This window comes from Zalophus californianus, chromosome 4, assembly GCF_009762305.2.
Source record: "Zalophus californianus isolate mZalCal1 chromosome 4, mZalCal1.pri.v2, whole genome shotgun sequence".
NCBI lineage: Eukaryota > Metazoa > Chordata > Mammalia > Carnivora > Otariidae > Zalophus > Zalophus californianus.
Genome location: NC_045598.1, coordinates 80,105,304 through 80,177,392, shown reverse-complemented (window position 1 = coordinate 80,177,392; position 72,089 = coordinate 80,105,304). Strand labels below are relative to the sequence as shown.

The 72,089-nt window shown below is 39.1% G+C and overlaps 1 protein-coding gene, 1 long non-coding RNA gene and 2 pseudogenes across 2 annotated transcripts; 3 read left to right on the top strand and 1 right to left on the bottom strand.

Annotated features, from left to right (window-relative positions):
- Positions 1–32,699: 32,699 nt before the first annotated feature.
- On the bottom strand, positions 32,700–61,119 carry LOC113928515. Its single transcript, XR_003521910.1, has 5 exons — positions 60,596–61,119; positions 60,373–60,483; positions 57,755–57,820; positions 56,838–56,949; positions 32,700–32,897 (listed from the first exon to the last, which is right to left on the bottom strand). It is a non-coding gene; the product is annotated as an uncharacterized LOC113928515 (long non-coding RNA).
- On the top strand, positions 41,257–41,821 carry LOC113928505 (signal recognition particle 19 kDa protein-like). Its single transcript, XM_035727119.1, has one exon. It carries the CDS (start codon positions 41,266–41,268, stop codon positions 41,716–41,718), a length of 453 nt encoding a protein of 150 aa, XP_035583012.1. The 5' UTR covers positions 41,257–41,265; the 3' UTR covers positions 41,719–41,821.
- On the top strand, positions 43,244–44,013 carry LOC113928496 (annotated as a pseudogene).
- An 8,029-nt stretch (positions 61,120–69,148) lies between the features above and the next one.
- On the top strand, positions 69,149–69,825 carry LOC113928485 (annotated as a pseudogene).
- The last annotated feature ends 2,264 nt before the right edge of the window (positions 69,826–72,089 follow it).

Sequence of the window (72,089 nt, the reverse complement as noted above, 5' to 3'; positions counted from 1 at the left end):
TGATCGGGGCGCCTGGGTGGCTCAGTTGGTTAGGCGACTGCCTTCGGCTCAGGTCATGATCCCAGGGTCCTGGGATCGAGCCCCACATCGGGCTCCCTGCTCCTCGGGAAGCCTGCTTCTCCCTCTCCCACTCCCCCTTCTTGTGTCCCCTCTCTCGCTGTGTCTCTCTCTGTCAAATAAATAAATAAAATCTTTAAAAAAAAAAAAAAATCCTCTGGGTGATCTTCGGGGCCTCCAGAGCCATCAGGCCACACAGGATGAGAACACTAGCCCAGCCCCCGGGCCCTGGGGATTCAAGGATAAACAAGACACACGCCCCGCCCTCAGGCAGCTCTTGTGCTTTCAGCATGCAAATGAAAAATTCGAAAGGCATGCTAAGTATTCGGACAGAAAGGAAGGGGAAGCCCAGAGGAGGAGCAAAAATCAGGCCCAATTTGAGAAGCTCCACCATAGGAAAAGACCCCTGAGCTGAGTGTCAAAGGAAGAAGGAAAGTTGGTCAGGTACAAACTCCGGGGAAAGATGTTTCAGGCGGGAGGAGCGAAGCCCAGGCCACGGAGAAGTGAAACGGCATAGGGTCTGGGGAATCACAAACAGTTGAGCACCGCGTCAAGTGCAAAGCACCGCGTCTGGAGCCAGGGGAGACCGGATGCATCCTTCCTGAAGACACTTTTATGCCGCCAAGAGATCTGTTCCTGCTCATGTCCAGCTCACATCTCTCACTGCTTCCCCCTCCACTGAGTACACTCAGTGACCCGCTTTGTAGTATCGAACACAGCACGTGTATTCCCCCCACATGGCCTTGGCCTTTGCAGTTCGCTCCTTCTTCCCACAAATTGGTGTGTCTGGCTCCTTCTCATTATGGTCCAAGTTCAAATGCCATCTCCTGAGAGATATCTCCTCTAACCACCCTATCTACTCATTCTCTTTCCACCAGGCACTCAAGGTTTTTATACTGGTTTTTTATACTTTCTTATTCCTATTTAAAATTATCTTGTTTGTTTGTTTGTTTGACGTCTGACCTCCCCCATATCCCTAGAATGAAAGCTCCATGAGGTATTTGACCTATTTTAGGTATAACTCTAGCAGCTAAATCAGAATCCAGTACATTGGAAGCATTCGCCAAATATTTGTTGTGCCTGACAAATGCCATGCCAAGGAACTCAAGTAGGGGTTAAGAACTCAGACCCCAAGTTCAAAATGCTTAGACTTAAATCCTTCTCTACCGTTCACAGCTGTGTGACCTTAAACAAGTCACTTAACCTCTCTACGGCCTAGTTTCCTTCCTGTAAATGGAGATAATCACCGCACCTACTTCATAGGAGTGTCACGAGGACCATGTAAAAGGCTTAGCGTAGTGCCTCAAACATAGCAAATGCTCAATAAAGTTTAAGCATGTGCTTTATATGAAAAGCCACTTAAGGAACTATTATCAAAAAGAAATAGGAAACCATCTGCTCCTCCAAAATAACTGCTAAATTCTCTGTATAGACTTAACTTACTTAAAGTAATCAAGTGATCCATCATCCAAGATAACCGCGGAGCAATGGAAAGAGACACTAATGTCCTCAAAGTGGAAAAAACTCAGGAATGCCTAGGCATGGAAGGAATGACACTTGACAGGACGCTGTCTGACCATGAAAGTGGGATAGCTATCCTTAAGGTCTGCACCTGAGTTTTCAGCAAGTGTTTTAATGCAGAGGTGAAGTCTCAGACCAGGTGAAAAATCCCAGACGACTGACATCTTGGATACACCCAATGAGCAGGTGCACGCTTCGTCACCCCAGCCTCTGCACTGTCCATTAACGTACCTTCCCTCCGCTACACAAGCACACGTTCCCCAGGTCTGTCACGCTTGGCTTCTGCTTAAGCCTGCTCCAAATGATGCCAATCAGGGTCCCACACTGCCCGGCAATCCCTTCTGCACAGCTGACCCAAAGGAAACCTCCAGCAGAGTAGAGGTGTTATCAGAGTCGAACCAGCTCCCAGTCTGCTCTGTTCTTAAATGCCAATTACTCACAACCCAGAGTCAATTTTGACCAGGGGGGAAAGAAAGGATATTTGAGCTAAGAACCCTGAAATAAATACAACCTCCAACGAAGCAAGCTGTCCTGCTAGGAACTGTGTCCCTATTCTGGTACATCTGCTACACAGACTGCCAACTAGCTAGCCTCTTCTACGCACAAACATATGCATATACATAATAGCAGTGAGTTTCTGATGTGCATTTCTCGGCCAGCAAGTGTATTATTGAAAAAATAGAGACTTGGGTTGCGGGGAAATGGGAAAGGGGGAGGCATCCCCGTCAGCCTGCTATGTTTTCCTCGCTAGTCTCAGCTGCTCTGTTCCATCCTAAAAGGGGACTGCTCTCCTCCTCATCAACGTGTCATTTTTATTATGCCAACAAATGATAAGGCAAAAACCCATCATCACAAACCAACCTGTGAAAAACCAACTAACAATATGAAGTTGAAAATGAAGAAGAAAGTCTTGCATTTCCTTTTACCTGTAGGGGGAAAAATGATGAAGCCCAAGGCCAGCCCCCATCACCATTCAGCAGTCCATCTTACTTTAAAATATACAGCACACAGGCTGAACAGGAAGATTTCTGCTATGCACGGCAATTGTTCCATTTTCTGTATTTCATAACCTGCAATTTTGAAGCCATGCTTGGTACACATGCTTGTAAAATAGTCATATCAGATAAAAGCAGAGGGATGCTAAACTATTGGAAAATAAATCAAATTCTCAGCAAGCAGTTATATCCATCATGTTGCAGCAAGCACACGTATAGTTTAAGCCCTGCGCGCACAGACTATCCGTTGTAATGATTTGGGGTCAGGATCCTGCCACATGCATTTAGCACTCACTAAGAAGTAAGCCCAGGAGTTTAGCAGGAAAGAGTGCAGAGCTGTAGCTCCTGGTCCTGGAAGTTGCCCTCGGTGCATTTGTTTTGAGTACAGCCATTGTATCTAAGTAGCAAGGCGGGGAAGAATTAACACACACATAGAAATTGACCATTTACAAGGTGCTTACGTGAGCATTATCTCATCTGATCCTTAAAAGAACCTCAGCAGACAAATGGAAAAAACGCATTCATGTGTTAGAGCAGCAAAAGACATTTGGGAACATCTATAAAATGTTGAGAAAAAATTCTGAAAACCCATCCACCACCACTCCCCTTCCACTCCCCTTCAAAATCGCGGAGGGGGGGAAGTGTGGGAAGGATATGTTTCAGCAACATCTTGTCCTGGATCCAACAGATTCACATTCAACTACAATGAATCTTCCATGGCTTTGACTTTTTTTCTTGGATTACAAATAGCTAGTTTTTAAATTAATTAAATAAGGCTAGTTTATTAGACAACCACACAGGACTCTGTGATGCCTCATTTAAGCACCAAACAGGAAAGTTATTCAGAGAGAGAAACCAAAGCTTAGAAATACCATTAAACAAAAGAACCTCATATCACACAGTGTCCTATTACGGGGTCCTAAAAACTATTTCATAACGTACTAATGTAAAAAATAGAGAAATTGAAAAGCCATGGGTTTTACTTGGAAAAAAGAAGCAAACATAAAGCTTCAAATTCCAAACATGAATATCACAGTAAAGCCTCATGACCTCATCTAAACCTAAGTATTGCCCAAAGGCCCCATCTCTAAATACCATCATATTGAGAGTTAGGGCTTCAACATATGAAGGGGTGGGAGTGGGGGGGAGGAGACACAATTAAGTCCATAGCAGCCTTATTTCTAATTCTTTTTTTTTAAGATTTTATTTATTTATTTAACAGAAAGAGACAGTGAGAGAGGGAACACAAGCAGGGAGAGTGTGAGAGGGAGAAGTAGGCTTCCTCCTGAGCAGGGAGCCCGATGTGGGGCTTGATCTCAGGACCTCGGGATCATGACCTGAGCCGAAGGCAAACGCTTAACGACTGAGCCACCCAGGAGCCCCTGCCCTATTTCTAATTCTTGATGTACATCCACTTCAGGACCTTCAAGGCCCAACAGGAATTCTTTTACGGATTCCTATCACACCCCACCTCTTAAATTTATGAAACCGAAGAGTTGACCTGGTCATAGCTGAGGTTATATAAGAATAATGTACTAGTACACTTGTATAAACCAGCAAAAAACAAGAGCCGATGTTTTAAGGAGCCCACATAACGAACCCTTTTAATGATCTTGAAAACCCCTTTCAGGTGTTCTTCTAAAGTTTTAAAAATTCCCTGCTAATTAAAATCCTTTTTCCCAACGTGTAGCAATTAATATAAATAAATATTGGCTTCTTTTCAATCTTTACATTTTTAGTCTTATTTGTTATTTCAGTAATTGTGTTCTTCTCTACTTTTCAATATAAATGTACAGTATTTCAGGTGCATTAGAGATGAAAATAGCTGTATGGAAAACTCACCATATTTATGATATTTCTTTGGGAAAAGTGCTTTCTGAGTTCCAAATAAGCATTTAAAAATTAAAGAAATAAACTTATATGGAAGAAATAATCTGTAAGTTGAAGACTATCCTGTAGAAGACATCACATTTATCAACATAATATTTAAGTTTGAGGCAATGGGGCACCTGGGTGGCCAGTCGGTTGAGTGTCCAACTCTTGGTTTTGGCGCAGGTCATGATCTCAGAGTCATGGGATCAAGTCCAACATTGGGCTCCGAACTCAGTGAGGAGTCTGCTTGGGATTCTCTCTCTCCTTCTACCCCTCCCCCCATTCATACTTGTGTGTGCTCTCTCTCTCAAATAAATAAATAAATAAACTCTTTAAAAAAAAGATTTGAGACAATATAATAAAATTTAGAAAATATATTTTCATATTTAATGAAAGGGAGGGAAACATAGCCAAGAGTCGGGTGACAGCAAGTACCAATGAATAATTATTGACTCTTATGAAAATGATCGTAATACCAGTGTTGCCAAATATGAATTGAGGAATAAATCTGTCCAACTTATTAGAAAAGTTGACACTTGCTCAAAACAACTGAAGAAAAAAAAGAAGTGTTCTAGGAACCAACATTATTTCTGTAGCATTTAGAGCCAAGAAGGGCAATCAACCAAAATGAAATCAACTGGAGAGATCTAGAGATGAACTTTCCCTAAAGAGTAGATGTGGTCTGCTTGAAACCCCCCAGTTCTCAGTCTGAAACTATAAGGCAATTCCAAGGACTCCCACCCAGTCTCTTCTAGTCCTAGAGCAGACCTTCCCCTGCCCAGAGGTAGCCAAGATATGTCATGGACCCACCAGTCACATTAAGAAATTAAAGGACACATCAGGTCCTGCTGAAGAGGATGTTCAAATAAATCTATTACTGTTTCCCACACTCCTTCCAACCCCACCTTTGAGTTCTAAAAAACTACTAGCAGATCTAAGATCATCTTTGGTGGAAATGCCCAGCACTGATGAACAAGTCATACATGACCTACACGATCGCTACACACCGTGTCTTCTGTTTCTACAAATTGAACTCCAACCTCTACAAAGAAGCAGACCCAGGGTATAGGCACCATGAACTGAATCTTCCCAGGATCCTGATGAATTTTTATCCCCCACTTTTGAAATCATCTTTCCCAAAACCCTCAAGTATAAATCAAACAAGGTCACTGAACTGGGAAGAAAGCAAGTTGAAAGGAAAACCCTGTGATATAGGACAAACAGGGGATGCCCAAACCCTTTGGGTTACTCCATCATTTGAAAGCACTGCCCCACTGGGATAGTTGCACTCCACCTTCCTGGAACTTTTGATCCAGTATTTAAGAGGGTCAGAGTCACTTATCACTGCCCTTTTTAACATCAGGGGATGGCAATGTTAGTGACATTAATAAAGTATGTAGCAACTGTAGTCCAATGGGTTGTAGGATAATATTACAAGTCTTTGGATTTTAGAATTTGGGGATTTTGAATGTATCCTCTTTACAGGTTTTCATTCAAATGTGAAGTGTAATGCCTACACACTAAAAATGTGCCGTATAAATTATGTTAAAATTTACGGTAAATATTCGTACTGGAAGGAAAAATCTGTTCTCCAAGAAATTAATGCCTGAAACTTAGTAGAGACTCAATAAATACATCTCAAATGGATGAATGAAGTGTTATTTAAAGGGCATTAAGTTGTGCTAAACCTAATGCTGTGTCCATGCACATTATCCCATCAGTCAGTTATTGCTCTAATTTTATGAACGAGGAAAGAGTGTCATGCCCAAAGACACAGAGCTGATAAATGGTAACACCGGGCCTTGGGGAGACACCGTGTGTGGTTGGAAAGTCAACACAGGGCCAGGGTCCCCGAACCTAGGTTCTCGCTCTGGCCATGCCTCCAATATTCTGTGACCTTGTGTATGGGGTCTTAACTCATCTTGTCCTCAGTTTCCCTAGATGAGGTTCTCTTCCAGTTCTCAAATACTACTATTCCATAAATGCATGCCATCCTGCACCTGCATTCCAGTTAAAGATCCTTTCAGACAAGTGGCTGGATGAAACTCTTCCAGATGCTATGTGAACCCACGCAGTTCTTCTATCGTGCAACACTCTCATGTTAGTCATGCCTTGAGTGCACTACCTCCATTTTCTAATCCATGCAAGTGCTTAATTTGTTGTATGTAATTTGTTCTCTTTCAAGTTAATATCCCTGTATTATAAAAATCAATAAACACACATTGAAAATAATTACAAAGATATAAACCTCTTACTTTGCAAAAATACGTGGTAATGCATGCATTTTTCTACTCAGCAACATTTACTATGTGTTAAAATGATGCTCGGTGCAATCTTAAGCAGAAGAAAATGTTTCCTAGGGAAATTTCAAACATCTACACGAAAAAAGAGAATACACATAATCAACATAACGATCTCAAGAATGGAATCAACAGAAATAAAATCGCCTCCTTTGGTTCTTCGGGGAGAATAGCTAGTTAAAGATAAAAATCAATGCTAGCAAGAGGGGTGGCTTCGCTAGCCAGCATCAACTTACTGCTGTTCAGTGGGCACATTTGTTTATGGCTTCGCTACAAAAGCATTGCAGGATCAATGAAGTTGTTTGCGGGCCCTGGATTTCTGACTCTGTAGAACTCGAGTGCCAACACCATGCAGGCTAGCGAAGTAGGCAGCTGGGCAACACAGACCCACATGGTGGAAGCTTATTTCCTGGGCTCTGACCGCTGAGGCTGAGGAAGCCCTGAAGCCAGACTCCAGTGGATTTGGCATTTTCAAGAGTGTGTTTGATAAGGCACTCATTCAGGTCAATCAAATGTGAGGACTATTGCATCTCAATTCCTTTTCGAAGAGTCAGGAGGCATATTAGCATATTAAGGCCTCTAAGAAGTCCTTTGTAAGGACAGATGCTTACATTGGTTCAGGTCGCAATCTCCAAATTTATTTGCCCATAGGACCCCTGCCACCCTGATACATATTAACACCTCACAGAGCATTCCAGGGAACACACTCTCTGTAGCCACTTCTCAAGCTACCGATTCTCTGACATGAAGACTGAACAAGGGAGGGAAGAGGGACCCGATTCCTGGATAACCTACTGTGGGCCCAGCTTTCCTCTCTGGGCTTTGCCTGCCCAATTTCACTTCATCCTCACAACAATCCTGTGAAATAATATCTTAACCCCACCTGACAAATACGGGAACTGAAAATTATATGTACGATTGACTATGAAGGATGCTCACAAAGAAGTTTTAAAAACCAGATTAAAAAATACATATATATATATATTTTTAAGACAGATAGAGAAATGGGGGAGGGGCAGAGGAACAGAGGGAGAGAGGAGAATCTTTTTGTTTGTTTTTATTTTTTTATTTAAATCCAATTAATTACCATATAGTGCATTATTAGTTTCAGAGGTAGAGGTCAGTGATTCATCAGTCTTACGTAACACCAGTGCTCATTACATCACATGCCCTCCTTGATGCCCATCATCCAGTTACCCCATCCCCCCAACTCCCTGCCCTCTAGCAACCCTCAGTTTGTTTCCTATGATTAACAGTCTCTTATAGTTTGTCTCCCAAGGAGAGAGAATCTTAAACAGGCTCCACACCCAGCATGGAGCCCCACGTGGAGCTCCATCTCACAACCCTGAGATCATGACCTGAGCCGAAATAAGAGTCGGATGCTCAACAGACTGAACCACCTGGGTGCCCCCAAAATATATATTGTTAAATATATGCATATATTCATTATATATAATGTAAAGATTAACTAGCAGCCTATAGGGGTTTTTTTAATTAGAAAAAATCCAGGGGATTTCAAATTTAAGAAAAAAATCAGAATTTTTAGCAATGAGAGGCTACTTCCTCTGGGTAGTGTTCTGTTGATGTAAAGTAGTAGCTGCCCCTTTAGGAAAGGCCCACAGTCTTCACTTCCCCAGATCCCACCGACTGACTTGCCTCATACATGTGAGCTGTCTCGTCCATACAGACATTCAAGTATGTGATGTCTGGTCTAGAATGATATATACCAAAATGCTCTTGAATAAAAAGTACCATAGTTCATCCTAGGTTACAACCAATCAGAACATCTCCTGCCCTCTTAAAACTCATACTCCAGCAGGAAAGACAGACAATTAAACAAGGAATTTCTTAATTATTTGGAAAGTATTAAAAGATAAGAAAACCAAGGGGGACCTTGAGAGCTCAACATAGGAGCACACAGAGGAAGTGATTTTTAAGCAGAGAACTGAAAGATTAATAGGCAGTGTCCAAGAAAACAAATAGGAGATAAAGAGTATTACAGGAAGACCCCATCAGAAGGGACCTACTGAGCAACTTCTAGGAGCTGATAATCATGTGGGGAGATAAGATGACTGGGCCATCAAAAAGACACACAGGATGTTGATAATTGGTATCAGGTTAAAAATTTGAGCTGGGTCCTGAGGCAAGGAGGTGTTCTTTCATAACAAAGTCACTGAGACTGGCAAGAAGAAGGCTGAGAAAAGAATATGATATGGTCATAAGAGCAGCGTGTCCCCAAGTGCACTGCAGACTCCAGTCTCTGTCACAAACAAGATCCCTGTATACAAGCCCCACGTCCCTAGAGATCCCCCAAGCTGAACTTGCCCAGAAGGAATGTGTTAAGTGAGCATATACAGGGGAGGTCAAACCGCTGCGGGAACAGGGAGATCAGGGACGTTAGGTATGTCAGCAAGGGATATATCTGTCCCACCACAGCTCCTGAAAAGTTGAATCCTCAGACTTTTCAGTCTTGCCAGGACTTATCTTCCCAACCAAAAATAAGGTTTGGGCCTTATGACCACTTATAATATTTCAGGAAATATGCCTGGCAATTTAAATTTATATATATATATATATATATATATATATATATACACAGATAATTTTATTTATATATTTGTACATCTATTCAAATGCTTTTATATTTATATGTGTTCTCATTTAATCCAATTTAATTACAAAATAAGTAATTAGTATCCCATTTTATAGAAGATGTAACTGAGGCTCACTGGTTATACATCTTACTGAAGGTTACACAGCAGTAGTAGTAAGTGGAGGGGCCAGGACTGAACTTAGGCATTCCAACCCCAAAGCTTACACTCTAAGTCAGGCTTTTGCAAACTATAGGTTAAGATCCATTACTGGGTCATAACATCTACTTAGGGGCTTGCAAAAAGTGTTTTTAAGTGAAATAAAAAACAGTCATGCTTCCACATAGTAACCCTAAGTATTGTTTCATGAAGTTTTTGTTTCTGGTTGATGTGTCTACTAGGTCCTAGTGTAAAATTATTTCCTACTATATATATCACGGTTGGAAGGAGTTTTGAAGCCATTGTTCTAAGATCTTATGAAGGTATATAAAAAGCAAGTCACAATCTACTTTTACATTTCATAACTGACCCCTTTTGAAAGGATAAAATTACCTGAAATGAGGTCTGCTCTGAAAAATTAGTGGATTTATGATCACTAAGTAGAGGAGGGGTTGGAGATAAAGATTTAGGAATTATATTAGTTGGAATGGTAGGCTATGGTGTGGTAACAAACACCCAGCTTAAAATCACAAAGTTTTACTTTTCAAAATCACGACATGCCCAGATGTTCTGTGTCATACTCACTAGGACCCTTGGCTGAGGAAGGCTGTGCCTCAGAAAGTATTTTCACAATCCCTTTGTCACTGAGGAGGAAATGTGGAGAATAACATAAGCTCTCTTAAGCTTCTACACTGAAGTTACACATGTCACTTCTTGGATTTTATTAGCAAAGCAAGCCCCAGGGTCACACCTAACTTCAAAAAATGCAGCAAGTACATCCTACCATATGTCTGGGAAACAGAAACCCAAAATATTGGACGACCAGCACTGATGATTGCCATAGGAATCATGTCATGTAAACAATAGTTGAAACTATGAAAATAAATGAGATCTTCTACTCCCAAGAAGGAAAAAATTACAAAATATATTTTAATAATATCACCCCTAGACTCTTATTTCTAAAGACCCTACTGGTAGCTTAAGCTCAAGATGTCCTTGATCAAACTCATTATCCTCCCTACAGAGTGAGTGAGTTCCTTTTACTGGGATCTCCATTCTGATTAATATCATCACCATTCACTTAGTTGCCCAAGTGAGTCACCTTGGAGTCATCTTCAACTCCTCCTTTGCCTTCAGTGGCATAGCGAATCAATCACAGCCTTACCTCCAATAAATATCTCACAAATCCACCCACTATTCCCTCTCTCCTGCCTTGATACCAGTCCCCATCATCTCAACTAAGGTTAGCTATCTGAATAAGGCTGTATTTCTTTTATGTAATATCAAATTTAGAAATCTGTCTTTTTAAAACTGACTTGTTCTTATGCCATATAAAGTTTCTATGATTTTTCTTTTTTTTTCTTTTTGGAATTTTGCAAATATTTTTTCTTGAAAATTCCCCCTATTGTGGAAAAATCCAGGTCTGGATATGATTAAAGAAGAAGAAAACATTTAGAGAAAACTTAAGAGAAGAAAAACAGGGAAAGAGGGAATAAGAGTCAGGGATACATATATAGCTACCCTTCCTCAAAAGAAAGTCGCTTTTTAAAGTTCTTCTCCCTGCCTCTAACTTGGAGGGTTTATAGTTTTAGAGAGAGAAGGTGATTCCTTGTGGAGAATCTTCTATCGTGTTCTAGGAGTTGAACTGGTGAGACTGAGTAAAACCTCCAAGGAAGAAAATGGCACAAAAGAACAGAAATAATAAGGAGTAAACTTTGGGATGTGCATATGCTGATGAGTGAGAAATGAAAAGAAAGCAAAGCAGAAAAAGAACAGGAAGAAATGGACAGAAGTGAGGTAGAAATAAGATAATGAAGTGGGCATCAAAAGGATAATCAACTGCTAAATGCACGTGCAGTCCAGGAGCAAGACAATTCCAAGAGCTTTTTGATTTGGCCATTGGTGGTTGTGTCCTTGGAGTCAACAGATGCAGTTGGAGTGTAAAGAGCTAGAATTCAGGCAGTAAGAAATAAGGGGATGGTCCTGTGACGGCAAAGGTAGCACACCCCACCAAAAAGTTTGCTAATGAGGTCAGAAAGAAATTTCCATGAGACAATGAGACAAAAGAAGGATGTTGTCCAAGACAAGGAAGACATGAACATTATGATTTTTTTTTGACCAAGGGAAAGAGAGAAGAGGATGAGCTTGAAAATGGTGGAGAGAAAGGGTACCTAATGGAAAAATATTCATTTCCTGTAGTCTACCCAGCCACAACATAACCCATTAGTAGAATAGCAGCTAAGGAGAAGTAAAATAGTGTTTTTAACATTCCATTTTTTTCTGCCATAGCTGTTTAAATATGCCCGTTACTGTACATAAAATTTTTATATAATAACTTAAAAAAAAAAGACTTATCCACATTGATAAGAAATTTTCTAAGTGACATTTTTGGTAAGGTTTTAAACTCTGTCCCCCTCCTGCCCCCCCAAAATCCCCACTGTTTTATGATATATAGATATGGTTTGAAATAATAATATTATTAGCTAACATTCATTTCACCCTATCTTGCATCAAGACTCTTATTAATTCTCAACACAAACTTACGAAGTGGTTACCATGCCCATTTCCTGAATGAGAAAACTGAGGTCAGAGTTGTTAAGTGACTTGCTAAGGTCATATTTACTCCACTGTCTAAGGTTTTCATCCACTGTGGTATAATGACTAAGTTAGCAATTCATCATCATACAGAAGAGCTAATAAAAACTTGGGAATTTTACTGGTTTCAAAATATTAAAAAATTCAAGAGGAAGGTACAGAGTTTCTTTTCTTAGCCATCGACAAGAATCAAATAGAAGTTACAATATTTGTAGTCATCTTCCCCCAGCAATTGATGAGATTCCCTACGATTTCATCAACACGGTGTGTCATCGAACATATGGAATTTTGCCAGTCTGAAATTAAGAAATGTCATCTCAGAGCAGATTTAATTTGCATTTTTCTGTGCACAAAGTCTAGGATGTTTTTATATGTTGAAGAGCCATTGGGGATTTCACTTTCTGTAATCTACATGTATCCTTTTTTCCATTTTTGACTATATCACTGGCCTGTTTCTTATCCATTTCTAACTCTTATATATTAGAGTGATTAACCCTCTATAAGTTGAAAAATTTTGCAACTTATATTGTCTTTTGACTTTGATTATGGTGTTTTATACATGCAAAAGTTTTTTTTTAATGTAGTTAAATTCATCATGCTTTTCTTTTCGATTTTATGTTATCGTCAAGATTTCCCATTCTAAGGACTTCACGGAATTTCCTTCGCCCTTATACTTTCTTCTAGTACTGTCAAGACTTCCTTTTTTAACTGAAATCTTTGATCCATTTGGAATGTATTCTACCATAATGGTTGAGAAGAACTAACTTTTTTTAAAGATGTCTATACAGTTGAAACACTAATTTTTGAATAGTCTACTTCCACCGTGTACTACATTATCATATATATTGAGGTTTATTTTTGTGGATATCTGACTACTTTGTGATTTTCTGCTTTGTTTCATTAATCTCTTTCTATTCATTTACCTACCACACTGTTCCATCTATTTAAGCTTTAAAATATGTGTTAATATATGGTATCACCTGACTCATTTCCTCCCCCCGCCCCACCACCATTGTTCTTCCTTCTCGGTTTTGTTGGCTGGTCTTAATTTTCAGAGTGAACTTTGAAATTGAACTATCTAGTTTCAAAAACCAAATTCTTATTTTTATTAGAATTAGCTTCGGAAAAAATGACATTCTTTATGATGTTAAGTATTTCTACCAACTTGTTCAAGGTTTTCCAGTAGACTTGTTTCAGTTTCCTGAGGAGTGTTTTAAAGCTTGTTGTTATTTTTATTGTCATTTTAACATTTTAACATAGATTCTTAGGTATTTAATATTATGACTTACTACTATATGGGGTATTTTTTTCCATCCTCTCTTCTGTTCGTATATGAAAGCTATTAATTTCTTTGTACTAATTTTGTTCCCACTAATTACTGAAATCTCTATTTGAAATATTTTTTCAACTAACTCTGTTGGAAATTCCAGGTAAGATTATATATTATCTACAAATAATGTTAGTTTTATTTCCTTCTTTTCATGTACTTGCTTTGGCTAGTACTTCTCAAGTAATGTTAAGTAATATTAGTAATAGCACACATCCTTAACTTTTTCTTATCTTTAAAAGGAATGCCTCTGCTGTTTGCCATTCAACTTGATTCTGGCATTTCCACTGAGCCAAATATATTTTACCATATTAAGGAAATATTAATCTATTCTTATATTATTGAGTAACTGCTTTTTTAGACTGAAATTTGAATCCTTTAACACTGTGGCAGATTTAAAACATAAGCACAAATTCTTTGACAATCCTTCCTCTACCTTCCTCTAGGGAAGTGGGGTCTCTGGCCTCCTGTCTTGAGTCTGGGTGGACCTGTGGCTACTTTAGCCCAATAGACCACAATAGAAGTGATGCTACGTGACTCTGGGACTAGCTCAGCAAGGGCCAGGCAGCTTTCCTCCTTGTTTCTGGAAACACTTACTTTTTGGATTACCAATGTAAGAAGTGTGGTGATCCCAAAGCCACCATGCTGTGAGGAAGCGCAGGCAACATGGAGATATCACACTTTGGGGTGCTGGTCGAGTCCCAGCTGAACCCAGCCTTGGATCATCTCAGCCCATAAGCCAACCATGTGAGTGAAGAATCTCCCAGATGTTTCTAGTCCCCAGCCCATTCAGATGAGGTCCCCAGATATTGTGCAGCAGAGATAAGTCACCTCGGCTGTTTTTCTTACTCACTCTCTTCTTCTTTGTCCTCCTCCTCATTTCTCTCTCCCCTCCATCACCCAGAGATATATTATTATTTTTCTACTTGTTATCTTTGTACTGCTAAATAAGCATTTCACCTTTATTACTTTCTTTCTCAGCTTTAAATAAAATAATTTGTCAGTTATTACCCATAAAGACTCAGCAAAGTTATTCTGCATTTCAGCTCATCTTTCATGTTTTCCATTGACTCCCCACCTCCCTTCTGTGTTCTTCTATTTCTGCTTTGTGGTCTTCATTCATCAGGGTAATTGCTTCATTGAGTCTATTTTTATTTTAATTCATGGAAAATTGTTAGGACAAGATTTTTATCTACTTAGGAGTGTTCTCCATCTGCTGGTTAGTTTTGTTGCTTTTTCCCACGTTTTTTTCATTATACGATCTTTCTATCAATGCCTTTTCCTTTTTAACTTATCGTCAGTGAATGAGTTACAATTTCCCAAATCAGCTATTTTCAAGAGGTTTTTTGCCCTGCGAGGGGCCACGATGGCCTTCCGGACTTCATTATCCTTCTCTGCTGCCCTAGAATTGGGCTGTTCTCTACAAATACAACTTATCTTTGGATTCTTTGTTCAGCCTTTTACTGTATTTCTCAGAGCCAAAGCAGGAGAGGAGCACTCCCGCACCAGCCCTGCTAACCTGAATTCCTCAACCATTTTGTTAACCTTAGCACTTCTTCAAGTGAGCCCTTCCCCTTCAGGAAGAGTATTTTTGCCGGCACTCCCTGCATTCTGCCATCCCTGGGATGTCTCGCCGCCATCTGTGCTGCTTCTTTTTGTTTCCTCCTCTACAGCTACTACACAGTATCAGCTTCTCTTGGCAGCTCTCACAGGTGTTGCAGTCTGTGGTTTATATTTGTCTCCTGATTGAAAACGACAGAGGCTCTTCCTTTTCTGCTTTTTTTTTTCCTTTTGTATGATCCCTAAGACAAGAAGGGGAAAAGTGCTGCCATGCACAGCCGCATGCGCACCAGAGGTCTGACAACATTATTCAGGATATACTCTTGAGAAGCTTTATGCCTCCTATTTTATCATGGTTGACTTTGGTTTTGTTGCTCTGGTTTTAATGAATTTACCCTCGATAAAAGTAGTTCACTTTCTTCTCACTCAGAGTGTGTATAAAACTTGTTTAGTCCATCGGAGGCTTTCTTAGCTGGAGTAAACCATCTCATCTGGGAAAGCATAAAAATAATGTAAAGGGAATGATAAGCCCAGATGCAATAGAATTCTTCCACTCAGTCAATCCTGAAATGGAAGCAGGATTATTGCAAACCAACTTCTGATGCCTTACCAGCTGCTGAATTGGATCCTGCTTTAACTCTGCAAAATGACAGGATGAACTTATTTTCTTTCATGTAATGAAACCAAGATCTTTCATGGTCAGTAAGAGTGTGGAAGCATCTGGATTCATTGACTGCAACAGACCTTAATAGTGTGTAACTCGCTGGGGGAAAATTGTGTGTATCATATTGTCATTTTGCATCTGTTACTCTGATTAGGATCATTGTAATACATTCAAATTCATTAATGGCGGCTACTTTGGATCCCCAAATAATTAATGGAATCATAGGTGTCTCCCTGAGCAACAACCCGATGGCACTGTGTATTAGGCAGTGCTGTGAGCTCTGAATAAACAGCCCTGACACCGCTGCATCTGTTTCTCCAGGCACCTCCTCTTGCACAGGCTTTCTCAGCCAAGCCTGCAAAAATGGGCAGAGCCAAGAGTAGAAACCAAGGGAGAGAGGAAAACAGACCCTGTGCATCCTCATGGTTTTAGACGTAGGCTGCCAGGTCCCAACGCATCCAGTGACTCAGACTCTCTGGGATTCGGCATTTTAATAGCTACCCCAGTGATTCTCATGTGCTCTAAAGACCGAGAAGCTCTAAATAGAGATCTTTTGCCCAGGAAAAAAAAAAAAGTTAGCGAGATGAGGAAAACATGCTGTGACTCTTAGTCCACTGGGCTGCTATCACATTATACGTGATTTTTCCTTACCCCCGCCTCATAGGGTTTCAAGTCTTGAAGGAAAAGAATTTCTCCTACTTCCTACTTAAAAAAAAAATCTCTGCCTCCTCCACCTGATTTTGTCATTTTCTCTCCCCAGTTCAGCCCGTACTCTGAGGATAAATAGTTGGCCACATGCAAAGCCATAATGTTAATATTCTGAGATTTTGTTCTGAGAGTGAATTTAAAGGCATAAAAAAGAAAAGCCAATTTATTAGGCCATGATTAAAAATGCACACACAATTAACTATGGAAGTGCTTTTTCCCAGTATCCCGAGGACAATGATTCTTGGCAGATTTTTCAATTTATCTGCATTTCATCAAAGTAGAAGACTACAAATAAATGGCCCTGGCATATCCTGGGGCTCTGCAGAGGTCATGAAAGATCTCTAATCTACACAAATTGCAAAAGTTAATAAAGATAATGCCCGAGTCGGGAACTGTGGAGTTAATGTGTATTTGTAAATGTCTCAAAGACTAGATGGAAAGAGGAGCAAGAGAGAGAGAAATGAAAGTAGAAAGTGAAGGTGGGGGAGAGGAGGGAAAGAAGGAATCAAGGAATTCTGAAGCAATTTACATGCCCCAAATCACCGTGATCCTGTGGAAGGAAGCCAGCATAGGTTAGCCTTCTTCAAGGTTGCACTTCCAGATGCCCTCCAGAAAGTAGCTAGAGATGAGCCCAGGAGCCCCACTCATGCTTACCACCAGAAAAATCAAACAATTAGCAGCATATCAGAGTAGTCAAAGGGAGCCAGAAAATTCTTGCTGACTCCAGTTGTCCAAGTTACTACTCACACTGCAAAATGTCATGGGCACATGAAGCTAATAAATGGCAGACAAGAGACATCACTTGCAAATGGAAAGGAGTATTGAGAGAAGAACGAATTTTAGCAAAATGTTACTGGTTGGCCACCATTTGTCAGGCCTTCGGTGTCACGCATTAATTTATTTAAATGCCATGCTCACTGTGAACTTTCCAGATTACACTCATTTTACTGATGAGAAAACTAAATATGTAGTAAGGACATTCATCTTGTGAGTGGTGGAACCAGCCATATACAACTAACTCCAGAGTCTATGCTTTTACCCACAATCCTACTACAGAAGAGGCCGGATCCCTTCAGTGGGTTAGGCTTGAAAACTGCCCTTCTGAGAAGATACACAGGAGGAAGAGTCTACGTCTATGGGTTTACACTCAGTGTGGCTAGATGAGAGATGCCGAGACAACTAGGGAAACTAACCTGACTTTGGACATGGGCAGCACAGCTGACTTTCTGGATGAGAACCGAGAACAGAAGTCAAGAATTTCTGGTTCCATCAGATTACGGAACTTCCATGTAGTGGATATCCATTAAATAAATTATTTTATTTTTACTTTACCAATCTGTATTCCCAGTGTTGAACACAATATTGCCTGGCACGTGGTAAATGTCGCATAGATGCATGGTGAATGAGTCAGTAAATACATGAATGAATCAGTGTATGAAGAACTGAACATATCCATACTTGCCCATAGGAAATCACTGCACATAGACCAACACACTAACCCTACCATCATCAGTCCTTTTTGCAGACATTGGTCCCCAAGCTCTACACAAGTAAATTATGGTCATCATGGTAGCTGATTATAGAACAGACTGTGGCAAGAGCAGTAATAAATGAAGCTCAAGCCACTAGCATTCCCAGGCTAATGACACATACCACCAGGGTTTTTGTCCATACACATGCTTTTTTAGCATTTCCTTGCACTGCCCTTTTACACAAGAATCAATCTGGACTTTTAATCACTTGCTCTTTGACCTAAAGCGTATAGATTTACAGCATACGTTTCAGGGCTATGGGCTCTTTATCTTGTATTTTCCCAGTTTAAAAATCAATCTTAACAATCAGAGCTAATTAGAGATCAACGAAACCTTCCAATCTCTATCTAGGACCGATGAAAGTATTTTAAAACCTATACCATTTCCAACTGAGTCGAAGTTCATTTCATGGGTAAGTATAGGAAGAACCCATATTTAGCTAATAGATTCTTTAGTTGTACAGCTGTTAATTAACCGATGCCTTCGTGATGGAAAAAGACAAAGGACAAGAAGTTAGACCTCCTAAGTTTGAAACATGTTTTCACCACTATTAGGTGTGACCTTGAACAAATCACTAAGCCACACTAGAGCTGTTTGCCCCCCTGAGAAATGAAGTGTTGATCTCTCTGCTAGTTCTATAAACACACAGTATTATTTATTATAGTCCATCTGATTCAATAAGTTTGCTTTGTTTCTCAACAAGGTTTTGAGGATGTGAAGTAAACTTTCTTCTTCCATCTCTTCCATTGCTTCCAGAACAGTTAAACACAAAAAGAGGATCAATGGTCAACTGGATTGAAGTAAGTCAAGGCTCTGCATGTTTGCCTAAAAAGAATATGAAAACCTTCCCAAGCTCATGTAAAGAAAGCACTTCAGTAATCAGAACAGTATGCTGCATGGCGGGGGGGGGGGGGGGGGGGGGGGGGGGGGGGGGGGGGGGGGGGGGGGGGGGGGGGGGGGGGGGGGGGGGGGGGGGGGGGGGGGGGGGGGGGGGGGGGGGGGGGGGGGGGGGGGGGGGGGGGGGGGGGGGGTGGGGGGGGTGGATTTTTTTTTTATTCTCACATATGTGTGATCCTGTGTGTGTGTGTGTTTAAAACAATCCATGCTTTTTTCACCCTTGTTTAAAAATTTTAATGGTTTTGTACATATTTCCCCAAGTGAAATTTCCATTGAAAATGGAAAATATTCAATTTCTGTTTGCACTAAGTGGTTTAAAATGCATGACAATTAACAAATGAGTCGCAGGCAGCCTCTTCCTGTAACTAATGCGCTGCAAGCCAGATTCATCAATTATGGCAAGGATGCAATATCCACCTTCCAAAACAGCCAGGTTTCTTAGACTTTGTGCCTTTCTGTTTGTTTGTTTGCCTTCCTATTCTCTTTCTCTGTGCTCTATTCATAAATTGTCTCCAGCAAATTATAGCAAAGGTGTCTCTCTTCTCTATTGCCACTTTGCAATCTATACTTAACTGCAGGGTAACAGCAATGAAAGCCATAACTAACAGCGCCAACCCCAGCCTTCTAAATCTGCAACTACAGCTTGGGAAGAATCTTGTATCAGGGTGTTACATGCTAGATTTAATGTGGATGTTGTAGTCTGAAGCGAAAATTATTTGTACAGCTGGAATATAGCATTTGCATAAGTTACAATTAAAAGGGAAAATATAATTACAAATTTTCAACTTAATTTGAATGGTTTTTAAAATGCTCATTTGGCATAGGCAACAGCTTGCAGGCAAACAGAACGCACTCTCAGAGTTGCGTCCCTTTGTCTGAGTAGCATAGTGAACTCATTCTGAAGGGTTTGCTTTAACACCCTGAATCCCGACATAACCAGCAATGAGAACCTCAGGTACAAGGCACTGTTCTGTTTTCAAAACAGGATTACAACATATGCAGCAATTCACAAATATTTGCATCTTTTAATTATTTCTAAAAACTGAAGTGGCAAGTGGCATTGAACAGGAATGTTCTTTCTCTTGTGGAGTGAATGAGCAGTGGAATTTTAACTAGTTTCATTTCCTTTCAGCTCTCAGATCAGAGATCTGTGGTCACATCTCCTGTACAATGTGTTCCTCATATCACAGTCTCTTTAATGGCTCCAGTTTCTGATTTTTTTCCCCCTCCTTAATTACATGTCTTTTCCTTGTAGCTACTTCATGCTGAAGGCATGTCATTCTTCCCAGACGCAGGCTCGGCTAGGTGTCCGTGCACTGAGTCCGTTTGTTCGTTTGTTTTCAGGGTTTCTTTCTAAGAAGCAAAGGAATCCTTTTATTCTCCTCAAACATGAGAATCAAAATTTTCATAAAATCCTTTGTACAGCATGTGTACTTGAAACCCTGCTTCCCCAAAGTCATGGTAACTGTGATTATTATGTAACATGCATTGTGTCGCATCAATAGTTTTGAAAAGGAGAGAAAGAGGAGAAAATTATTCCATTCAGTCTTTCTCAGAAGAAAAAAATGCATCCAAAAAGACCTATGAACAGGAAAAATTTGCTATTATTATGAATTACACAATTAACTATGCCTTTCTATGTTTTTGATCCTAGTTTTCACAGCAATCTCCAAATAATGAGACACCAGAACATACTTTTGGAAAAAAACAAATTATAAAAACCGATCCTTTGTTCTATTTGCCCTGGAATCTGAAATGGAAATTCTATGGCAAACAGAAAAACATAAAGTAATAATATAATCTTATTGTATCTTTTTCCTGAGAAACTACAAAGGTTCTCCATTGATTGAGAGTATTATTAAGTAGCGTGATTTTTTTTTTTTAATCACAGAAACCCTGTCTATTTATGGGATAACAAATACAGGACGATGAGAGGACCATCACACCACCTTCAGGACAATGAGTTGGTACGTGGAAGGACCAGCTGAAACTAACAAGGAAATTACCTAAATGATGCTCTTGTGCAGTCATCTTCTGTGCCATATACTTGGAATAACTTTATCACTTAAAACTGGGGTACGAATTGAAAAAAATATACATATATATTTTATTTATGTTGAAGTCACATACATTTTATTTATACTGAAAAAAATTCCAGGATTTTCATAAATTTTATATTGGGACCTATCGGTTCCTGGCAACCTCCCAGTCCGCCAGCTTTACCATTTCTTTTCTTGTTGGTGCAGAGTGGGATATTGTCCCAGACCCTAAGTTTATACTCAAAGTCATAAGCCAGAAGCAGACCATTTACTAGAATGAATGGTATTTCCCAAATGGTAGAACATTTACCACTGGAGGGATCATTTTAGTTGCCTCACATCCAAATATTTTCATTGTTATCTATTTATTTTTTAAACTATAACATCACATCAAACGCTTGATTTCACCTATTTTATTGCTTAGAATTATTGCCTTTTAAATTGACTTAAAGAAAAATGTGGAGAAAAAATATCACAGGTGGTATGCAAGCATAGCAAAGTCATGAAAGAGAAATAGAAATGACTTAAGTTTAAGAAACAGTATCCTAGAAAATCACGTCTCCATCAGGGCTGAGTTCTTAATTTTTAAAAAGAAAGGCATTTCTCACAAAAATTTTCAAAGAAAATTAAAACCTCAAGAAAGGACAAACTATTTTAATTTTTACTTTTCTCCTGGATGCATGAAAAACATTTCTCAAAAAGAGGAAAAGCACCACAGCATAGTGATATTCCTTGAATGCGGAGAGCAGATTCGGAGCAGACATTCTCAGGAAGATAGAGGAATTTTTCCAGAAGGTACCTCACAAGAAGCCAAGAAAGGCAAGGATAAAGAAGAGCCTCGGCCAAGTGGTAGACATGGTACAGGTTGTTCCTAGTAGCTCAACAGGTCACATCAGGGCAGGACTGGGCTGATGCTGACCATCAGGTGAGGGCCACCCACAAGGAGATTCTGGATGGGGTCCCAGAGGTAGAAGCAAATGAAGGTGCCCGAACAGGCCAGCCATCCTCCTCTCCCCATGCTCCATGCGCTCCACATCTTGTGCTTCCCCTCCCTGCCCTTCTACCCCGCTCCTGTCCTCTTTTTCCTTTAAGATTTATTTATTTATTTGAGAGGGGGCAGGGAGGGGCAGAGGGGGAGGGAGAGAGCATCCAAGCAGACTCCGCACTGAGCTGGGAGCCCAACGCAGGGCTCGATTTCATAAGCCTGAGATCAGGACCTGAGCTAAAGCCAGGAGTCAGAGGCTCAACCAACTGTGCCACCCAGGCACCCCGCTCCTCCTGTCTTTCACCAACTGAACTGACTACAGCAGCACAGAAAACTATTATTTCATTATTTGCTCTATTTATATAAAGTTTTTTGTTTTTTCTTCCAAGTTTGAAATGCAGATGATTTTAAAGCTTTATATTTCCAGTTCTCCAAAAAGGCAGGATTAGTCTAAGAATAACCCTAAGTTGGTTTTCACTTGTATATGGTTCTAGGATTTTTATTCTGTATGATTCAGTGCCTCTCCCACCCCCAAGATTGAAAATAGAGCAATAATTAGTGCTGGAGCAAAGGGGCCCTTCCCCCCTCTTGGTGGGAAGAGTAATAAAGGTAATATAAGAATAATTAATGGACTGGAAGAAGATAAAGGCCTACGGGAGGGATGCTTCTGAGAACCATTGCATTTTGGTGTTCTTTGCAGTATTTTGAAGAAGTCATGCCATTTCAAATGGTAATCAAGGGAACTCTAGAGTAATTCACTATGAAGAGAAAATAAACCATTCTTAGAATGCTTCTTTAAACCCTTTTCTATGTGAGCTATACCTCCTAGAGCAAATGTTGGCATGAATGGATGGTATAGAGCTGGGATATTCACATCAAATTCCTCAGAGCCCTGCAGTAGCTGGAGGTGGGAGCGGGGGAGAAGCTGTGGGGTAAGGAAAAAGGCATTATGGGACAAGCTCCTGGGACTCCACCATCTCTGCCCCCTCCCCCGCCCCCGACCACAGCAACTCCATCATTCCCTGTTTTCTATATATGGGAATCACTGAAGATTCCGTTTTTTAAATAAAAGGATCCCCCTGTTTTTAAAACTTAGAAAATCAGGGGAATAGAAAAATTCATGTTCCTGGATTGACCCTGGGAAAACAGAATAACTCTAAGGATGGTGAATATTTCTTCAGGCTGATCATTTCTTTTTTGATTCCTCAAAAGGCTCATTAATTTTTATCCTGCTCCTCTGTGACCTTGGAAATCACTTCCCACTCCCCATACCCCCTGCTCCTTGCAAGGTGTAAGGGACACATAGATCAGATTGATTGGGTTACTCTCCCTACAATTTTATGTAAATTTGCCAAAGAACTAAGATCTCTGTTCTGACGAGAGTCAGGCAAGTTTAAATAGTTCTCACAGACAGAGCTGACAAAATTCACAAGTAGTTTGGGTACAAGAGACTCATTAATTTCAAATGGGCGTTTGATTCCCAAAGGGAAGACATATTTCATCAGTTGGAGCATTGTGATGTCACAGAGGAACTTCATTAGTGTGCCAGTTAGAAGGGAGTCACGAGAGTAAGTAAAATGAAATGTAAATAACTGCCTAATTAGGTGTCCATGAAAACTGAAGAGCCTCCAAAGTCGTTAGAGATGACCGTGCGAGGCAGGCAGCTTCTCAGACTGAGAATTAGTGCTTTCATAACCTTCACAGCAAGAAGGTAGCTGGGGGATTCCACATAGGTCCCCAGAAGGCTCGTTAACCTGAATGAAGTGATTCAAGGCAATCGGGTGTGACATCATCCCATGGTTGAGGTCCTCTATAGCAGTAGTTCTAGAACTTCCTGGGGCCATTCTAGTAGAATAGAATACTCAGGGGCACCTGGGGGGTTCAGTCAGTTAAGCACCTGCCTTCAGCTCACGTCATGATCCCAGGGTCCTGGGATTGAGTCCCGCATTGGGCTCCCTGCTCCGCGGGGAGCCTGCTTCTCCCTCTGCCCCTCCTCCCCACTTACGCTCTCTTTTGCACTCTCTATTATAAATAGAGAGTATTTATAAATAAATACTCTCTAAATAATACAAATAAATAAATAAAATCTTTAAAAAAAAAATAAAAAGAATAGAATACTCAGGAATCACCTCCATGCCTGCCAAGGCGGGAGTGGGAGCAGGAATAATGAGGGGAGATTTTATCAAAAGGAATAAGCAAAGTGTAACTGATTTTGATAAAGGGCATTGCAAGTATTTAGTTCACATTAGAACCATGCAGATATAGTCTTGTGCCAATCGATATTACAAAAGTTAACCCACAGACCAAACATACATCAAGCAGACTTTAAACCATAAGTTGAAACCTTCCACTCAACTGGAACATTAGAGAGCTCTTTTCACCTGCACACGGGTGTTAAAGCTGTTGCTATTTTTCCCACCTTTCCACCCGCATCCTTGTCTACAAAATAATGTCCAAAGTTCCTAGCATGCATCGAGGCCCCTTCTAGATCCACCCTACTCTCCTTTCCCTGCCTTACCTCTCACCATGTCTTGGGCTGGGCCCTTATACATCTTGCAGTCTGTGCTTAGTCTAGTTATGCCCTTTTATCCAAAGTTTCTGAATGGCAAAATCATATTCATCTTTCAGAGTCTAGTTCAAATTTCACTTCTTTCCCTGAAGAGTTCATGATTCTTCCTTTGCGTTACAGACACATTTCAAGCATCTACTGTAGCATCTTATTCGACCTGTGGGGAGGATGTGGGGAGAGCAGTTCTCCCTTGTGCCTATGGTCAGATGTATTGGCACAGATCTAGAAATCAATGGTGTGCACCCAGGAATTGTGCACGTGAGGCATCGAGAGGGGTCACTGAGTAGCTAACAAGCCCCGGGATGACAGGGGAAGGGAGGATCAGAGGACAGTGTGGGGTTGGCCTCCTGCATCTGTCCCCAGCCTATCCCCACGGATACATGTCAAGTCATATCGCCTGGCCTTGAGAGTGTGAATTCTAAAGCTCAGTGCCTGCATTCAAATTTCAATTCTGTTACATACTAGTTGCCTTGAGTGAGTCAGTTAACCTCTCTAGCTCTAGTGGAGATGGTAATAATAGCATTCCTGCCTCATGGTTCTGTCATGAGAATTATACAAGTTAATGAATACAAAGCTCCCCAACAGTGCCTGTCATACAATAAGCATCATATAATAAGCATCAGCTATTATATTAGGAAGAGAGATGACAGTTGAGTAAAAAATTGAAAATGCTATAAAGCCTTGGGGCACATGCAGCACTAACTTGGAACCACTAAGTTGAGAGAAAACAAAAGATAGGTGTTCTTCCCACCTCTACCATTGACCAGAAGCAGCACAGCACTTTGAAATGGTGGCATCCAGTGGGACAGGAAGCTGAAGGCTCCAGAGCTTGACAGGGGCAGCGGCAATCAGAGAGATTGATTGTCAGCAGCGACAGCAGCAGTGACCATCAGGAGGCGTGGCCATCTCTGCATGGCCTTTGTGGTACCCAGTTGCGAGGTGGCAAGACATCCAAGGTGTCCAGTGAGTGCAGAGCAATGTAAGTGACAGAGGAGCCTGGTTGAAGTGAAGCCACCCAGGGGACACGGTAACTGTGTCAGCAAAGGCAGTGATGGCAGCATAAGAAGGGTCAGTACTCAGTGGACGCCACAGGGTGAGACACCGGACTTGCCCACATGCCCATGAGAAATATTCCCTGGGTCAACCAGAAATACTTGGGAGGTGGGGTTTTGCCAGGACACAGAGGTCCTCTAGGGGTCTGATGTGCTCAATTCCTCATATTATCATGGGTGTGACTTTATGTTTACAGAAAGGGAATACTGAGACATCATTAAAAGCACAAGCTTTGGTTTCAGACAGGCTTGTACTTCAACTCAAAGTATTTACTAGGCATCTATCCTATGCCTCAGGCTCTGCTCTAGTCGGTGGAAATACCACAGTGAACAAGGCAAATACGATTCCTCCTCACATGGAGCTACCTTATAGAGGGGGCACAGATGGTAAACAAGTAAGAAAACAAATCAATGGGATCTTGCCTGTTTAAGAGCTATGAAGGCGATAAGACAGGTGATATGGTGTACAGATGGGGTAGAGAGCACTACTTAAATATGGCAGCCAAGTTAAAGTCTCTCATTCACAGTGAGGGCTAATAGCCACGGAAGATCTGGGAACAGAGTGTGGGACCCTAAGGTAGGAAGACTTGGCATATTAGAGGAACAAAGGAAGGATAGTAAGTCCAAACAATGGTCAGCAAATGATGGCGCAGGGGCCAAATCCAGCCTGCTACCTGTTTATTAAATAAAGTTTTATTAGAACACAGCCACCTTCATCCGTTCGTCTACAGCAGCTTTCGTGCTATAAAGCAGAGTTCCCACAGAGACTGTATGGCCTGAAAAACCTGTGAGAGTTGCTACCTGGCCCTCTACAGAGAGCGCGCCCACCTCTGGTCTCAAGCCTGGTGAGCAGGCTGGGTGAAAGCAGTAGGAACTGAGTTTAAGGGGTGTTGGCAGGCAGCAAACTGCAGACACTGCAAAGTTGCATTATGTCCCCATGTGATGAAGAGCCCCTGGAAGGGCCCAGGCAAGGAAGACGCGTGATCTGCTTCATGTCCTCCACGTGGGGAGCCATGTGGAGACGGACAGCGGGGGCCAAGTGGCAGCAGGGACGCCAATTAGACAGATGCTGCTGAGCCCAGTGAGAGACGAAGGTGCCTCGGAGAAGGATTCCATCAGCGCCGATGGGGACAAGTAGTCAAGACGTAATGTCCCAGTTATAACGGGCGTGAGAATCCCGACTCGGCCGGCTAACGGCCAGCAAGTGACTCCGACACTCTCAGCCTCAGTTTCTCTTCAGTAAAACCCTCAGACCGCTATTGTGTGGATTAAATGATAAACGCGCCTGAGGTATCTGTCAAAAAGTAAGTGTTCAGTAGATGTTGGCTGTTGTTGTTCTGCTGTCAAGTCGCTGACGTTGACTGGTGAGGCCCACGGAGAGCTAGGTCCCACCATGGCCCTCGCTGGGCTAGTTTGGGGCTCGCTTCTCTCCCTAACTAGATCCGTGAGTTCCCTGGAGACAAGGAAGCGCTTATTCATCTTTCTATCCCCCCAAACGGTGCCTGGCACATGGTAGATGGTTAATAAATGTTTATTGATTAAACTATCAAGTTGTGGTTTTTTTCCGAGAAAAGGAAAGGTATTATTCATTCTGCCATTTTCACCAGAAGTGTTTTGTTTTTAGGGTTGATAGAGCATATCTTGATGACACAGAACATCCTGCACACAGAGATAGTTGTCTGGATACAGTATCTCTGGACACAGAGATACAGAGGTAGTTTTCTCTAAGGAGAACTAGTACCCAGCATCCTCTCTGGTGCAAAGGGAAACCCAGATACTGCTCCCCAAGAACCCCTAAGCTGACAAAGTATGTCAACGATCGTAATTATATATGAAATCCATACTAAAAAGTCACCATGCACAAGAAATTCAATCATATCAGAACATCTACATATCAAAAAATCTCTGCCACAAAGTGGACCCAACAAAAATCAAAAACCGTTGTTCTAAGTGTCAAGTTGCTTTCCGACTTTTACTCTGAACCAGTTGGACATCCCGATGCCTCGTCCAGCCATATCAAAGGAGCCCCCTTTTTACATGATTACCTTGTTTCTTTTATGGATTCATTTTTCTGCCTATAAAACTAAAAGGATCTCTCCCAAAATTGAAATTTTGGAATTTTTGGTCAACTTTCTTGTTCTTTGACAAACCACTTACAAGAAAGACTGGAAATCTACCCTCCACAAAGGAGTTAAGTTTTCCCGTCATGAAGTGATCAGTGCTGTCTAAACAATTGTTTCAAATGAAATTAAGTATGACATACACATTTTCAGATGAAATATGATATTCATAAAGTAGATACATACTTTGTGACATTTTTATTTTTAAAAAGGGTCAAATACCACAATGGTTGTACAATACATATTTTAAAACCCTGAAAGGGCCAGCCCAAATTAACCGTTACTAGGCATATCACCTGTGTATTCACAGTAGCTATACGTGTCCTTACTACACACTTATTGCTCTATCTAAAAAATTAAGTAGAATTCCTTAAAAATCAAAGTGAAATGGAGAGAATGTCTCAATAAGGATCACCAAATCTGGCAGTGCTATGCAAACTTATTAATTTAGCCAACAAACTCCGAAAGTATAGGAAACTGAAAATAAGAAAAATATTTAAAATAACAGAATATTGAAATGAGAATCCCCAACAATAGTAAAGGAAAAGGTGGAATCCTTGAAACATCAGTGAGTAGCCATGAGGAGGGAGTTGTTGTTTTTTTTTTTAACACGAAGCCTGGCATCTCACAAATAACGTATGTTCCATATTATGTGGCAGTTGCTATAGTAACAACCTTTATTTTCTGAAACAGTACACAGATGTGTACAACATACTAACTTGCTGGTTATAAATTACGGCTTTTCCCATAGTTCAATAACTTAAGAATTCTACGTTTTTGAAATCTCAGAAGTTCTGTTGTTATTAAATTTCTTTTATGAAATAATTTTCCTTGTACTTTCAAAATGAGAGTGTTCCCAAACAGGCCAAAAGAAAGGAGGGATGAGAAAATGGGGTATATCAGAGAGTAGCAGCCGACTGAGGACTGTTTTCTACAAAGCCTGGATGAAACCCAGTAAAATGAGAACATTATTTTAATGAATTAGGCGTCATGTACAATAGTGATGAGAAATCAGTCGCTAGCAAAATGATGTTACAAATAAAGTTATGAATTGATTTTTTATTACAAGGTGCCATATTTACAGTTTTAAAATAAATGAAGATTATTTCTTAGAAATGTTCCGAAGATTAATATAATTTTACAAGCGACAACAGTGTGGGGGAGTGAATTAGGCTGGTTACTTGACTTCAAATGAAGTTTTTTGAATCTTAAGAAGGCCTGAGTCTGGGAAAAAATGTCTATTCCTATATTTAATAACAGATTAGCATCCCTTTGTCAGGCTACAAAACAGAAGACAGAGTTTTATTGATTGGGATATTTTTCTTTTTATATTGTAAACTTAATCAACAAATATTTATCAAGTGCCTTCTATGTGCAGGGAGCTAACTGTCCATGCCTAGATGCATATAGATATGTGTAGAAACATAAATTACAGAAAAACTGAGTTCTGTAAGATGTTTTTTTCCTATTCTGAAAATTTACATATGTTTTCCATGTGCTGGATCTGAATACTTTCTTAATAGACAGTTCACATTGTAGATTTATAAACCTTGTCAAAAAGAGTCGTCTCTGCAGCATTTATCAGGCTAAAGTTTATCACCTGGGAAACACATTTGAAAATAAGGTTATACATTTAGCATTTACAGTTAAAAGTCAACTTTCTAAAATTGTGTGTGTGTATATACACACATATATATTTCATATAATATACATTTATACATATATATACATATATATCTATATTTCTAGATATAAGGAAGGGTGCAAGTATCCTTCCGTAGAAAGTAACAAAGTAACAAAGCACCCCTGATTTAGAAAGTCCAGCAATTACAATGCTAATAGATTTACCTAACAAACACAAAATACTTGGAAATGCTATTTCAAGTGACAATACGGTTACATTCAAATTCAAAATTGTCTTATAGCAGCAATGACAGGATGAGAAACAACTGAATACCGCGCAGACGAGAACAAATCATTCTGAAAAGCTTGCACCATTAAGTGGCTGTTTAAAATTTTTGCTAATGCTTTCCACACACACACTCCTTTCTGTATCATTCTGAGATATATTAAAAACAGGACCATGACTAATCCAATCAAGTCCTTACGTTATCAGAGAGAGAGAGAGAGAGAGAGAGAGAGAGAGAGAAAGATTTAAGTTATCACCTAATGGGGGCTTAGAGGCTAGAACTCGAAACCCAAAAGAAAAAGAGTACTTCACTGTTAGATGCATTTTAAAAGTATTACTTAAATTACATTTAAGTCATCAGATAATTATGAACTTTCTTCTCTTTTATATTTATATGGCATATTTATTGAATTGCACAGTATGCTTTTACAATAAAGTGCTTTTTACGTTGCCGCCTTTGTTCATCCAAAATAAAACTGACAGTTATCCTTTTATAAGCTATTCCGAGAACATTTTCTCTTCTTTGAAGCTGATTGATGCACTACTTTAAATGTTCCTGCAAATATCTTTTCAATTCAAGTTTTTGCATAATGTAATAAGAAGATAAAAGAATTCTATACTTCAGCGAGAGACATTACAAAGCAAGTAGAGACATTATCAAGGGCATTAACATGCTCCTAATAGCAATAAAACCTTTTAACTGTCTGATGTAGAACATGCTCCCACCAAACCACCACATATTATGGTAATTGGCTCCAATTTCTGAATCTTACATTGTAAAGTTACAAAGAGTTAGCTAGAACTGAAAAACAAATCCAGAATGCTCATCTTGTTAGCGTTCCGGCTATAAGATGTTTGCCTGCTACCTTCAACGAGGACTGGTCTGGTCTGTGGAGCTGTGCTTTCCTGTGCTATCATATTTTTGCATCCTGTCTCATTTTTATTCCTCCTGACTCTGATATAAATACACATTTTCCCCCAAATAACCCTTTTCTAACTCCAAAACATCATAGTACCACAAACAGCATTTTTCTCGGAATTTCAGTGTAACAAATGGGTTCTGTGTTCATGCCTGTGTCACATCTCATTCACTTTCTGTATTCTCTCATCACAGGAAGATGCAATCGGGGAAAATATTCCACAAGGACGCTTTGATTTTTCTTTACAACACACTACTAAATTACGTGAGTACCCTCTCCATTGTGGCCGAGAGGAAATATAATTTCCAACTAAAGTTGAGCCCAGATTCTGTTAAATTAAATAGCATAGAAAAAAAAAGTTCTTGGCTTTATTCCTCTTAGATGGGAAGCAGGGCAGTGGAGAATTGACACAAGTCGGTCCTTGGTGATTAACCTGCAGTTTATGGTTGTGTTTCCAGGTGACGTGCCCATCGTGCAGGACGGTTCTTGGAGGCTGTGGAGAGCAGCCTGTCTGCTTTGAGAAGTGCAGATCTATCAGGATCCAGAATCGGGCTCTGAAAAAGCTGTCATTTCATGTCTCTAAAACAGCCTCTGATTTAATGTACAAGATGTCAAGAAGTAAAGGACAATAAAATAAAAGCCAAAAAGGAGAACTATTTCAATTAAGAGGCATTTCTATACCAATTCTTGGAAATCACGTAAAATAAAAACTGTCAGAGTCAATCTGTTTTTAAAAGGTTGATTTTTGTGGTACTTACATAGAAACTGCAAGACAGAAAAAAATACAAATTATTAACAGAGCAATTGAACCTTAAAAAATTCCCCTCTCACTAGATAGATATTTGGTTATTAAATTTCCCTAAGGGACCCAAGGAAAGCATTTGTATAGCAGGTGCTGGGAGTTGGGAGAGAGAAGGAAAGAAATAAACCCTCATACAGAAAAAAAATAACAAATGTAAGCTGCAGTCCTATAAGAAGGAGTTTCAGGCATTTCCAAGAATTGAATATTTTGATTGCCAATAATTAGAAGCCGCATATAAGACTTTAGGAATTTACCTTTTATTGTCATGATTTTCCAATGGTGTTGGAATGTCCTTTTCAGAGAAAGATAAATATTTCTGCAAGGACTGCCCTGTCACCCCAGTAATCAAATATCTTAAAGGTGAATTGAGAAAAAAATATCTTGATGAAATTTGGGGCAACCTTTTAGCCAAGAGTATAATAATAATAATAATAATAATAAAGATAGAAGCATAGCCAAAAAATAAATAAAATTCTACCAAATGTGAGTTCCTACGGAAGACACAAATTTATTATTTTCATTTCTTTTAAAAATATGCTGTTTAAGAAACATGCATTATAACTCCATCCCCCTCCTGTCCTTAGGATTTTTATGTTATCCTTTTTATTCCACATTTTCTATTGAAAGAGAGATTGGGCAGGGAAAGAAGAGGTGAATTCACTTGCTGTCCCCAGTTGATTTGTACATTTCAGGGAGACGCCCCTCTCCACAGTCTATTTCTGGTTCCTTTATTTAAAAAAAAAAAAAAATCAAGTTTCTCTGAAGGGAATACTTTCCAGAAGGAAATTCACTCCCTTCTCATCAAATCAAGAACTTTTCTTAAAGTAACTCTACCACAAGCAATAAGAGGAGCAGGCTAAGTACTGCCTCCAATCACAAGAAGAAAAATAACAAAATCAGCTCACTCATGATTTCCCTAATATACTTAAAAGAGATACAATCCCACTGAAGCCTCTAAAAACAAAAATGAGGAAAGGGCAACTTTATTGATTCCCTGCAAACCAAAGAACGTGTAACTTATTGATAATACTAAACACTATCTAAGCCTTTAGTGATTTCCAACCAAAAGTCTGCCTCTGAATGAAGGTTTAAATCGTCGTATTAATATATTAGGGGGGAAATTATCATGGGAGACACTTGGAAATTAATTAAAAACCCGGCACTCAGTTTGTTTGTGAGAGGAGATAAATATCACACATGGGAAATGATGCCTGACAACCGCCATAGTTTTCAGATCCAAAATTAGACCCTGACAGCTATGTCTTTGTATGACTCTCCTTGGGGTATAATATGCAGAGATATAGAATGAGAAGATTTCTGAGAGAAGTATTTATTACTGACACTTCCGAAACATTCCACGGGTGGCATCAGCAAAAGCAAAAGCACCTTAGACAGAAATGTCAGGTTTTCTTTCAAGATTTTTTTTCTATTCTTCTTCCCCCCTTCCCATCCCTCCCTCCCCATCCACCACCAACCCCCTTCTTCTCCAAAATATTATATATTTTTTAGAAGTTCAACAGCAGCCCCTGGTGGAACTCAGCAGTTGTTTCAGCCTGAGCACAGTTGTTCAAGAAACTCCATCCCTCCTGTCAATAAAAAGAAAAGTCTGTCCATGTGTAGATCACCACATCTGAATGCTGTTACTACAGGTCAGAGATCAGAATGCAACGCCAAACGTACAAAAGCTGCGCTTTGTGATGGTAATTTTGGCCAATTTCAGTAGCTGGAGTTTTGGAGAAAAAAAAATACATATATATATGTATGTAACAAACAATAAACATCTGTCTCAAATGTCACATTCATTTTATGCATAAAGACCAATAATGAACCGCTCGTGAATAACGCTTACCAGGGTGCGTGGAAATGAAGAGATCCCTCACGCATGAGCCAGTGGTCACCATTTTGTTTGGCTCACGTTGTGACAGAATCAGCTTCGTCACTTAGCAAAATGAGCTATACAAAATGACAATTCTATGCAAAGAAGGGAGTTCTCTGGGTCACAGCTCAGAAAGCACCACAGAATGCCACTATCTAGCCCCAACAAAACGGCAAGCTAGACTTGACAAGAAAACCTACCAAAATGCTCTTCAGAGAGACCATGACTATTCCTTTTCCTGCTTAGTTGGCAGCAACAGATTATCATTTGAGGACAAGGAGGGAATGTGTTGCTCTTTGCATTAGGCACCGTAAGTCTGTGCCCTTCATAAAGGTGCCTGGTGGAGGCGCTCCAATCCAGCTTCCCTTCCTATGGGGCCATCTGTCTAGAGGGCAGTCACCTTTGTCTTAGCACAAAGTCATGGTTCTGTTGCTAAACCTGTGCCTTTGGGGCTGCATCACTGCAGAGGAGTTGCTTTTTCCTCATTCACACAAGGGTGTCATATAGGCTAGAGGTAGCCTTGGTGCTAGACAAGGAAAGAGAGAATTATATACTGAAGAAGCTTGCTTCCCTGATCCTCAAGTGTGCCAGGGTTGGGGGACAAGGTAGGCATTCACCCTCCATGAAGCTCATGCTAAGACAAAGGAACAACTGGCAATTTACTCAAAATACCCAAGGCTTACTTGAGTAAATTTACCTACCATCTTTCACTTGTGTGTTTTGACTTTCCTCCTCTTTAAATGATGCAGTTTATTAAAAGGAAAAGAAAATAGAATTTTAAAGCTCTAAGTAGCTTTATGATAAGTACTAGAATAGCATTTATATGAAAAAGTTGGGTTTTTTTAATTTTGCAAGTATTACACTATACATTAGCCCTTCCCTTGCCCCTGAATTCCCTTACATCTCTTGACTAATCTCATGGGAAACCCAATCAGTGAGCTGATGTGTTGAGATCAGAGATAATCCCATGACAGGCTGCTTACTGAGAAGTTCATGGGCACTGTATTTGACACAGGGGAATAAGAGGTATAAAAAGAAATAATACTGGTCTCCAGTGAGTTACAATCTAATGGAGGAACTATATCTATCTGGATAATTTTAACATAACGTGGTAGTGGCAAGCAGAGTCCTAACAGACACAATGGGGCCCTTAGCCGGCCTTCTGTAGGGATAACACTTGCACAAAGTCGTAAAGAAACGAAAAAGGAGCTATAGAAAAGAAAGGTAAAGGGCAAGATAGGGGGAGAATCCCTAGGACCCAAGGGTGAGGGTGTAACACTATGTGGTATATCTGAAGAACTTTGGGCAGTTTGATCCTGCCAGAGCATAAAGGACAAGATGGCACATGTGAGTAGAGGCTGTCGAGGTGGGTCGGGCCAGTCATGGAGAGCCCACCTGCCCTCTGAAGGAGATTGGGATTGTCCTTTAGGCCATGGGGAGCAATGAAAATACTTCTGTTAAGGAGTGGCACAGATGGGGATGGACTGAGACTGAAGGTCAGAAGACTGGTCAGGGTTTTTTGTGATTGTCCAAGAGAAAGAGGATAAAGGCCTGAATCCTGGGGGTGGTAGTGGGGTTGCAGAAGAAATGGTAGGTTTCAGAAATATTCAGAGATGAAAACCAAGAGCAGTTGGTGACTTAGTGGATATGGGCACTGAGGGGGCAGTCTTGGATAATTCCCAGGGTTCGGGTGTAGGAGACAACATAGATTGTGATGCCATCAACTGACTTAGAGACCAAAGGGCCCAGAATAGGTGTGAGGGGAGAAGAAGACACTCTAAAGTAGTGCTTCTCAAAGTATGCCCTTGAGTGCCCTCCCCTGGCCTCCGGACAGCTCCCTGGAATCCTGGTTATTAACACCGCCCACAAATGTCATGGCCAGAGAGGGCCTCACAGAGGAAGTCCAACCACTTTCAAACTGTGTGCTGAGGGGGTCCAGGGGGTGGCAGAGCAGGCAGGGCTACAGTCTGCCTTCCTTGATTCAACCCAAGGGGTCTACTTTTCCTATTGTGTATATTACAATTCTTCAGAAACTTTAGTTTGAAAAAGGAAAACCACAGTTTAGAAGCCACTTCCTCTTAGAGAGAGGAAACTGAGGCTCACAGAAGTTAAAATATCTTGCCCACAGACACAAGTCTGTAGCAGAGGCTGCGCTAGATCTACAGCACCTAGTTCAGCCGCCTCAATCTCTCTGTGCTATGGTTTCCTGCATGAAGTAATTGTTTACTTTTGCTGTGCTTTATAAAGTTGCCAGAGACCCCCTCACCTCTACCATGCTCTTAGCAATTTCCTCTGTTTTAGTCTTTCAATAAATGTTTATTGAGCATCTTCTGCATGCCAAGACCTCTTTTACTGAGAGCGCCTGAGCATTTCGGTTTGGATCCCCAGTTGTAGTCTGTGATTCTCTGGTAGAGCTCTGAAGTCCAGCTAGTATTCCACCATGACTGGATGCAGTATGACCCAAGAAGTAGATAAGTATACTGGGGATTATTTTAGCCCCAAGTAAACAGTATTTTGAGTTTCCTAATTCACTGGAGGATATAGCTAACTTATGTTTTTTAATCTAGTTTTTGAAAATACATTTTTTAAAAAATCCATGAAGCTCCTAATGTACAATAAGGTGCTATTCGTAATTTTTTAAGGAATGACTTTTCAGATGTTACATACATGTTACTGTGTTCCATACTGGAAATAATGGCCCAAAACTCAATAAGCTTAACTTTATGAAACTTAGAACTGATACCTGAAGTAATTGCAGAACACATTGCTTTCAAAAAGTGAGAATTCAGACTGATAAACTTGATAACCCTTCTTCTGCATCATATAACTCAACAGCTGTTTGTCCCAATAGGGTAATTCCTAAAACAAGGAAAAGCAAATCCCTGTTCAACCTAGAGAAATAAATAGAGAGACAAATGTAAACTGAGGGGCTTTTGATCTCTCTCTCAAAGACCATTCCATCTTGAGAATCTTGTCGCAAGACTTCTAGAAGGGAAGTGTGGGCTGCCGCTCTGTCAGGTGTATGAGTCAGGGTGGGGAACAAGAAGCAGGTAGGGGAAGCCCTCCTGCTTGGCGACTGCCAGAGCTGGGATCCACACAGGTCTTTCCAGGAATATTATATAATATCTTAACTACAGAAAGAAATCCATTGCTCTGTCTCTCCTCTTGGGAATTCCAATCTTCATCTTATTAAATTCCTTAAAATAAGGGACCAGGGAATCAGTCTTTCTTCAACTGCCCCTTTATACATCACCACCTCACCCCAATCAATCTCTCATTTTCTTTCTGTGCTCTTTCCATTTGCAGCTAAGTCTTAAAATCAGAAAATCTGTGTACACCAACATATATACAACCCAATTAGTTCAAAAAGGGCATTAAGAGTACACCTATCTTAATGAGCACTGAGAAATATATAGAATTATCAACTCATTATATTGTACACCTGAAACTAATATAACACTATGTTAATGATACTTGAATAAAAATAAAAAATAAATAAAAACAAAGAGCACTTGAGGACTTTGGGTTTACAGGCAATTCTAATAAAGGAAAGATAGAATAAAACTGCAAGGTTAGGTACAAAACTGGTTAATGTCCTCAGGGTAATTAATTAAATCTTTGAGATTATTTTTTCCATCAGACAGAAATTTACAAGTTAATGGTATAACCTCACAGTTTCTGGGCTCTAATCAAATAGTAAATGGCAAAGACAAGCATAAGTATATTCTCCTAGAGATTTTATAATTTGGGGATGAGCCAATAAAATATAAATAAAAAATAAATAAAACTGTGGGGAGGTGAGTTGCAAGTAAGAGAGAAGGGGAAAGAAAGAAAAAATCCAAGATAAAACCTCAAAAACATGTCAAGTCTCACCTGTTACAACCCCATTTCCTTAGAGATGAAAAATCCAAGTCAAGTGACTCGTCTAAGATTATCACACCCCATTATTCTCACATAGGAGTATGGTTGAGGGTAGGGGGCAAATAAGCAAACAAAAAAGTTTTAAAAATCGAACAAAAGCTTAATGGCTCCACAGGTCCCCACTTATACTAGCCTCCTTTATACTGTAAAGTGTGCTAGTGAATGGGCACACTGAATCTTGAGGGAACAAGCATTTATTTTATTACTTGTCCCCATTGCCTCTCACACTGTCCTCCTCATTTGTACAAGTAAATCCAGAGTTAACGTTCTTTTGAGATGATCATGGTTTGGTATTTTGGTTTAGTATCCTAAAAAAATCTTCCTTCATAGCAATTTCTTTCATCCCCTCAACAAAAGTTAATTGGAAGCTTACTATGCACCAGCCTCAGAGAGTACTGAGAAAGAGAGTGAGTTCTTCTGCTCTCTTGTTTATCTGCTTACAACTTTGTCACTGTGTGTCAGGATGCAGGAACCATATGTCTTTCCCAAATCCAATAAATTTATTTATCTATCAGCTTTTTTTATACCAAAGGTTTAAAATGGTTTAAAAATCCCTTGAAGCTCATCTTCTGTGTGGTAAATAACAATATCGGTATATTACCCCTATGTTCCTCCTTTGCGTATTCCAGCATCCTCCTTTCTATGAATTCCTCTGAAATTCTGCCCTCTAGACTGGCCTTGTCTGAATGCAATGACACTGAGTTCCAAATTAATGAAATTCCACATACCACATGAAGCCTCACTGGGAGCATTTAACAAAATGAAGTGCCTTGGTGAGCTCTTCAAATTCCTCAGAGTCCAATGACTGAAGATGTCCCAGAATGGAGAACTGAATGTGGCTTAAAGACACAAGGTAAATGGGGCACAGAATTTCCTGTCAGGTCCTTAGAAGCATCTGATGAGATGCTATTAAAAGGTCCAAAACCTTTAACATGACTATGAAAATGAACATAGCCTCACATACCCAGGATCGAAAGAAATTATGTTGGACCTAAAATACAGTTGGTCACCTTGTTGTTGAATTAAAAAATGGCAAATGTGACTCGGCTCTGGAAGGCACTGTTCCTAAAAGTTAAGAACATGGCTCATCTAAGTAATCAATAAATATTAGCTATTATTACTATTTCCTTTCTGAGCATTTCAACTTACTGCTTATTACTGTGATTAAAAATATTACACAATGCCTCCAATAAGTCTGTGAAAATTTGCTTTAATTATAATGTTAGATATAATTTTCTTTTTGGAAATAATAATGTACCATATGTAAAAAAAAAATTAATCTTATGTTTGCCTCCCTTCCTTTCCAGCCCTTTCATTAAATTTAGTTATGATAGGTTCAAAAGCCAGAGCAAACATTCTGTTAGTTAGCAACATTCCACTCACACCAGGAAGGTCCAACTGGCACGAGAGATCAACTACAAGTAAAACACACTAAAGATTGCCTGAAACACGTTCTGACACGATCCTTCTCTTTCAAAACAATCAGGCTGCTCTAGAATACCTAAGTGAGAAGTATTTTTCCAAGCAACAGAAATCAGTAGATTTAATCACATATTTATTGAATGTAAATTTTGCACAAAATATTGTGCAAGTTGCTCTGAGAAAAGTTACGATACATGTCCCTGTCCTCAAGGAGCTTGCTGTCAGGAAGCCCATATCCTCAGAAACTTTTAGTTCCACACTTCTCCCAGCCTATTCTGAATAAAGATGAAGAAAACCAAATTTTTTTTGAAACTATAAGAAACCTTTGATTCAATCACTATGTCTCATACCATAGCTTAAAGACTATATTTTCCTTTGTGTATTTAATATTTGAGAATAAGGAATTAAAAAATTATTGGGGAAAGTAGGTCTGTAATTGACCTCCTAGGGAAACGACGTGAAATCCCTTCAAAATTCCCACCAGGAGCGGAAAAGAAGTGGATTCAGATACAGCATTCTGAAACCTTCCCAAGCTTTCTCCACTGGAATTCTAATTAGTAAGACCCCTTTAAGCAATTTTAAAGCTGCTTAACTTAAATACAGGAAGTGTTTCCTTGGGTTCTATAATACTTTGGCAGAGCTGATCCCATTTCCTGAGATTAAATAGAAGAAAATTCTTTCCTCAGGAGACTAAACTGCACACAATAAGATCATTCACTAGAATGTTCATATAAATTCAAAATATACCATGGGAAGAGTAAATGTCTTCTTCCTAAAAGGTAACACCCTAGAAATGCTAAGTGGAGCCACAACTAGTTTTACTCTTGAGTTTTGGCCTTTGTGGGTAAAAGTTCTCTGAGAAGAATTACTGAGGTACTAACTCATTTTGACAATGAAACCAAGTAACTAACTAAAACAAAACTAAAGATAACTAAAACAAAAAAGAAGTTAATCCTTTTTCATAAATAAAAAACATCTGTCGGTATTTTGCTTCTTCAGAGTTTTGCTTCCATTCATAAGTATAAAGCTGTACCCTTTTGTAATCTAATTCTTACTCTTTGTACCACTTAACGCTTAGCAGTAGGAAAATTTCAGAAGCTTAATACCAAGTTACTCAAAGGGCTGGTTGGTAAGGGGAGTGGAAAAGGATATGCTTCTACAAGTTTTTTATTGTCCAAGAAAACAAAGGGGAACGCTTTTCAATCTCTTGCCATCCTTCTGTAAATGTACAGCACCTCACTAAATTTGATAGCTAAACAGTGTTCTGACAGTGTTGTTGAGACTTGTATGTCAGATTTAGAATTGTTATTGTGGAGACTCACTTTGATGGTGAGATTTTAGAAGCTTATTTTCCTCCTAAACAAATGTATTATAGAGTGATGGATAACAGAGATTCAAAGGATTACAATGAGAGATCAAGGAGTTCACCTGTAATATCTATCGCATTGACAGCCGACTTTATTGAAGTTTCACAATATTAACTGCCTCTCTGTGGACTGGCTGAGCCAGCTAGGTGATTATCAATTTATCACCAGTCAAAACACAGATTGCTTCATGTACAGTGTCTGTGGCATAATCAGGTACCTTGAATCCGATCAAACTAGAATGATCCTACTAGGATGATTCTTATAAAAGTGAAGAAGAAACATTAGTTGGGAAATTCTCTAATGAAATTATGTCTAATTCATGGTTGATAGAACACCTTTCCTGGAACCTACATCAAGAATGCACTGCTCCAAAAGGAAGTAAAACAAAGCCCAGGAGATAGAATGGGGAGAAGGTTAGAAACTATTTACTCCTTCTTCCTGAGGCTTGCTTTCTCTAACCACTCCTCACTCCCACTTCAGAGACAGCAAGTAGGAAATTGACCAGTCTTTAAAATAACCTCCACAGTGCAAGACTTGCACCTTGAAACTCCACTTAACATTATGGGAACTAACTGAATTACATGTAGGAAATTATCTGGTTAACAATGGGCCAACACTGAGATGCTTACATTATATCTTTGACACTATAATCAATCTAGCAAAAGCTTTTAAGTGTTTTACATTTCCATCCTATTTCCTGTTCCTATCCTCCAAAAAGGTCTAATCTTTCTCCACGTATTGAGTTCCATCAGTAGCCGTTCAAATTAATATCTGTTAAATGCAGGAATGGAAGGAGAAGATTTTGGTCTTGGATGTTTGTTTGATCAGGGCAAGACTTACTAGCTACACTAACAAACACTTACTAACCACTTACTGTGGTACTAATCTAAGTACTTTTCATATATGAACTCATTTAATTTTCTTAACCACGCTGTGAGGAAAGTACTATTATTTTCCCTGTACTATCAATGAAAAAAGTGATGAATAGAAATATTATGTACTTGTCCAAGATTACGCAGCCTACAGGTTGAACCAAGCAGATGAATCTACAACCTTACAAATTCTGAGACCCAATTATTTCCAGTCATAGACTGATTGGATTGAGTTGCTCTGCTCTTATTCCAGCTGCCTACCATTATATAAAGTGAACCCTCTCTAGAGAAAAATAGCACCATCCAGAGCCTTTATAATTTTGCATGCAAAGTTTCTGGCACTCAACAAAATATTAGCTGACATACCAAGAAATCAGAAAAAAGAAAAAGGAAGACAATAGAAATAGGGTCACAGATAATTCAGATATCAAAGTTATCAAACATGGATAAATATATTTTAAACATAGATGACAAGATAGCTTCACTAGAAAAAATGGAATCCATTAAAAAATAATCAAGTGGAAATTCTAGAACTGAAAGATACAATAATTAAAATTAAGAAGTCAAGAACCGAATTCCGGCTGGTCGTTCCCCGGGAGGTCTTGGGTGGGCTCTGTGCGGGCCTGGGTGAAGATGGCTTGTGCTGCCGCTCGGTCCCCGCCCCCCCCCCCCACCCCGGCCGATCAGGACAGGTTCATTTGTATCTATCCTGCTTATTTAAATAACAAGAAGACCATCGCAGAGGGGAGGCGAATCCCCATAAGTAAAGCTGTTGAAAATCCTACAGCTACTGAGATTCAAGATGTGTGCTCAGCAGTTGGACTTAATGTATTCCTTGAGAAAAATAAAATGTACTCTAGAGAGTGGAATCGTGATGTTCAGTACAGGGGCAGAGTCCGGTTCCAGCTCAAACAGGAAGATGGCAGCCTCTGTCTCGTACAGTTCCCATCACGTAAGTCAGTAATGTTGTATGTAGCAGAAATGATACCCAAACTAAAACCAAGGACACAAAAAACAGGAGGTGGTGACCAAAGTCTTCAGCAAGGAGAGGGAAGTAAAAAAGGGAAAGGAAAGAAGAAGAAGTGACCAGATGTGAGAGTCAATCAAGTCTGGTACTACTGTGATAGACAGTGAATGAAGGCTTCTAATTTATATCTCAGAGAAACGGAAGCTTATTATTTGCATCATTTAACCGAACTATGGACATCTCTGCCTCCCAGCTTCAGCATCAGAGTTGACAGTGAAGTAAATATACATCAGAAGTTTGCATCTAGCTTTTATGTAGTATAAAAGAAAATTTTTTTGCCTTTCAACATGGAGTTTTTGTGGGAGAAAGAAGCATATTTTTTAAATGGACAGTGGACTCTACCATAAGTTACTTGAAATCCTCTATCTGTCCTGTGTGTAAACATGTTTCAGATAAATGAGTTTAATTAAAGATTTGAAATACACATTTTCTTCAGCATTTAAGTTAATGAAATAAAATTTGACTTTTGTGGCTTTTGCTCCTTTGCTTATGAACTAATTAATGCTGGCAGAGGAGATAATTTAAGTGAATAAAATGGGTAGTGGAAGCTTAGTGTGAGCTTAAAACTAGAAGAAAATAGTTAAATCCTCTTGGACATCTATAGATCATATTATTTTAATCAATTATTGTAACTGTTCAATTACTAGTTTTTTGATGTATGGAAAGTCCTGGATGTTAAGCTTTAGATTTGCTTATTTTGTAGGCTTAAGAGCATTATTTTAATTGGAGTTCTAAAATTACCCATGCTTGGGGCACCTGAGTGGCTCAGTCGGTTGAGCGTCTGCCTTCGGCTCGGGTCATGATCCCAGGGTCCTGGGATCGGGCCCCGCGTCGGGCTCCCTGCTCAGCGGGAAGCCTGCTTCTCCCTCTCTCTCTGCCTGCCGCTCTACTTGTGCTCTCTCTGTCAAATAAATAAATAAAAGCTTAAAAAATAATAAATAAATAAATAAATAAATAATAAAATTAAGAAGTCAACAGAAGGGTTTAATAGCAGATTAAACACAGGTAAAAAGAGGATTAGTATTGTAAGATAGCTCAGTAGAAAACATTTAGCCCAAAAGACAACAACAACAACAAAAATAGAATGGAAATATAAAAAACAGTGCAAGAGACACATGAGTGATGGCAAAAGTATAATATAAGTGTAACTGGATATCCAGAAGTACGTTCAAGAGGGAATGGGGGCCAAAGCAACATTTGAAGATACAATGTCTGAGAATTTTCTAAAACAGACAAAAGATATCAATTTCAAGCAGGATAAATAAGCTACTAGTCACATCACAATAAAACTGCCAAATGGCAAAGACAAAAACTAAGCCATAAGAACAGCCAGATGAAAAAGCATATTACCTTCAAAGGAGCTACAACAATGACAACTAAGTTCTGAACAGAAACCTTGGAAGCCAGAAGAAAATAGAATGCATCTTAAGTGCTGAAAGAAATTTTGACAACTTAGTAGTCTATACACAGTAAAAACATCCTTCAGATACAAAGGCATCAAAAAAAAAAAAAAAGAGCATTTGTTGTCAGCAGACCCATACTAAAAGAAATACTGAAGGGGTGCTCTTTTTCGTGGCGCCTCGGAGGCAGTAGGCTGCTTCAGGATGAAGCTGAACATCTCTTTCCCAGCTACTGGCTGCCAGAAACTCATTGAAGTGGACGATGAACGCAAACTTCGTACCTTTTATGAGAAGCGTATGGCCACAGAAGTTGCTGCTGATGCTCTGGGTGAAGAATGGAAGGGTTATGTGGTCCAAATCAGTGGTGGCAATGACAAACAAGGCTTCCCCATGAAGCAAGGTGTCTTGACCCATGGTCGTGTCTGCCTGCTGCTGAGTAAGGGGCATTCCTGCTATAGACCCAGGCGGACTGGAGAGAGAAAGCGCAAATCTGTTCGGGGTTGCATTGTGGATGCCAATCTCAGTGTTCTCAACTTGGTCATTGTAAGAAAGGGGGAGAAGGATATTCCTGGACTCACTGATACTACTGTGCCTCGTCACCTGGGGCCCAAAAGAGCCAGCAGAATCCGCAAACTTTTCAATCTCTCTAAAGAAGATGATGTCCACCAGTATGTTGTGAGAAAGGCCCTAAACAAAGAAGGGAAGAAACCTAGAACCAAAGCACCTAAGATTCAGCGTCTTGTTACTCCACGAGTCCTCCAGCACAAACGGCAGCGTATTGTTTTGAAGAAGCAGCGCCCTAAGAAAAATAAGTAAGAGGCTGCAGAATATGCTAAACTTTTGGCCAAGAGAATGAAGGAGGCCAAAGAAAAACGCCAGGAACAGATTGCCAAGAGACAGAGGCTGTCCTCTCTGAGATCTTCTACCTCTAAGTCTGAGTCCAGTCAAAAATGAGATTTTCTATGAGTGACAAATAAATACGATCAGATCAGACATCAAAAAAAAAAAAAAAAACAAAAGAAAGAAAGAAATACTGAAGGGGTTTTTAGACAAGAGGAACATGATCCCAGATGGAAAGACAGAAATTCAGGAAGGAATGAAGAGCAATAGAAAGGTATGTATGAGTATAAATATAAATGACTATTGACTACAAAGCAATAATATATATGAAGTTTAAGATGCATGATTAAAATGCATGAGGAGCAATAATTCTCATAGCCAAAGGGGATAAATGGAATTAATATGTTATTAAATCCTAGCATTATCTGAGAAGTGGTAATTTGTATTAGACTCTATTCATTAAAGATGCATGCTGTTATATCCAGTAAATATAATCCCAAATATATCCTTACATTACTTACATTAAATGTAAATGGACTAAATACTTCAACTGAAAGATAAAGTTTGTTCAACTAAATGAAAAAATAAAAATTCAACTGTACATTGCTAAATAAGCACATCTGAAATTACAGAGAAAGAGTGGAGAGATATATAAACACTATCATTAAACATAAAAAGGGACATTTCATAATGGTATTTAAAAGTTAATCTGCCAGATGTGGAGATGAAAAAACGATAAAACTAAACCATAATTTAGGGATGCTTATAATTATGATAAGACTCTTTTTAACAGCAAGAGCAATTAACAAAAAATCCAAGATAGGGATGCCTGGGTGGTTCAGTCAGTTAAGTGCTGACTCTTGGTTTCAGCTCAGGTCATGATCTCATGGGTTGTGAGATGGAGCCCCAAGTCTGGCTTGGCACTCAGTGGGGAGTCTGCTTGAAGCTTCTCTCCCTCTGCCCCTCCCTACTCGCTACTCACATGCTCTCTCTCGCTCGCTCGCTCGCTCTCATTCTCCTTCAAATGAATAAATCTTTAGGAAAAAAATCCAGGATCGTGGTGTGAGAGAGAACTAGGCGGGAACATAAACAAGAACAGGGCTATCTTTAAGCTGTGTTGTGGATTCACAGACTCTTATTTTTCTATTATTCTTTAAACTATATATATGTGATACATTACCTCTCTTTTGTGTGTATGATTTATTTGACAATAAAATAACTTTTTAAATAGTAAAAAAAAAAGTTACTCTAGAAAGATATGACAATTTTAAACTCAGTCTCTCAAAAAAGTAAAGCAAAAATTAACAGAACTAAATATAGAAAGAGATTAAGTCCACAATTATAGTAGGAGACTTCAATAAACTTTGAAAAATTACTCACTGAACAATCAGGCTAAATAATATATTTTTTATTAATATATAATATATTATTTGTTTCAGGGGGAGAGGTCTGTGATTCATCAGTCTTAACAATTCACAGCACTCACCATAGCAAATACCCAATGTCCATCACCCAGCCACCCCATCCCTCCAACCCCCCTCCACTACAGCAACCCTCAGTTTGTTTCCTGAGATTAAGAGTCTCTTATGGTTTATCTCCCTCTCTGGTTTTGTCTTGTTTCATTTTTCTCTCCCTTCCCCTATGATCCTCTGTTCTGTTTCTCAAATTCCATATATCAGTGAGATTATATAATTGTCTTTCTCTGACTGACTTATTTTGCTTAGCATAATGCCCTCTAGCTCCATTCACGTCTTTGCAAATGGCAAGATTTCATTTTTTGATGGCTGCATAATATTCCATTTTAAACATATATATATATATATATATATATATGTATATATATATAATATCTTCTTCTTTATCTATTCATCTGTTGATGGACATCTTGGCTATTTCCACAGTTTGGCTATTGTGGACATTGCTGCTATAAACATTGGGGTGCACGTGCCCCTTCGGATCACTACATTTGTATCTTTGGGGTAAATACCCAGTAGTGCAATTGCTGGGTCATAGCGTAGCTCTATTTTCAACTTTTTGAGGAACCTCCATACTGTTTTCCAGAGTGGCTGCACCAGCTTGCATTCCCACCAACAGTGTAGGAGGGTTCCCCTTTCTCCACATCCTCGCCAACATCTGTCATTTCCTGACTTGTTAATGGGCTAAATAATATATTGATAAACTTGATTTAATTGACAGATATAAAATTCTCCATCTAATAAGGAAACGTGAGACATTTACCAAAACTGACCATATTCTGGGCCATAAACTGAGTTCCTAAGTCCCCCAACATTTCAAAATATTGAAACCATTAATGTATTCTTGGAACCAGTGGAATTAAGCAAGAAATCAGTAACCAGATACAAACTAGAACATCCACCAAATATTTGGAAATTGGTCAAAGAAGAAGTCAGAATAGAAATTAGAAAATATTTTGAACTAAATGATAATGAAAACATGACATCAAAACTTGTGAACACAGGTTAAGCTGTGCTTAGTGGGAAAAAAATCAGCGACAATGGTTATTCAAGGAGGGATGATGGCTGAGAAGCAGCATAGCAGGGGCTGGTAATGTTCTATGTCTTGCTGGAAGAGGTGATTACATGAGTATTGACCCTTTGAGAAAAATTCACCATGCTCTACACTCACGATTTGGGCATGTTTCTGTATGCATGATTATACTGCAAGGAAAAATTTACTTTAAAAAAAATCAGAAATTATTCCTCACTCTTCTTTTTTCTCACACCTCACATCCAGATCATCAACATTTCCTGTCAGCTTCAATTCAAAATTTATCCAGAATCTGGTCATTTCTCACTACTGTCAGCTGCTAATCTTATATAAACCAACATCATCTCTTTCTTGATTCATTTCCCTTTCATATCTGGCCTTCCTTCTTCTACCCTTGCTCCCTATAGCTGATTGTCAACACAGTCATTAGGGTAAGCTGTTAAAGCTGAATCACATTACGTCACCACTCTCCCCAAAACTGTTCAGTTGGCGTCTCATTTTACTCACAATAAAAGCCAAATAATGGTCATGACTACATCTCTACATCATCTGGACTGCCATCCAGTCACCTACGTCATCTCCTACCCACCATGTCTTGACCACTCTACTCTAGTCTTACTGCCTCCTTGCTTTTTGCAAACATGACAGGCACATTCCTGCCCCGTGACATTTGTACTCATTCTTCCACGTGCCTGGATGTTTCTTCCACCTAGATTCACATGGCTCATTCCCTCCCTTCTTCAGATCTCTGCATAAATATCACCTTCATCCCTGACCATTATCATTGCAATTTCTTCCACAACTTCCAATCCCTTTTCAGTTCAATTCACCAGATATTTATCCAGTGCCAATGTGAGCCAGGTACTTAGGTGCTTAGGACAAATAAGTAAACAAAACAAAGATTCTTGCCTTCATGGGCCCTAGATTCTAAAAGGAAGAGATAAACAATAAGCACAGACACCTTAATTATACAGTGTGTTGGAGATGGATAAATGCTTTGGAAATAAAACAGGGGCAGGTCAAGGAGCATTTGTCAGACTGTTCAGAGGGCATGTGAAAGGAGTTTAAATTATATTATAAATAGGGTTTTGGAAGCAAGCTTTATTGAGAGGAATGACATCTGAACAAAACTTGGAAGGTAGAAAGGAATTAGTGACTTAGATATAGGGAGAAGAATGTTCATAACAGGGAGAACAAGTGCAAAAGCCAGAGGTGGGAGTGTGCCTGGTATGTTGGAGGGACAGTAAAAAGGCACAGCAGCTAGAGTGATGGATAGGGTGAGCAACTAACTGTCCAAGTTCGCCAGGGACTCAGGGTTTTCCTGGGATGTGTGACTTTCAGGGCATCCAGGGCAAACTGAGATGGTTGGTCAGTCACCCTAGTGAGAAAGAGTTGCAGGAGTTGAGATCAAAGAGATAATGGGGCTGAATCATGAAGATCCTTGAAGACCTGGTTTTTAAAATGAGGAAAGTAGGGAGCCATTGGAATGTTTTGAAGAAAGGAATGACATAATCTGAGTTAGATTTAAAAAAAAATCTCTTTCTATTGCTGTGTTGAAAATGGGGCATACAGAGACAAGGGCAGAAGAAGTGACACCATCCCAGATGCTACTGCAGTAATCCAGGTGAGAGTTGATGGTGGCTTGGACCAATGACTTCTTAGTAGAGATGGTAACAAGTGGTCAGATTCTGGAAGGGAGAACAAATAAGATTTCCTAACAGACTGGATGAGGACTATAACAGAAAGAGGAAGGATGACTTTCCAGGGGTTTGATCTAAACAGCTATAAGAATGGAGTTGCCATCAGCTGAAATGAGGAAGAATGAACATACAGCAAGTTTGACAAGAAGAAAAATCAGCCCTATGTTAGACATGTTATATCCCCTTTTCTGCTTCATTTTCCTCCATAGCTCTTACTAACACTGACATGCTATGTATTTTATTTATTTATTATTTATATTCACCCACTAGAATATAACCTCCAAGAAGGCAAACCCTCTGTTTGTTTTGTTCCCTGCTCTATCACCAGCTTCTAAAAGAAATTCATCCACTATGTAAGGATTTATGGAGTGTCTCCTAGATGACTGGTACTGTGCTAGGCTCCAGGAATACAGTAAAACATGACATGTTCTTAGGATTGCCAGGTAAAAGACAGGATGGCCAGTTACATTAGAATGGCATATAAATAATGAATAATTCTTAGTATATGTATGTCCCATATTCAAATACATATGCCCCATATGCAAATATTCAATTATGGGACATAATTATACTAAAAAAATATTCGTTGTTTATCTGAAAATCAAATTTAACTGGGCATCTTGTATTTTCACTTGCTAAACCTCAAAACCATCATGCTTTCTGCATGTAAGGAGCCTGAATGATAATGGGATATACAGAAAAATAAGCAGTCTGTCATATAATAACTCTAGGAATACAAGTTACCAGGGGAGCTTGCAGGAAGAGTATCCACACATAGACTGTGGGGGAGCATTGGAGGAGCTTCCTGAAAGAAATGATATCATAATATGGTAACTGAGAGTAGAGTTATCTAGTTGAAAAGGAGAAAAACATTCCAGGGTGATGGAACAGCATGGGCCAAACTTGGAGGGCAGAGAGACGGTGGGATAGTTGCATAGTTGACCTGGTGTCTCAGATGCACCCCAGAGAACACAATTGTGTAAGATGGGAATTAAAAGAGTTAGTATCACCAAATAGCACACTTGCCTGAGCAATTACTCTATCAGAGACCTGGGCAAAGGCCAGTCAGTAAACATGGGCACCTGTAGCCAGCAGCAAGAGCAGTGAGGGTGACCATCTTCCCGCCCACTAGGCAGTTGTGGAAGCAACAAGAGGGTTCTGAGAGTCACTGCCCACCAGCTGCATTTCACTGGGCTTGACTGTCATGACCAAAGACAAAATGGAGAACAATTCTCTTCCAGTCCATCCTTGAGATAGTGACTGTGTTCCCAGTTCCCCCACAGGTAGAAACAGACAGACAGAACAAAACCTACTTTTATACAAAACAGATAAACACTCCTGAAAAGTTGGGGGAGGGAAGAAATCCTGTAGGAAAGACTGGAATTTCTGTTAGCAAAATGGCTAGAAGTTGGTGCCCTTCGCAACCTCTTTTGAATCCACAGTCTGGTGACATTTGAATTCCACAAGAGTATGCATTCTCAGCAGGGGTGATCCAACTCCCAGAGAGGGGAAATTGGTTCTTGGATATTATATTGGTTTGTTTCCCTGCAGAAGGTTAGAGTACATCAACTGATCTATAGTCTATCTGTGGTCCTAAAATTACACCAGGTTTTGGTGGAGGAGAGAATGAGGAGAGTTTTTTTTAAATGTCTAAAAAGGCTACTTAAGGATAGCAAGAATGAAAAATAAATTTGATAAACACGGAACTAGAGCAAAGCTCTACTTAAAGGATGGAGACCAGGTGGGTGTGAAAGCTGTGTTCTTCTGGAAGAAGGGTAGGGGGCAGAGATAGAAAGGAGCAGGAAAGGAAAGCATTCTGGGTGGTACAAACAGCATATGCACAGACTTTCAGAAAAAGTAGAAGGTAAACAACATAAAATGCAGGAGCATGGTCGAGTAAGATAAGGTCCAGGAAGGCTTTATTGGATTTAGCAATTAGGAGGTCACTGATCATTTAACCTCTTTGTGCTTCAGTTTCAATACTTGTTAAATTAAATTGAAAAATAATCTCCAAGGCAACTACAGTTCTAAAGACTCTCTCAGTCGGGCTGGGTCTCTTTATACACAGAGACACACACAAAAACACATCCACACACTTATACACACTCCCAGCACACATGCTAATCTCTTTCCTTAATCTAACTTTATCTCTCTGCGGCTATATTTGCCTTTGGAGAATTCCAGTTCTCTTTTTGTTTAATGATAACAATACTTTTTAAAAATCAGTTATGAGAGTCTACCGTTCCCCGATAAGCGGAGCTGCTGGACAATAAACTGGTTAATATTAGTTCCTAAAAAACATTCCTAATGCCTTGTAAATACCTTTTATAATGCAATAAACTCTTCAGAATGTGACCAGATTTTTCTTTCACTTTAAAAAATGATCTTAAAGCCCAGATTCACTCAAATGGGGCAAAAAAAAAAAATCTATTTCCTCCTAAACTATCACAATTCATTAAATATTTTCTAAGTGTCTACTATGTGCCAAACAGTATAATATGTGGTTGGGAAATTAACAGCAAATAAAATAAACAGTCTGTAGCTTCCAGGAGCTCAGAAGGAGGAAAGTAGGGGAATAAATGAGAAGTTGGTAATGTTAACACCACATAGTCAACTGCTATCATCTGGCCACATGGGTATCACATCTGAGCCTTGGCCCTGCTCCTGAAAATAGAGCTCTGAGGAAGAAGTGAAGTATCAATTTACCAAAGACAAAGATGGTGGCATGGACAACAGCCACTCTAGAAAGGGGAGTTCTTAACCATTTGGGGGCCAAAGACCCCTTCTCAGAATCATGTATTTAAATGCCTAAAACAAGAATACAAATGCAACCAATCATATTGAAATATGGTTATCATCTTAAAAATTTGTGATATGTGTATTTCTTTACTAACACATTAAATAACCAGACCCAGCAGCTGTCCTAATAACAACTATAATTTTGAAGCAGTGATAAGCACAAATGGCATGTTGAGCTACTCGTAACCCCATAATATGTTATAAAAATATCTGTGATTTTTATTGACGACAAAGTCACAGATACTATTAATAATTCTGTGGCCTGTTGCCTACATTTATAATTGAACAGAATGTGAATTTTCAGTTAAAGCCTGATGAAAGTAAAGAATTATTTTACTATCTAAATCCACAGGCCCCCCTGAATTTCATCCAGAGAACCCTTGGTCTCTGCAGACCCCTGTTCTAGGACATTAAACTCAATCAGGATTTTCTCCTTCAATAACATAGCTCCATAGTCACTTCTAGAGCTGTAGTTCCCTCATTGGGATTTCCTAAAGATGTAGCTTGTCCATTATTTGGGGCACACTGCCATCCCATGGCTCCTCCTGAGGAGTTTAGCGTTAATAACATCCACAACAAAGCAGCCTTTTAGGGCATTAGACCAAACCTGCAAATTAATGCACTGGCTCATCACAATTCATTAATCAAACTCAGACTGGATTTAACAACAGATTATTAAAGATTCAAAATTATACCCACAGAAGAAAAAAAAAAAAAACAGGCAGCTCCCAGAGGGTCAAATATAATGTGAATGGTTTTGCATAAAACCATAAACCTGCTATTAAATTAAAAACAGGAAAAATTATGTCCACTGCTTATCTCCAGTCACTTTTTTTTTTAAAGGAATGTTATGCTAATTTATTTCTTTGCTGTTCCTGGTTACACAGTAAAAGACTAAAAGGTTACAATGCAGTGGTTCTTTTGATGTTTGGTTGAGCAACTTACACTAACATGTACTGACTGAGGTAAAGAAATTAATGAAATTACTCCCATAATTCATAACTAATGGAACGCTGTCACTGTTTTCAACCGACAGTTCACACAAATCCTCCGCAGACAGCGAGACACCTCATGGAGACCATAGGGCTCACTCCTTCTGCTCAACAAAGCAGAACTCGGCTGCCTTGTCCTACAATTTCACTGATCTCTCACCTCCGTGTGTTTGCTCTTGATGAGCAGGTCTGTATTCTCTGGGAACAAAAGCAGGAAGGGGAAACAATGATTGGAATTTTTCTTTCTCTTCAGAGAATTTAGGGAGACCGGCTGGGGATTCCCAAAGATGTATAAACATTCAGAATGCTGTAACTGGGCAGATCACAGAACTACAACCGGCTGTGCAATGAATTTTGTTAAAGGTTAATATTTTAGAGCAGCAATCATAGATAAAGAGCATAATCCTAATAAGAAGTATAAAAAAAACTAATTTAAAGAACTGTATGATTTTGTGACATCTTTGCTCTTTCCCCGTTAGGACTGAATCATTAGTTCTTTCTGTTTTTGCAGAAAGAGAAGCAAAAATTACTAGCACACATGCTGATTAAGGTAGGTAAGTGACATTTCTAGAAATACAAAATGTTTTATTCAATGTAGGTACCTGTTTGATATTATAGAGTGTTTTGGTCTTAGTACTGTCTAGTTTAAACTCTAAACTCCTAAAGGGAAGGGTCTATGTCTTTGTTATATACGTAAAAATAATTAATAACTTCTCTTTGAAGATAAACTCCTATCTATACACTGATCATATCAAGTTGGTATAAAATGACACAATGAGCAAGGCAAAATATGCCAGTGATCATATAATACAAGCATAATACAAATTATGTTTAGATATAGCAGAAAAAAGTCCAAAATAGTCAACATATTCAAAACACTTTATAAAAACCATCTTTTATTAAAAAATGACTTGGGTTTGGATTTTGCTCATATTATTGTACTTACATCATGTAGAGTAAATACATAGTCAGATTCTGTCATCCCGTTCTCTCAAACCCTGGCACACTTTCCTGCCCGCTTGGGATCACAGTCCATGTCAACACAGCATAGCAAACAGCTTCCATCAATTGCTCAGTGACTTCTTAAAATGAAATGTATTCACTCTACTCAGGCACAGTATCTGCCACATGGTACGTACTCTGTATTTACTGAAATGAAAAAATAAAACTCCCTCTCCTCTTTCCAAATGAAAACGTCCTGTTAGGATTGTCTTTCCAAAATCAATCTAACCACTGCTAATTCCCACAAAGTGTTATCATAGAGATTAACTGCAAATAAGTGGCTCATAAACATATCTTGGATTTTTGCAGTGAGCCTCCAATCTCCTGCAGATGCTTATTACCTTCTCATATGGAAAAATAGAAGTAACCAGAAAAGGAAGTTATATTTATTTGAAAACACAATTGTAAAACCCGTATCACAGAAACAAGGGCCATTATAAGCCACCAAGATTAACAAAAATGAGGCAGACTTTAACTTTTGAACAGGAACACTTTGGGCACAAGGGTACGACTGCGATCCCTTATCTCTCTAAGTAATAAGTGGGTAAATCCTGACAATAGTTACTGAGGATAAAGCCCTTGCTTTGAACCAGGCATCGGCCACGTGGGTGATGAGAAACAACAATACTACCATGTGGAAATTAACATCACTACCTTACTGAGCAGGAAATTCAGTGAGCTTCCACAGCTCACCTGAGCTCACGCTAGGAGCTGCAGAACCATTGTGAAAAGTCACATCTCCTAAGGCGGCTGGGTGGCGCAGTCTACTAAGCGTCAGACTCTTGGTTTGGGCTCACGTCATGATCTCAGGGTCCTGGGATTGAGCCCCGCGGCGGCTCCGTACTCAGTACAGAGTCTGCTTGGGATTCTCTCTCCCTCTCCCTCTGCCCCTTCTGCTCATGCTCTCACTCTTTCTCACTCTAAAATAAATATTTTAAAAAATAAAGTGAAAGCCATATCTCCTGCCTCCAGAGCCCTGTGACATGACTACTCTCTATTCTGCTGCTCTTCTCTCAGACCCTTTCCCATGTGTGCCCTCCATTAGAGCTACTTCCAACCTAAAAACAGTCACAGAAGGAAAGATCTGGGCTCCATACATACCTTTGTGCTAATAATACTTAGACAGCCCACATAATATTAAGTGGCAGAATAGCAAAGTGCTAAACAGTTAGGCTATGGCATCAGGTTGCCTAGATTAGCTTCCCAGTCCTCTGACTTCCTTACACGGACAATGTCCTCTTCTTTGCGCCTCACTTTTCTCATAAGTAAAATGGGAGTGGTAACAGTACTAACCTCAGGAAATTTTAGTGATAAGTAAATAGGTTAGTAAATGTGAAATGCGTGGTTTCTGACATAGAAAGTGCTGAACAGTGTTGGATGCTATTTCCGGCTCTTAGAGCTACAACGGATGGAGATTTGGTCAGTTATAGTTCAGGATCTTCATTGACCAGCTTCTAATCACCAGGTTTTGCTGAGCATCTAATACAGTGCAACCTCAACAACAAAATAGCCTGAAAGTAGTTTTAATCTAAGACCTTAGGTTGTAGATTCTTTGCCATCACAGACAATTTGGCACTTCCTCCCTAAGTCCCAGTGGTAAAACTCAGCACTCCACCCCCCACGGGAACACTTAATCCATCCTGAACACTGAGCGGCCTGGAGAAGTTGATCTGCGTCCACTATTCATTTTTATTTTTAAATTATTTCGTGTTTCCCTCAATCAATCATTTTATCTTTCTGGGCTTTAATTTTTCAACTCTTGAATACCGAGGGGTAGAGATGGGCAGTTGGTGGTACAAACAGGGCAAGAAGGAATCTTCACCAGAGATGTTATCTCTGAAACCACTAGAGCTTTCAAGTTAATATAGTCTTTTAAAGGGGAAGAAAGAGGGAGCTAAAACTGAACGGAGTGTGTACATTCCAACATACAAATGTAGAAATTCAGGCCCAAGATCACCCAGCCAATAATTACAATTTTGAGATTTGAACTCACAACCTACTGTCGTCAGGTGCCTACTATTTTCACTTCAGCCTGCCCTTCTGATGAAAGGAAGAATTGGAATATCCTCTTTCATTACTATTATTCCTTAGCTATAGCTAATTAAAACACATTATAGCTATGAGACTCTTATAGCTAATTGTATAATGATGATGATGATGATGATATATTGACAGCATAGAAATCTCTAAATCATGAGAACAGTGAAATATCACCTTCCATGCTGGCTCCAACATACCATAAAACTAGGAATCTAAATATTTTATAATTATTGTTAGAACTGATGCAGTGCTGAGTTAAAGATCATGAGTCACATAATGTTCACACCTATATAACCTGAATTAGTCCTTTGACAGAAGACATCCACTGAATGAATGTTCAATAAACACTTGTGTTCCCTGCCAAGGGGAAACTTTTTTTAAAAATTACTACAAGCTCAAGCCAATGACCTCTGTAGATCCTGGTGGCAGAGAGTCTAGATCCTTTCCTCTTGGTTGGAGAAAGCACAGGGAGTCGGGTAGTTTACAGGAGAGGATAATAAGAAGGAAGAATACACAGTAATCTAAGGTAAACTGAGTTCGGTGTAAATCCTTCTCTGAGGCACACATCCCTTCACCCCTTCATCCCCTGAAGTTATCCCCAGGTAAAAGTGTCTAAGTGACAGAGACTCTCACCACAAGTCAAAACTCCATCTGACCATGGGTGAACCAGGCTGCTGAGCCTTATCCTAACTATATTTTTATAAAATCATTCTCTTTGGATCAATAAAATGCAAATGCTAAAATTATCTTGTTAGCCATTAAAATAAAAGCAACCTTGAGAATAAGGTTGTCATTCTTAATTTTTTAATTCCTTTAACTGACTAACATTGATACGAATACTGTAAACACTGAGCCAACTAAAGAAAGATTCTACCCATACCCCCAATTACAGAACACTTAATTTATATATGATGCAGCTTACAACTATTTAGCAGTATGGTTGGGGTAAGTCTCTTTGGCCTACTTTTTAAATGATTAAATACTCTCCATCCAAGTAAATAGACATCTTCAGAGCTGCATTTCGCACGATAAAACATTCTTTAAACACATAGCCTTCACTTAAGATTTAAGAGGGAAAAAAAAATCTTAGTGACAGTACATTCATTATGTCTTTATTAAGACTGGACTTTTCTATACGGCTATGCGCAGCTGAAAATAAGGCTCAGTTTAATAACAAAGCAAGCTTTCCTAGTACTACAAAAATTATAAAATTTTAACGTTTAATGCATTCCCTAATTATAGAAAACTCTGCAAAGAATAACATCCTTGAAATTTACTATGCAAATGCTCTTAATTTATGACAAATTGCTCTTTAAAACACAAGTATTAAATCTCTATTAGATTGTTGAGGTAACGTACTAATATGCATCACTAAGATCTTAAATTTCTAAGTGGCAATGCTGTTTGTTAGATGCAAACAAGGATTACCTTAATTAAAATATACTATCCCCAGCCTTTCAGCAGATTTAGCTCAGTCTTTATATAGGACAGGTTCATTATCTACCTCAAGTTAATAAAAGTATGACCCACTGTGGTTATTTCCTTTAAAATTTAATTTTAATTACTATTTTGTTAATGGACATAAAGCACTACAGAATTGTGAAGATGATCCAAAAGCAATTTTGAAAATTTAATTAAAATACCTCTTGAAAGCTTCAAAAGGAATTTAACACTTACGTGGCTTAATAACTGATGGCCTTACAAATACAGCTTAGATACCAACTCTATAAAAAAAAATCACTGAATGAAACATGCTTTAGAACTCTAGCACTTCCTTAGTCTATATCTTGCACTAATGGTGCAGCTAAATAGGTATAAACATAAAACTTTTCCTTCAAAATTTTAACATTAGACAAAGGTTCTTAACAAAGAAATGAAATGGGTAATCATTACATACCGCCTTCACAATACATAAACCTTAAATGCATTCAGAGTTTTTGCATAAAACCATCGGGGCTAAATCCAGATAATTGCAGATGTGTTCAGTTTGTCTTCTGATCCTTCAGGACCTGAATATAAAATTAAAAGGCTGGTAAGATGTTGTATAAAATTCAGTACCAGAGTTTTATTAGGCAGCTTCCTCTCCAATCTAAATTTCAAAGGTTTACACATATATTATTGATCTTATCTGTGAAAATATTGGTTCAGTAAATAACCTTTAAACATAACACAATCCATAGATTTTATTGAGATTCACTACTCATGAAAAAGATAAGAATATGAGAAGCACGGTATAACAAAGAGCGTGCTCAGGGGAAGAAACACAGTCTTTGTGATATTCAAAATATATTTAGCAACTCTTATATTACAAACCTCCCAATGTTATGGTTCATAATGCAATGTGCATTTTTGTACCAGACCACTTGACTACTTCCAGTAAGTAAAATCCCTGCATTCATTAGCAATAATGAATTTTTCTTCTTATAGATCTATTTAATGAAAAAGGCATTTTTCCAGACACCACCCCATGCCCCTCCCTCCAAAAAACTGGTGTGACATTTCACTTAACATAAAGTCAGGATCTATTCTTTTAAACATGGGAATTCCAACTTCAGAAATCAAAGAAATTTTACTAAAAATGAAAAACATATGACTAAAATAATGACATAACAATTAAGTAGAGGTAACACTGATTTCTGTAAATCTATATTAACCTTGAAATGTGATTTAAATTCACACTCACAGAAATGGCCTAATTGAACTAACTAAAGAAATTTTATAAAAATAGGAGTCCATCTTTTGGTATTTTTTTTTTATTTACCACACAGGAAATTACCAATTTATGAGTGAGTTATTTTCTAAGAGTTTACTTACATGTCAGTTTTTTAAAACTTAAGATGAATATTACCCTAGAAGCAATAAATAAGGATCAGGTTCATCCTAAAAAAAAAAAAAAAAAAAAAAATCTATAAAAGCCTTAATTTAGCTTTATAGTATAGCTGAAAGACTTGCAATGAAATATAGCAGAAAGCAAAACTGTTTCAATACTAGTAATTAAAGCAAATGGAAAGTTAAATTGAATAAAAGTTTATTATTCTTAAATGCTCTGGGAATAATAGACTTAATTGGAAGAGAAAGCAAATGTAGATGAGACACTTGTGAGAATTCTGAAGGGGACTTCTGAGTCTTTTCAAGGTCTTTGGAGGTTGTTGTCACCAATTCTGTATCAGGTCTTAATTTCATGTGAAAACATAACATTTATTAATTATGCAGTGGAGGTGAGTTTAAAAAATGAGTGCTTTTTTCTCTTCTCCTTTCACGTATTCTCTAATATTCACTTAATTTTTATCAACAACGATAACAGTAATTTTTAACTGATAATTGCAATGGGAAAAGAGGGATGGTAGAGATTTTCCTGGAGACAACACACATTCACACACGCACATACACGCACGCTTGCCGGAAGAAAGGGAAAGGAGGCAGGAAGGAACAATGGAAAGGTATTGGAAAGAAGGGAGACAGGGTTAATAAGGAAGCCTGTAGATGAAAGAAAAGGGTAACTTGAGGTCTGTTGGTAGGAATGTTTTATTCATTTCGTTGCTTGGTTGTGTGAGTGTGTGTGCATAAAACAGAGAGAAAGAGATGGGGAGAAACTAGCTCGATTTCCTGACACCCATCCTTCCATTTAAGTTAGTGTTTTAATCTCAGCTGTTTCTTTTGAGAGTAAAATGTACCAAAGTGGTGGATGATTCATATGACCCCTAAATTCAAAATACAGTGGCTTATGTTTCTATACTAATAAGCATTGAAAAGAGACATAATCAAGAAGCCTTGGAGGGCGCCTGGGTGGCTCAGTTGGTTAAGCGACTGCCTTCGGCTCAGGTCATGATCCTGGAGTCCCGGGATTGAGTCCCGCATCGGGCTCCCTGCTTGGTGGGGAGTCTGCTTCTCCCTCTGACCCTCTTCCCTCTCATGCTCTCTATCTCTCATTCTCTCTCTCTCTCAAATAAATAAATAAAATCTTTTATAAAAAAAAAAGAAGAAGCCTTGGAATAATTCAGTTTTTGCATAAAACCACAGTGGTTTAGCTATATTATTACAAAATATTTTGTTTGTATTTTGGTCCTCCAGGACCTATGGAAATTACCAAGCTTGATAATGTACTACATAAAATTCGGTATTGGAGCTATATTAGGCAAAGACCAAAAAAAAACAAAAAAAACAACCCCCCCCAAAAAAAACAAAAAAAAAAACAACTTAGAGCTTTTAATATACTCATGTGCATCAGGACTCTCTAAGAATATGTAGTGCTTCCCACACCAGTCTAAACTTTTCTCAAGGGGTATCTGTCAGCGTTTGCATTCTGTGAAGCACACTCCGGGGGAAGCAGAGTTAGAGTCAGTAATAAGACAAAGATTCCCACTGACATCCCTGTTGTCCAAGAGTGTTCTGGAGGATCTAGCCAGTGCAGTGAAATGAGGTAAAGAAATGTGGCATACATCAGAAAGGGAGAGATAGCATTATCATTCCTTGTAAATGATATTAGAAAATCTGAGAGAATCAATTAACATCTATTAAAACTAACAGAGTTTAGAGGAATAACAAAATATGAAAGAAATAATTTTCACTTATACTAACAATCAGTTGGAAAATATAATAGGAACAAATACTCCACTCATAATAGGAATTTAAAACAGAGAAAGAGAGATCACCCAAAAGAAAAATGGGCAAAGAATATTAACAAGCAATTAAGAGAAATATGCAAATAGTCAATTAACATATGAACAGATGTTCAAATGCAATAATAATCAAAAAAATATAAATTAAAACAAGATACCATTTTCCCCTTATGAGAACTGAAATGATTAAAAACGTGTGCAATATCCTATGTTGACATGAAATGTGGAAGGAAAAGATACCCTTCTGCAAGTGGTATTACTCAGAGTCCAGACAGGAAATTAAGAACACACCCAAATTGGGTAATTTGAAGAGCATTTAATAAAAGGGTTATCCATAAGGGTGTCAAGCTGGGTGGAGGGAACCCACAAGGAAGAGGGCAATCTCCAGGGCTAGAAGCAGAAAAACAAAGTGGAGCAGAGAGAACTGTAACCTTAGGTCTGGGAAGGCAGCCAGCCCTCCGTAATACCACAGGAAGAGCCAAGGAGAAGCGGAACCTCTTAATTCTCCTTCCTTTTCATCTCCTGCCGGTGCCCCCCATCCTGGACAAACCAGCCCAACCAGAAGCCTGAAGGTAAGGGACCTATACTCCCAGCTCAGCCTCTCAGAGCACAAAACAGGGTAGAAAGGGTAGTTGCACCCCTCGGGGGTGCAACATAAGATATCTAGCATGTAAGTGTTAGGGCAAGTATAAATTAGTAAAGCCAAATTGAATGATAATTAGGCAACATATACCATAAATTTAAATATTTACATATAGCATAATATTTGTTTAGTCATTAAAAAAAGAAGAAACGGTGAGAAAAATGTCAAACCATTAGCAGAGGTTGTCTCCAAGGAAGGTTGGGAAGGAAGCTCAAGATTGTAGGGTCAGCCAGATCTGGGTTTGCATCCTGACTCTAGCTGCTCAATCAGTATTTTTTTGACTGCAAAAAAAGAAGACAGGAAATCAAATTGAGTTGAGGAATACAGTTTTGATCAAGGTTCATATCACCAAACCATGGAGAAGCTGGGGGATAGGTCTGCCTTCAGAAATACCTGGATCCAGAGACTCAAACCTCATCAGTTTCTTCTCTCTCTTCCCTCCATCCACTCTTGCTCTCCTCCCAGAGGCTACCAGCTCTGCTTCCTCTGGTTGGCTTCATTCTCTCAGGCTAGCTGTTACTGTAAGTTCAATCCATGGCCAAACACAATGATAAAAATACTTTCTTCAAGCTACAAGGACAGAGAGAAAAGAGTTTCCCTGGTGCTTCAGTTGAAATTCTTCCAGAAAATGCCACAGCCTGGACAAGCCTGGATCACATGGCCAACCATGACAGAAACGTACAGTAAGCCACAGGACCAAAGGCATGATGATCGGCCCTTTCTGGTACAAATGCCTGACTCTGTGGCCAAAGGACACGAGAATTTTGATTAGCCTCCACTCTACCACAACCACATGTTTGGGATAGAAGAAACACAATCTCCCCCAAAGAAAAATTTTCTTCTGGACAATAAAAAGGCAAATAAATATTATATAAATGATAACTTTGGACAAATTACTTAATACCTCTGACTCCCAGTTTCCTCATATATGAAATAAAAGAGGTGATGGTGCCTATATTGGAGGATTACTGTGGAATTAACCCTATGTGTTGATCTTATTCTCTTACTATTCTATCTCTGTATTTTCCGTATTACTCTATTTTTTATTTTTTTTAAGATTTTATTTATTTATTTGACAGAGAGATAGCACAAGTAGGCAGAGTGGCAGGCAGAGGGAGAGGAAGAAGCAGGCTCCCTGCTGAGCAGGGAGCCAGATGTGGGGCTCGATCCCACGACCCCAGGATCATGACCTGAGCCGAAGGCAGCCGCTTAACCAACTGAGCCACCCAGGCACCCCTATTTTTTTTTTTTAAATAGGCTCCAGGCCTCGCATGGAGCTCTACCTGCGGCTTGAACTCACAACCCTGAGATTAAGACCTGAGCTGAGGCGCACCTGGGTGGCTCAGTCTGTTAAGCGTCCAATTCTTGGTTTCAGCTCAGGTCATGATCTCATGATCTCAGGGACATGAGATCAAGACGAGGTTCGGCTCTGCATTCAGTGGGGAATCTGCTGGAGATTCTTTCTGCCCCTCCCCCCCAACCACGTATGCACTCTCTCTCACTCTCTAATAAATAAATAAATCGTAAAAAAAAAAAAAGAAAAAAGACTGGAGCTGAGATCAAGAGCCGGATGCTTAACTGACTGAGCCACCCAGGCACCACATATTACTTTATTTTTTTAAAGAACATGTGTTACTTTTAATCTGATAAGAAACCTGTTTCCATTTTGATAAAAAAAGGAGAGGCCAGCAACACTAATTTAGGAAGAGATGTCAGGTTAAGTTAATTACTAATTACTTAACAATTTGTTACTTTTATAGTGACTATTTACAAAAAAATTACAACTAACAATTACTTCTCTGTATATTTTGCATACCTTATCAAATTTAATGCTCACAAAGACTTCATGAAGTTGCTGCAGTCCCCATTTTACTGACAAAACTGAAACACAGAGAAGTAAACTAATTTACCCAAGGAGAAAAAGCCAGTAGCTAAGAGAGCCACTGTGTAAACTCAGGTCTGTCTAAAAAAGAGGTCGGCACACTATAACCTGCAGGCCAAATCCCACCTGCCCCCCATTGTCCTATGGCCCGCGAGCTGAGAATGGTTTTTCCACTTTTTAACTGTGGAAACAAAGGAAAGGAATACTGAATGACACATAAAAAATTATGTGCAATTCAAATCTCAGTGTCCATCAGTAATGTTTTATTGGAGCACAGTCCTACCCACTTATTTACATCTTCTCTGTAGGCTTTCGCGCTACATTGCCAGAGTAGAGTTGAGAGAGAGAGAGAGAGAGATCATGTGGCCCGAGAACCCTAACTACTTACTATCTGGTTCTTTACAGAAAAAGTTTTGCCGACTCTGGTCTAAATCCCGAACACATTATCTGTCAAGGATCTTTCACTACCTATCCGAATACTGCCTAAAAATTATTGGATGCTGCCACTAGGAGGTGTCTGGTGGCCTAAGCAAGAGTATTTCTGTGCAAGAAAATAGAAGAGCACACACAAGTTCATCTTGGGGGAATGAAGAGCAATAAAGGAGCTAAAAAATGTCTGTAGCCATACCACCCTGACTGACCTGACCTTAGAAGCTGGGTAGGGTTGGACCTGGGTAGTACTGGAATGGGAGGAGAGGAAAAGAATGCACCAGTTAATGACATCTGCTCAGGACAGGGTAGGGGAAGGGAACGGGTATTGGTTCTCAGTGGCACATGGAGTGACCATTCACTTACATAAAATGTTGAGTTCCTGAACACAAGATCACACATCATTCACAACACCTAGTAGGGGCAGAAAACTTTTTTTGTTATAAAAAGTTTAGAAGTAAATCCTGCATGACATTCTAAGTTTATAAAAGTAATCTAAAGAGAGGCGCCTGGGTGGCTCAGTCAGTTAAGCGTCTGCCTTCGGCTCAAGTCACGATCCCAGGGTCCTGGGATAGAGCCCCGCATCCGGCCGCCTGCTCGGCAGGGAGCCTGCTTCTCCCTCATCCTCTGCCTGCCCCTCCCCCTGCTGTGCCCTCTTTCTCTCTCTGTCAAATAAATAAATAAAATCTTAAAAAAAAAAAGTAATTTGAGAAAGAAAAAAAAGGAGGTGGGTGAGAAGTAAAGAATGATCTATTAAAATTCTTATAACAGAAACTAAAAAACTTTGAATCTTTGTAAATATCAGAAGATAATCTGCTTTTCACTATACATAACAAATATGGACTGCCAGATTCACAGCAACCCTAGGGAGTTTCCTTGTGTATTCCCTGCTTCATTATACCAGTACTATATTTATACCGAGAAAATAGTTATCTACTATTTTCTCAAAAATCTCTTAAGACTGTACAATCACGTGTGTTCAGAAAAGAATTTCTCATAACCTTTATACTTAAGCGATGTTTCTAATATAATCAAAATATCAACATTAAAAATAATTTCAATCAGAGAGATAGAACAGTAAATCCATACTTGTTTTATTTCATCATCGACTTACTGTGTAGCTTAGATATATATGAATGTTACCTAGGCTCTAAGTTTTTATTTATAAATCTAAGCAAATACAGAATGTTTTAAGAATTGGACTTAGACATTGTGTGAATTCCCTTATGGTTTCTAACAATAGATGTCAAGTAAGTACAGGGGATTCTCATCAAGGTATCCCTACACCCTCTTTCTCAAAGTTAAAAACATGAGTTCGCCTAAGAGAACTAAGGAGACACTGGGCCACAGAAGAACGAGTAGTAGACAAGGCAGAGTGTGAGTGCTAACCACAACTTAATCTCTTAGCTTCTGCTTTCTCTACTTTTTTTTTTAGATTTTATTTATTTATTTGACAGAGAGAGCGAGCCCAAACGGGGAGCAGCAGAGGGAAAGAGAGAAGCAGGCTACCTGCTCAGCGGGATGCAGGCTAGATCCCAGGACTCTGGGTTCATGACCTGACCTGAAGGCAGAGGCTTAACCAACTGAGCCACCCAGGTGCCCCTGCTTTATCTACTTCTGAGCAGTTGTGTGTATTTGATATATTGAAGCCCTTTATGCACTGCTCAGTGCTATAAGATGTGAGTTTGTGTTACTGTCCTCAATAATTGCCCTTAGGATCTCAAAGGCAACTGATTTAGAAACACAATGCATTGCAAAGACAGAGCCAGACCATCTTTAAGCAAGTTTCTGATGTCTGCTTAGGGTTAAGTAATCATGGCATATATTTCACATGCAGCATTACAAGTAGGAATTAAATAGGAAAAGGTTGATGGGTTGCAGGAAATAGAGAACATCTCGTTCTAACTAACTCATGGTTTCTTTGTCTCACTGGGTTGATAAAACTACGGTGAAGTCTTGATTGGAGATTGCATATTACCTGGCAGGTAGGTTAACCTTTCTACATTACAGGATTTGGGTTCAAAAGCTGATGACAAAACCACCATGTGTCTAAAAACTGATCTTTTCAATTCTACTGTGTAAGCAGGTTGAAACTGCTGGGCCTGTTAATTAACCCCTGAATCCCATCAAGATAATTGAAGCATAAACTTGATAAGATTTATATGGCAGACAAAGTAAAGAATTCCGGAGCAGGAGGCTCTCCACCCTGCGCCCTCTTCCTAGCTCAGTCTGACAAAAAGCAGATTCCACCGCCTTTGCCCAGATCTAGGCGCAAATCTTCCCCTGGGAACCAAATAAAAATGTAATGCCTCAGACCATACTGTCAAACAAGTATTTTAGAGACATCTGGTCTTACAGAATTTTCTTGTTCTCCTTGTATGTATTTTTTGTGTAGAGAAAGGATAAGCAGATTCCATTGTGCTCTCTTCTCGTTTGGTTAAATGTTGTAGTATTAGGCCACTGATAAGATATCAGCTACTTTTATTTAGAAATTATTTTAGTTATAGACAATGATCTGTTTGGCTTTGTTCAAAATCAGCTCCAGGATGATCCTTCTTACATTTCCATTAACTATGAAATTAAAGAGAGGAGGCAATTTTTAAAAAGAGAAATATTGCTTTTAGCCTGAAACCCTAAGTGTTGAGTTTCTGCCTGCAGTGGGTTTTTTCAATTAAATTATAAACCATGGGTAATAGAGATTTATAATGGGAGTGCTGATACAATCTTAACTATAGGGAAACCATCCGACACGCTCTATGCTGTATATGGATGGATTATTTGCATTAAATTATCTTTAGGGAATGCAAACAAAACAAAGAAAAATGTAAAGCTTGTCGCATTATTAGCATAAAATCAAAGTCCTTGAATGCATAATTGTTCCATACCCAAAGCATTAACGGATTTTATTCTCAGAGTTCAAAGACCTCCTAATTAATATGCAAAATGGCCTCATTTTGTAAGCAAGTTTGTTGTTTTTTGGGTTTTTTGTTGTTTTTTTTTTTTCCTTCTCAGCAAAGAGACAGTTCTTTGCTGGAGGAAAATACTATTAAGTGTAGAAAACACTAATATTGATACAAAAGCCCACACATCCATATAGCCAAAAACAGTAACAACTAGATGCTATTAGAATATTTATTTTTCCTCAGCCTATGTATAACTATAAATTATATGTTTAATCAAATAATACCTAGCTTTGGAAGATTAAGTGTACAAAATATAAAAAGAATGCAGTCTTTCTCTAGAAAGGATCATCTATTTGTATTTTTTTTAACTATTAAAAAGAAAGAAAATCCAATAGAAAGAGAAATTTTGGACCTAATAATATAAATTTAAATTATGTGACTCCAAATCCAATTTTACAAAGCAGTCCTCTCCAATTTACATGCCCTCAGTCACCAGGATTGTAAAAAGAAAAAAGAATTATTAAATTACACAATTTTTTTTTTAAATGTACCAACAAATGGATGATTTTCCAGAATTCTGACTTTTCAGAATGCTATCAGAATACTATAATCCTTGGAAGTGATTTACTGGGTTATTTTCTTTAATAAATTTCTTTCCAGTATGGACAGTACAGAACCACCGATTTTTATTCTGAGTACTTATGTATTTTTAAATAATTTATGCTCCTTAGAGTGTTTGACATATGTTGTAAATCAAACTATAAACCACCACAACATTGTCATGTTTTAGAAAATGTAGTAAGTTCTCTTAACCAAGAAATAATGTTCCAATGAAAGAGATATGAGGTCTTAAAATACAGTGCAGTCTCTAATGTGTCTTACTCATTTGAGCAATGGCACATCAATCTACAGGACTCAACCTCCAGCTGTCACACCAGGCTCACTGCCTGATTAGAAATAATCCTCCCCTAATAGGCAGTATTCATGAGGCCAATGTTGATTAAGAATCTGCTATGTGCCAGGGAGTGTGCTGGGCTCGCCATCATTACCTTTATCCCATTTGGGTTTCATATTTTTATTTTGCATTTATATTTACACACATTTATATTTACCAACTGTAACCTACTACTGCTAGTTTTGAGATGATCCCATTTAGCAGTGCATTATACCCTTAGTCAGAATGTTCAAGATGTAAATTCATGCCATGCATTTTAGATAAAAAGTTATTCTTTCCAAAAGTCTTCTAGGGTTACTGAAGAAAGAAGGATAAACAATTTATTAATGTCTTTTTCAAGTTCTTAACACATAATCAATACTCAGCAAATGAGAATGAATGGTTAGATGACAATATTAAACCATAAACCACTTTACTCAATATTTAAAAAAGAAATGTGTAGAATGGAAATTTAAAATTCATATTTTAAAATGGAGGAAACACAGATTATATATTTAAAACTTTACTTTGAATGTGAAAATGCTTCCACTTATTAAAATGCCTTGTCAATAGAAGATTCTGCTTTTGTCTCATTAAATAAGTATGCACAGGTTAAAAATGACATTTATCATACACTTTAAAAAGGAAAAAATCATGTTCCGAAAAGACTTGATTATTTAAAACTTGTTCAACCAGTACCACAACATAATAGCTGAGTTTAAAATTGTCTTCATACTTTTACCCAGGAAAAAATAGCAGCCTCTTTGCTAACTCTGTAGACCCAAAGGTTGAAATCAACATTGTTAATGACAGGGAAGAAAACTCTTTGATTATTTTTTGTATTTTTAAATGGAGTGTAACAAAGCTTTTCATTTATAAAGCACTTTACAGTATACTGAGTGTTTTCATACAAGCCACCTTCTTTTAAGGGACTTAGGATGCTTCCGTGAGAAATTACTACCCACAGATCACTACCCATGACAGTTCTATTGGATTTCTAGCTAGTTAAACCACATCTATAATATAGAATTCAATTCCAGGTGCCACGTTTTAAGAGGGACTTTGACCAATTAGGATGTAATGAAAGGCAAATGTCCAGATGAATAGGAGAAGCTATAATTTTTGATAAATTATTCAAGCAACTTGGGAAGCAAAGAATAAGAAAAGGTATAATATCTGCTTTCAAATATTTGAAGGGCTGTCATGGAGAGAATGGTATACTAATTCTGTGTTGTTCCAGACGCCAGAACTAGGATAAAAAGCTGGAAGTTAAAGAAGGCAGATTCTGACTCAGTGCAAAAAGGAACTTTTTATACACTTGTGCTGTCCAGTAACAGTAACAGCTGCCTCATAACGGTAATACCAGGCTCTGGAGGTTTTCAAGCAGACATCGGCTATCTGTCAGAGTTACAGCTTTTAAAAATTCCTGCACTGGATAGAGAGTTGAGCAAAAACTCCACGTTTCTGTCTAAGTCTCAGATTCTACTTTTCTAGAGAAGGTGAAATATGCAAATGCAATGTAAAAGATTTTTATTGTATGCTCATTTCTCTAACAGCAAGATGTTTTTAAGTTTCTTTTTAAATAAATATAAGACTCTGTGATACTCAGAGTGCTTATTCCCAACTAAAAAGAGTCATTTCGCTGTTTAAAACACCCAATATGTATGAAGCAAGTTTCAGGCATTGGGTCATGTACATTCTATTCATACATAAATAATTGCAATCATAAGAAAACAACTTTTATTTGTGAAGAAATCCAATGATCTCACAATGTATACATGAGTATATATTTAGGGATAATTTTACAACTCAAGAATAAAGAGTCTCTCTCTTCTCTAAAGCACCAGAACAGAATGGAGCAGATATTTCCCTGGAGACTGTAGCTATTGGACAATAACTGTTTGCTTGGCTCCTTGAGGTCTCCTTGTATTATATATAGGACTAAGGAGCTAATATAATTCTCTTCCAAATGAAGATGTATAGGCCTATGTCTTAGTCCTGGTTTTGCTACCAGACATATGAATGCTCTTAGGTAAGTTACTTACTTCAGTACCCTGCTTTAAAAAAAAAAAAAAAAAAAGGAATTGGATTAAACTATCTTTTTAACTCTTCCTAGAACTTCCTAGTTCTAAGGTCTATGACTTCTATATACATGATACCCCAGTCAAGCAGTCAAACACTGTCAACCTTCAGGAGGAAACTATGAGCCTAAAAAGAATTTGTGAAGCCTGCAATTGTATGAGTGGAAATAACAAAAAGAAAAAAAAAGAGTTGAAGTTTAAGAAGACACATTGTGGGGCGCCTGGGTGGCTCAGTTGGTTAAGCGACTGCCTTTGGCTCAGGTCATGATCCTGGAGTCCTGGGATCGAGTCCCACATGGGGCTCCCTGCTCAGCGGGGAGTCTGCTTCTCCCTCTGACCCTCTTCCCTCTTGTGCTCTCTGGCTCTCATTCTCTCTCTCTCAAATAAATAAATAAAATCTTTAAAAAAAAAAAAGAAGACACATTGTGATTGGCTGTCACTCTCATTGGATGATGATGGCTCTAAAACCTAAGCCCTGATACCCTAAAGTCATAAAATTTGGAGGAAGTGGTAAGAAAGGGAGAAAAGAGACAGCAAAGGGGAAAAAGGGAAAAAAGAGAGAAGAGAGGAAAGAAATCAATAAGCAGCCAATCTCTGCGATGGTAGAGATTAAGGGAAGCATCAGAAATGGTGAGTAGGAAAAAGAGACAGGGGAAATGGAGCAGAAGGAGCAGAAAGAAAAAGGAGGCTTTTCCGGTTACTGCGGCGCGAAGAACCATGAGCAGCAAAGTCTCCCGCGACACCCTGTATGAGGCGGTGCGGGAAGTCCTGCACGAGAACCAGCGCAAGGGCCAGAAGTTTTTGGAGACGGTGGAGCTGCAGATCAGTCTGAAGAACTATGACCCTCAGAAGGACAAAAGCTTCTCGGGCACCGTCAGGCTTAAGTCCACTCCCCGCCCCAAGTTCTCTGTATGTGTTTTGGGGGATCAGCAGCACTGTGATGAGGCCAAGGCAGTGGATATTCCCCACATGGATATTGAGGCGCTGAAGAAACTCAACAAGAATAAGAAATTAGTCAAGAAGTTGGCCAAGAAGTATGATGCCTTTTTGGCTTCAGAATCTCTGATCAAGCAGATCCCACGAATCCTGGGCCCAGGCCTGAATAAAGAAGGCAAGTTCCCTTCCTTGCTGACCCACAATGAAAGCATGGTGGCCAAAGTAGATGAAGTGAAGTCCACCATCAAATTCCCAGATGAAGAAGGTGCTGTGTCTGGCAGTGGCTGTTGGCCATGTGAAGATGACAGATGACGACCTTGTGTACAACATCCACTTAGCGGTCAATTTCCTGGTGTCCTTGCTCAAGAAGAATTGGCAGAATGTCCGGGCTTTATACATCAAGAGCACCATGGGCAAGCCCCAGCGCCTGTACTAAGGCACAGTTCAATAAATCCTAGTGCTACCCTTAAAAAAAAAAAAGAAAGAAAAGAAAGAAAGAAAAAAAGAAAGAAAAAGGAGGAACCAACACTTGCAGGAACGTGAGGGCAATGGGGTCCGTGCAGTAGAAGTGGAAGCTGAGGCTCGTTCACCTCGATAGACCAGGACCCAGCTTTCTTTTTTTTTTTTAATTTTTTATTGTTATGTTAGTCACCATATATTACATCATTAGTTTTTTTTAATTTTTTATTGTTATGTTAATCACCATGTATTACATCATTAGTTTTTGGTGCAGTGTTCCATGTTCATTGTTTGTTCATAACACCCAGTGCTCCATGCAGAACGTGCCCTCCTCAATACCCATCACCAGGCTAACCCATCTCCCTACCCCCCTCCCCTCTAGAACCCTCAGTTTGTTTTTCAGAGTCCATCATCTCTCATGGTTCGTCTCCCCCTCTGACATACTCCCCTTTTCTTCCTCTCCTGTTATCTTCTTCTTTTTCTTTTTTCTTAAAATATGTTGCGTTATTTGTTTCAGAAGTACAGAACTGTGATTCAACAGTCTTGCACAATTCACAGCGCTCACCGTAGCACATACCCTCCCCAATGTCTATCACCCAGCCACCCCATCCCTCCCACCCCCAACCACTCCAGTAACACTCAGTTTCTTTCCTGAGATTAAGAATTCCTCATATCAGTGAGGTCATGTGATACATGTCTTTCTCTGATTCACTTATTTCACTCAGCATAACACCCTCCAGTTCCATCCATGTCGTTGCAAATGGCAAGATCTCATTCCTTTTGATGGCTGCATAATATTCCATTGTGTATATATACCACATCTTCTTTATCCATTCATCTATCGATGGGCATCTTGGCTCTTTCCACAGTTTGGCTATGGTGGACATTGCTGCTATAAACATTGGGGTACACGTACCCCTTCGGAGGACCCAGCTTTCTTATATTGGAAGAGGCTGGAGTCCGGGCTGTTAGTAACGATCCCCATGCAATGAGCTTAGATCATGTTCAATCCACTCTGTTCATCAGATGAGTCCAAAACATCATTAAAATGTTTCCATCTCTAAAATGTTTCCAAAAGAGCCTTGGAACTGACCTTTGGATCATGGGGAACCTTATTCATCCAAGTTAACTGAGATGCTCCCTGGTGCATGGAGTGGGTTCATACACAGATTTACATGGATGATTTATAAATAGATATAAAGAACTTCATACTTGAGGGCCTAGAACAAAGCTCAAGCCATAAAGAAATCAAATACATTCTGCCCTTCTCTCTATTCTCTTTCTATTTGGATTTCTTGGGAATTCACATTTATGTGGGCTGACGATGTAAATCCAGCCGTGGGCTTAAAGAAAACCAAGAAGTGAGCAAAAATTAAATCTGCAGATTTCTCTCCATTTTTTTTCCCTGCGTGTTATTTTCATAGGAACCTGTGTCTTCTGGAAAAGTCCAAGCAAAAAGCTTAAGTCATTTAGGTCGACTGGAGATATTAGCACCGTGTAAATTTCCAATAATTATTAGTAATAATTCTGGGAAACAGAAAGATGATAACAACAAAAACAAAAGCCCACACATTGGGGCACCTGGGTGGCTCAGTTGGTTAAGCATCTGCCTTTGGCTCGGGTCATGATCCCAGGATTCTGGGATGGAGTCCCACATTAGGCTCCCTGCTCAGTGGGGAGTCTGCTTCTCCCTCCGCCTGCAGCTCCCCTTGCTTGTGTGCGCACGCTCGCTCGCTCTCTAACAAATAAATAAAATCTTAAAAGAAAACAAAAACGAAAGCACACCAAATTGACGTGTACTTTATTAAAACATGGGAACATAAACTACAAATGTGCCAAGGTGATATTACCCTGAAAACAGCAAAAGCATATTTATCTATAGGATATGATGTGGGATGGTATTTCGCACACGCATTTCCCCTCACTTGTTCTTGTATCCCTTACCCAGCCCAAACAGTTTGGGCCTCCCACCTCCTCTAATGACAGGAAATGGCTGTTGAAGCTGAACACAGGTAAACAAAAGAATGAAATTCTTAGGCTACATGTTTTGAAATCTTCGAATTAAGAAAATCTAGATTTCTAAGAACTCCAGGCAACAAACTGAAGCCATAACTAAGGGATCGGGACTAATTCACAATCAGTCACGTTTTAGCTTCTATTATTTTACTAGGGTTCAATCTTCAGATCCTTCAGGGCTGGATTGGATGGCATATGATAGAAAACTGAAAATGGGGCCAAAAGCCAAAAAGGTATATTCTTTGAC

Coding starts and splice junctions, on each gene's coding strand:
- LOC113928505 (XM_035727119.1), top strand. CDS start 41,266: ATGGCTTGTGCTGCCGCTCGGTCCCCGCCCCCCCCCCCCACCCCGGCC.